The sequence below is a fragment of the Taudactylus pleione genome, unplaced genomic scaffold (assembly GCF_031769625.1).
Source record: "Taudactylus pleione unplaced genomic scaffold, aTauple2 ptg000390l, whole genome shotgun sequence".
NCBI classification, from domain to species: Eukaryota; Metazoa; Chordata; class Amphibia; order Anura; family Myobatrachidae; genus Taudactylus; species Taudactylus pleione.
Window position 1 is genome coordinate 1,141,081 of NW_028284791.1, and position 72,089 is coordinate 1,213,169.

Here is a 72,089-nt window from a genome sequence, read left to right on the forward strand (position 1 = left end):
TCTCCAGGCTCCCCTGTGTTACTCCAGACCCCCCAATGTCTCCATCCCAGGCCCCTCTGTGGTTCTCCAGGCTCTCTGTGTCTCTTTATCTCCATGCCTCCATGTCTCTCTATCTCCAGGCCCTCTGGTCTCTTTCCATCCACAGGACCCCCTGGGCCTCTCCATCCTCAGGCGGACCTGTGGCTCTCAGCCTTATTCCACCAGCCCCAGTGTGCATCTCTCTCTGCCCCATTCCCCCGACCCCAGTGTGTACCTCTCAGCCCCAATGTGCATCTCTCTCTGCCCCATTCCCCAGACCCCAGTGTGTACCTCTCAGTCCCAATGTGCATCTCTCAGCCCCATTCCCCCAGCCCCATTCCCACAGCCCCAGTGTGCATCTCTCTGCCCCATTCCCCCCGACCCCAGTGTGCATCTCTCAGCCAGATTCCCCAAGCCCCATTCCCACAGCCCAAATGTGCATCTCTCTGCCCCACTCCCCCGACCCCAGTGTGTACCTCTCAGTCCCAGTGTACATCACTCTGCCCCAGTGTGCATCTCTCAGCCCCATTACCCTGGCCCCAGTGTGTATATAAACGCAATTCGCCCTACCACAGTGTGCATCTCTCAGCTCTCTCAGCACCATTTCCCCAACCCCAGTGTGTGTCTCTCAGCCCCATTCCCCAGCCCTAGTGTGCATCTCTCAGCCCCATTCCCCAAACCCCAGTGTGCGTCTCTCAGCCCCATTCCCCCAGCCCTAGAGTGCATCTCTCAGCCCCATTCTGAGAACCCCAGTGTGCGTCTCTCAGCCCCATTCCCCCAACCCCAGTGTGCGTCTCTCAGCCCCATTCCCCCAACCCCAGTGTGCGTCTCTCAGCCCCATTCCCCCAGCCCTAGTGTACGTCTCTCAGCCCCATTGCCCCAAACCCAGTGTGCATCTCTCAGCCCCATTCCCCCAACCCCAGTGTGTGTCTCTCAGCCCATTCCCCCAGCCCTAGTGTGCATCTCTCAGCCCCATTCCCCTGGCCCCAGTGTGTATATAAGCCCAATTCGCCCTACCACAGTATGCATCTCTCAGCCTGGGTCTCTCTGAACCAATGTGTCTCTCAGCCCCATTCCCCCAACCCCAGTGTGCGTCTCTCAGCCCCATTCCCCCAGCCCTAGTGTGCGTCTCTCAGCCCCATTCCCCCGACCCCAGTGTGCGTCTCTCAGCCCCATTCCGAGAACCCCAGTGTGCGTCTCTCAGCCCCATTCCCCCAACCCCAGTGTGCGTCTCTTAGCCCCATTCCCCCAGCCCAGGTGTACGTCTCTCAGCCCCATTGCCCCAAACCCAGTGTGCATCTCTCAGCCCCATTCCCCCAACCCCAGTGTGGGTCTCTCAGCCCCATTCCCCCAACCCCAGTGTGCATCTCTCAGCCCTAGTGTGCAATGGGGCTGAGAGACGCACACTAGGGCTGGGGGAATGGGGCTGAGAGACGCACACTAGGGCTGGGGGAATGGGGCTGAGAGATGCACACTGGGGTTGGGGCGTCTCTCAGCCCATGGCCCCAACCCCAGTGTGCGTCTCTCAGCCCCATTCCCCCAGCCCTAGTGTGCGTCTCTCAGCCCCCATTGCCCCAACCCCAGTGTGCATCTCTCAGCACCATTCCCCGAACCCCAGTGTGCATCTCTCAGCCCCATTGCCCCAACCCCAGTGTGCATCTCTCAGCCCCATTCCCCCAGCCCTAGTGTGCGTCTCTCAGCCCCATTGCCCCAGCCCTAGTGTGCATCTCTCAGCACCATTCGCCGAACCCCAGTGTGCGTCTCTCAGCCCCATTGCCCCAACCCCAGTGTGCATCTTTCAGCCCCATTGCCCCAACCCCAGTGTGCATCTCTCAGTCCCATTCCCCCAAACCCAGTGTGCATCTCTCAGTCCCATTCCCCCAACCCCAGTGTGCATCTCTCAGCCCCATTCCCCCAGCCCCAGTGTGCATCTCTCAGTCCCATTCCCCCAACACCAGTGTGTGTCTCTCTGCCCCAGTGTGTCTCTAAGCCCCATTTCCCCTACCCCAGTGTGCGTCTGTCTGCCCCAGTGTGTCTCTCAGCCCCATTGCCCTACCCCAGTGTGTGTCTCTCTGACCCAGTGTGTCTCTCAGCCCCATTCCCCAACCCAAGTGTGCGTCTCTCAGCCCCATTCCCCCAGCCCTAGTGTGCGTCTCTCATCCCCATTGCCCCAACCCCAGTGTGCGTTTCTCAGCCCCATAGCACAAACCCCAGTGTGCATCTCTCAGCCCCATTCCCCTCAACCCCAGTGTGCATCTCTGTCCATTCCCCCAACCCCAGTATGCGCCTCTCAGCCCCACTGCCCCAACCCCAGTGTGCATCTCTCAGCCCCATTCCCCCAACCCCAGTATGCGTCTCTCAGCCCCATTCCCCCAACCCCAGTGTGCGTCTCTCAGCCCCATTCCCCCAACCCCAGTATGCGTCTCTCAGCCCCATTGCCCCAACCCCACTGTGCGTCTCTCAGCCCCATTCCCCCAACCCCAGTGTGTGTCTCTCTGCCCCAGTGTGTCTCTAAGCCCCATTTCCCCAACCCCAGTGTGTGTCTGTCTGCCCCAGTGTGCATCTCTCTGCCCCATTCCCCCTGCCCCAGTGTGTGTCTCTCATCCCCATTGTCCCCAACCCCAGTGTGCATCTCTCTGCCCCAGTGTGTCTCTAAGCCCCATTGCCCCGACCCCAGTGTGCATCTCTCTGCCCCAGTGTGTCTCTAAGCCCCATTGCCCCAAACCCGTGTGCATCTCTCAGCCCCAGTGTGCATCTCTCTGACCCATTCCCCCAGCCCCAGTGTGTGTCTCTCAGCCCCATTCCACCAACCCCAGTGTGCGTCTCTCAGCCCCATTCCCCCAACCCCAGTGCGTGTCTCTCAGCCCCATTGCCCCAACCCCAGTGTGCGTCTCTCAGCCCCATTCCTTCAACCCCAGTGTGCGTCTCTCAGTCCCATTCCCCCAACCGCAGTGTGCATCTCTCAGCCCCACTGTCCAAACCCCAGTGTGCGTCTCTCTGCCCCAGTGTGTCTCTAAGCCCCATTTCCCCGACCCCAGTGTGCGTCTGTCTGCCCAGTGTGCATCTCTCTGCCCCATTCCCCCAGCTCCAGTGTGTGTCTCTCAGCCCCACTGCCCCAACCCCAGTGTGCGTCTCTATGCCCCAGTGTGTCTCTAAGCCCCATTGCCCCGACCCCCGTGTGCAGCTCTCAGCCCCAGTGTGCATCTCTCAGCCCCAGTGTGTGTCTCTCTGACCCATTCCCCCAGCCCCAGTGTGTGTCTCTCAGCCCCATTCCACCAACCCCAGTGTGCGTCTCTCTGCCCCAGTGTGTCTCTAAGCCCCATTGCCCTGACCCCAGTGTGCATCTCTCTGCCCCAGTGTGTCTCTAAGCCCCATTGCCCTGACCCCAGTGTGCATCTCTCTGACCCATTGCCCCAGCCCCAGTGTGTGTTTCTCAGCCCCATTCCCCCAACCCCTGTGTGCATCTCTCAGCCCCATTCCCCCAGCCCTAGTGTGCGTCTCTCAGCCCCATTCCCCCAACGCCGGTGTGTGTCTCTCAGCCCCATTCCCCCAGCCCTAGTGTGCGTCTCTCTGCCCCATTCCCCGAACCCCAGTGTGCATCTCTCAGCCCAATTTCCCCAACCCCAGTGTGCATCTCTCAGCCCCATTCCCCCTGCCCTAGTGTGCATCTCTCTGCCCCATTGCCCCAACCCCAGTGTGCATCTCTCAGCACCATTCCCCAAACCCCAGTGTGCATCTCTCAGCCCCATTGCACCAACCCCAGTGTGCGTCTCTCAGCCCCATTCCCCCAGCCCTAGTGTGCGTCTCTCAGCCCCATTGCCCCAGCCCTAGTGTGCATCTCTCAGCACCATTCCCCGAACTCCAGTGTGCATCTCTCAGCCCCATTGCCCAAACCCCAGTGTGCATCTCTCAGCCCCATTGCCCCAAACCCAGTGTGCATCTCTCAGCCCCATTCCCTCAACCCCAGTGTGCGTCTCTCAGTCCCATTCCCCCAACCCCAGTGTGCGTTCCTCAGCCCCATTCACCCAACCCCAGTGAGCGTCTCTCAGTCCCATTCCCCCAACTCCAGTGTGCATCTCTAAGCCCCATTCCCCCAACCCCAGTGTGTGTCTCTCAAACCCATTGCCTGAACCCCAGTGTGCGACTCTCAGCCCCATTCCCCCAACCCCAGTGTGTGTCTCTCTGCCCCAGTGTGTCTCTAAGCCCCATTTCCCAGACCCCAGTGTGTGTCTGTCTGCCCCAGTGTGTCTCTCAGCCCCATTGCCCCATCCCCAGTGTGTGTCTCTCTGACCCAGTGTCTCTCAGCCCCATTCCCCCAGCCCTAGTGTGCATTTCTCAGCCCCATTGCCCCAACCCCAGTGTGCATCTCTCAACCCCATAGCCCGAACCCCAGAGTGCATCTCTCAGCCCCATTCCCCCAACCCCAGTATGAATCTCTCAGCCCCATTGCCATAACCCCAGTGTGCGTCTCTCAGCCCCATTCCCCCAATCCCAGTGTGCGTCTCTCAGCACCATTCCCCCAACCCCAGTGTGCGTCTCTCAGTCCATTCCCCCAACCCCAGTATGCATCTCTCAGCCCCAATGCCCCAACCCCAGTGTGCATCTCTCAGCCCCATTCCCCCAACCCCAGTATGCGTCTCTCAGCCCCTTTCCCCCAACCCCAGTGTGCGTCTCTTAGCTCCATTCCCCCAATCCCAGTATGCATCTCTCAGCCCCATTACCCCAACCCCAGTGTGCGTCTCTCAGTCCCATTCCCTCAACCCCAGTATGCGTCTCTCAGCCCCATTGCCCCAACCCCAGTGTGCGTCTCTCAGCCCCATTCCCCCAACCCCAGTGTGTGTCTCTCTGCCCCAGTGTGTCTCTAAGCCCCATTTCCCCGACCCCAGTGTGTGTCTGTCTGCCCCAGTATGCGTCTCTCTGCCCCATTCCCCCTGCCCCAATGTGTGTCTCTCAGCCCCATTGCCCCAACCCCAGTGTGCATCTCTCTGCCCCAGTGTGTCTCTAAGCCCCATTGCCCTGACCCCAGTGTGCGTCTCTCTGCCCCAGTGTGTCTCTATGTCCCATTGCCCCGACCCCCGTGTGCATCTCTCAGCCCCAGTGTGCATCTCTCAGCCCCAGTGTGTGTCTCTCTGACCCATTCCCCCAGCCCCAGTGTGTGTCTCTCAGCCCCATTCCCGCAACCCCAGTGTGCATCTCTCAGCTCCATTCCCCCAACCCCAGTGTGTGTCTCTCAGCCCCATTCCCTCAACCCCATTGTGCGTCTCTCAGTCCCATTCTCCCAACCCCAGTGTGCATCTCTCAGCCCCATTGCCCCAACCCCAGTGTGCGTCTCTCAGCCCCATTCCCCCAACCCTAGTGTCTGTCTCTCTGCCCCAGTGTGTCTCTAAGCCCCATTTCCCCAACCCCAGTGTGTGTCTGTCTGTCCAAGTGTGTGTCTCTCTACCCCATTCCCCATGCCCCAGTGTGTGTCTCTCTGCCCCATTCCCCCAGCCCCAGTGTGTGTCTCTCAGCCCCATTGCCCCAACCCCAGTGTGTGTCTCTCTGCCCCAGTGTGTCTCTAAGCCCCATTGCCCCGACCCCATTGTGCATCTCTCAGCCCCAGTGTGCGTCTCTCAGCCCCATTCCCCCAACCCCAGTGTGCGTCTCTTAGCCCCATTCCCCCAGCCCAAGTGTACGTCTCTCAGCCCCATTGCCCCAAACCCAGTGTGCATCTCTCAGCCCCATTCCCCCAACCCCAGTGTGGGTCTCTCAGCCCCATTCCCCCAACCCCAGTGTGCATCTCTCAGCCCTAGTGTGCAATGGGGCTGAGAGACGCACACTAGGGCTGGTGGAATGGGGCTGAGAGACGCACACTAGGGCTGGGGGAATGGGGCTGAGAGATGCACACTGGGGTTGGGGCGTCTCTCAGCCCATGGCCCCTACCCCAGTGTGCGTCTCTCAGCCCCATTCCCCCAGCCCTAGTGTGCGTCTCTCAGCCCCCATTGCCCCAACCCCAGTGTGCATCTCTCAGCACCATTCCCCGAACCCCAGTGTGCATCTCTCAGCCCCATTGCCCCAACCCCAGTGTGCATCTCTCAGCCCCATTCCCCCAGCCCTAGTGTGCATCTCTCAGCCCCATTGCCCCAGCCCTAGTGTGCATCTCTCAGCACCATTCGCCGAACCCCAGTGTGCGTCTCTCAGCCCCATTGCCCCAAACCCAGTGTGCGTCTTTCAGCCCCATTGCCCCAACCCCAGTGTGCATCTCTCAGTCCCATTCCCCCAAACCCAGTGTGCATCTCTCAGTCCCATTCCCCCAACCCCAGTGTGCATCTCTCAGCCCCATTCCCCCAGCCCCAGTGTGCATCTCTCAGTCCCATTCCCCCAACACCAGTGTGTGTCTCTCTGCCCCTGTGTGTCTCTAAGCCCCATTTCCCCTACCCCAGTGTGCGTCTGTCTGCCCCAGTGTGTCTCTCAGCCCCATTGCCCTACCCCAGTGTGTGTCTCTCTGACCCAGTGTGTCTCTCAGCCCCATTCCCCAACCCAAGTGTGCGTCTCTCAGCCCCATTCCCCCAGCCCTAGTGTGCGTCTCTCATCCCCATTGCCCCAACCCCAGTGTGCGTTTCTCAGCCCCATAGCACAAACCCCAGTGTGCATCTCTCAGACCCATTCCCCTCAACCCCAGTATGCATCTCTGTCCATTCCCCCAACCCCAGTATGCGCCTCTCAGCCCCACTGCCCCAACCCCAGTGTGCATCTCTCAGCCCCATTCCCCCAACCCCAGTATGCGTCTCTCAGCCCCATTCCCCCAACCCCAGTGTGCGTCTCTCAGCCCCATTCCCCCAACCCCAGTATGCGTCTCTCAGCCCCATTGCCCCAACCCCACTGTGTGTCTCTCAGCCCCATTCCCCCGACCCAAGTGTGTGTCTCTCTGCCCCAGTGTGTCTCTAAGCCCCATTTCCCCAACCCCAGTGTGTGTCTGTCTGCCCCAGTGTGCATCTCTCTGCCCCATTCCCCCTGCCCCAGTGTGTGTCTCTCATCCCCATTGTCCCCAACCCCAGTGTGCATCTCTCTGCCCCAGTGTGTCTCTAAGCCCCATTGCCCCGACCCCAGTGTGCATCTCTCTGCCCCAGTGTGTCTCTAAGCCCCATTGCCCCAAACCCGTGTGCATCTCTCAGCCCCAGTGTGCATCTCTCTGACCCATTCCCCCAGCCCCAGTGTGTGTCTCTCAGCCCCATTCCACCAACCCCAGTGTGCGTCTCTCAGCCCCATTCCCCCAACCCCAGTGTGTGTCTCTCAGCCCCATTGCCCCAACCCCAGTGTGCGTCTCTCAGCCCCATTCCTCCAACCCCAGTGTGCGTCTCTCAGTCCCATTCCCCCAACCGCAGTGTGCATCTCTCAGCCCCACTGTCCAAACCCCAGTGTGCGTCTCTCTGCCCCAGTGTGTCTCTAAGCCCCATTTCCCCGACCCCAGTGTGCATCTGTCTGCCCAGTGTGCATCTCTCTGCCCCATTCCCCCAGCCCCAGTGTGTGTCTCTCAGCCCCATTGCCCCAACCCCAGAGTGCGTCTCTATGCCCCAGTGTGTCTCTAAGCCCCATTGCCCCGACCCCCGTGTGCATCTCTCAGCCCCAGTGTGCATCTCTCAGCCCCAGTGTGCGTGTCTCTGACCCATTCCCCCAGCCCCAGTGTGTGTCTCTCAGCCCCATTCCACCAACCCCAGTGTGCGTCTCTCTGCCCCAGTGTGTCTCTAAGCCCCATTACCCTGACCCCAGTGTGCATCTCTCAACCCCAGTGTGCGTCTCCCTGCCCCAGTGTGTCTCTAAGCCCCATTGCCCTGACCCCAGTGTGCATCTCTCTGACCCATTGCCCCAGCCCCAGTGTGTGTTTCTCAGCCCCATTCCCCCAACCCCTGTGTGCATCTCTCATCCCCATTCCCCCAGCCCTAGTGTGCGTCTCTCAGCCCCATTCCCCCAACGCCGGTGTGTGTCTCTCAGCCCCATTCCCCCAGCCCTAGTGTGCGTCTCTCTGCCCCATTCCCCGAACCCCAGTGTGCATCTCTCAGCCCAATTTCCCCAACCCCAGTGTGCATCTCTCAGCCCCATTCCCCCTGCCCTAGTGTGCATCTCTCAGCCCCATTGCCCCAACCCCAGTGTGCATCTCTCAGCACCATTCCCCAAACCCCAGTGTGCATCTCTCAGCCCCATTGCACCAACCCCAGTGTGCGTCTCTCAGCCCCATTCCCCCAGCCCTAGTGTGCGTCTCTCAGCCCCATTGCCCCAGCCCTAGTGTGCATCTCTCAGCACCATTCCCCGAACTTCAGTGTGCATCTCTCAGCCCCATTGCCCAAACCCCAGTGTGCATCTCTCAGCCCCATTGCCCCAAACCCAGTGTGCATCTCTCAGCCCCATTCCCTCAACCCCAGTGTGCGTCTCTCAGTCCCATTCCCCCAACCCCAGTGTGCGTTCCTCAGCCCCATTCACCCAACCCCAGTGAGCGTCTCTCAGTCCCATTCCCCCAACTCCAGTGTGCATCTCTAAGCCCCATTCCCCCAACCCCAGTGTGTGTCTCTCAAACCCATTGCCTGAACCCCAGTGTGCGACTCTCAGCCCCATTCCCCCAACCCCAGTGTGTGTCTCTCTGCCCCAGTGTGTCTCTAAGCCCCATTTCCCAGACCCCAGTGTGTGTCTGTCTGCCCCAGTGTGTCTCTCAGCCCCATTGCCCCATCCCCAGTGTGTGTCTCTCTGACCCAGTGTCTCTCAGCCCCATTCCCCCAACCCCAGTGTGCGTCTCTCAGCCCCATTCCCCCAGCCCTAGTGTGCATTTCTCAGCCCCATTGCCCCAACCCCAGTGTGCATCTCTCAACCCCATAGCCCGAACCCCAGAGTGCATCTCTCAGCCCCATTCACCCAACCCCAGTATGAATCTCTCAGCCCCATTGCCCCAACCCCAGTGTGCGTCTCTCAGCCCCATTCCCCCAATCCCAGTGTGCGTCTCTCAGCACCATTCCCCCAACCCCAGTGTGCGTCTCTCAGTCCATTCCCTCAACCCCAGTATGCGTCTCTCAGCCCCAATGCCCCAACCCCAGTGTGCATCTCTCAGCCCCATTCCCCCAACCCCAGTATGCGTCTCTCAGCCCCTTTCCCCCAACCCCAGTGTGCGTCTCTTAGCTCCATTCCCCCAATCCCAGTATGCGTCTCTCAGCCCCATTACCCCAACCCCAGTGTGCGTCTCTCAGTCCCATTCCCTCAACCCCAGTATGCGTCTCTCAGCCCCATTGCCCCAACCCCAGTGTGCGTCTCTCAGCCCCATTCCCCCAACCCCAGTGTGTGTCTCTCTGCCCCAGTGTGTCTCTAAGCCCCATTTCCCCGACCCCAGTGTGTGTCTGTCTGCCCCAGTATGCATCTCTCTGCCCCATTCCCCCTGCCCCAATGTGTGTCTCTCAGCCCCATTGCCCCAACCCCAGTGTGCATCTCTCTGCCCCAGTGTGTCTCTAAGCCCCATTGCCCTGACCCCAGTGTGCGTCTCTCTGCCCCAGTGTGTCTCTATGTCCCATTGCCCCGACCCCCGTGTGCATCTCTCAGCCCCAGTGTGCATCTCTCAGCCCCAGTGTGCGTCTCTCTGACCCATTCCCCCAGCCCCAGTGTGTGTCTCTCAGCCCCATTCCCGCAACCCCAGTGTGCATCTCTCAGCTCCATTCCCCCAACCCCAGTGTGTGTCTCTCAGCCCCATTCCCTCAACCCCATTGTGCGTCTCTCAGTCCCATTCTCCAAACCCCAGTGTGCATCTCTCAGCCCCATTGCCCCAACCCCAGTGTGCGTCTCTCAGCCCCTTTCCCCCAACCCTAGTGTCTGTCTCTCTGCCCCAGTGTGTCTCTAAGCCCCATTTCCCCAACCCCAGTGTGTGTCTGTCTGGCCAAGTGTGTGTCTCTCTACCCCATTCCCCATGCCCCAGTGTGTGTCTCTCTGCCCCATTCCCCCAGCCCCAGTGTGTGTCTCTCAGCCCCATTGCCCCAACCCCAGTGTGCGTCTCTCTGCCCCAGTGTGTCTCTAAGCCCCATTGCCCCGACCCCATTGTGCATCTCTCTGCCCCATTCCCCCAGCCCCAGTGTGTGTCTCTCAGCCCCAATCCCCCAACCCCAGTGTGCGTCTTTCAGCCCCATTCCCCCAACCCCAGTGTGTGTCTCTCAGCCCCATTGCCCCAACCCCAGTGTGCGTCTCTCAGCCCCATTCCTCCAACCCCAGTGTGCGTCTCTCAGTCCCATTCCCCCAACCGCAGTGTGCATCTCTCAGCCCCACTGTCCAAACCCCAGTGTGCGTCTCTCTGCCCCAGTGTGTCTCTAAGCCCCATTTCCCCGACCCCAGTGTGCGTCTGTCTGCCCAGTGTGCATCTCTCTGCCCCATTCCCCCAGCCCCAGTGTGTGTCTCTCAGCCCCATTGCCCCAACCCCAGTGTGCGTCTCTATGCCCCAGTGTGTCTCTAAGCCCCATTGCCCCGACCCCCGTGTGCATCTCTCAGCCCCAGTGTGCATCTCTCAGCCCCAGTGTGCGTCTCTCTGACCCATTCCCCCAGCCCCAGTGTGTGTCTCTCAGCCCCATTCCACCAACCCCAGTGTGCGTCTCTCTGCCCCAGTGTGTCTCTAAGCCCCATTGCCCTGACCCCAGTGTGCATCTCTCAACCCCAGTGTGCGTCTCCCTGCCCCAGTGTGTCTCTAAGCCCCATTGCCCCGAGCCCAGTGTGCATCTCTCTGCCCCAGTGTGTCTCTAAGCCCCATTGCCCTGACCCCAGTGTGCATCTCTCTGACCCATTGCCCCAGCCCCAGTGTGTGTTTCTCAGCCCCATTCCCCCAACCCCTGTGTGCATCTCTCAGCCCCATTCCCCCAGCCCTAGTGTGCGTCTCTCAGCCCCATTCCCCCAACGCCGGTGTGTGTCTCTCTGCCCCAGTGTGTCTCTAAGCCCCATTGCCCGACCCCAGTGTGCATCTCTCTGACCCATTCCCCCAGCCCCAGTGTGTGTCTCTCAGCCCCAATCCCCCAACCCCAGGGTGCGTCTCTCAGCCCCATTCCCCCAACCCCAGTGTGCGTCTCTCAGCCCCATTCCTTGAACCCCGGTGTGCGTCTCTCAGCCCCATTCCCCCAACCCCAGTGTGCGTCTCTCAGCCCCATTCCCCCAACCCCAGTGTGCGTCTCTCAGTCCATTCCCCCAACCCCAGTATGCGTCTCTCAGCCCCAATGCCCCAACCCCAGTGTGCATCTCTCAGCCCCATTCCCCCAACCCCAGTATGCACCTCTCAGCCCCATTCCCCCAACCCCAGTGTGCGTCTCTTAGCTCCATTCCCCCAATCCCAGTATGCGTCTCTCAGCCTCTTTACCCCGACCCCAGTGTGCGTCTCTCAGTCCCATTCCCTCAACCCCAGTATGCGTCTCTCAGCCCCATTGCCCCAACCCCAGTGTGCGTCTCTCAGCCCCATTCCCCCAAACCACAGTGTGTGTCTCTCTGCCCCAGTGTGTCTCTAAGCCCCATTTCCCCGACCCCAGTGTGTGTCTGTCTGCCCCAGTATGCGTCTCTCTGCCCCATTCCCCCTGCCCCAATGTGTGTCTCTCAGCCCCATTGCTCCAACCCCAGTGTGCGTCTCTCTGCCCCAGTGTGTCTCTAAGCCCCATTGCCCTGACCCCAGTGTGCGTCTCTCTGCCCCAGTGTGTCTCTATGTCCCATTGCCCCGACCCCTGTGTGCATCTCTCAGCCCCAGTGTTCATCTCTCAGCCCCAGTGTGCGTCTCTCTGACCCATTCCCCCAGCCCCAGTGTGTGTCTCTCAGCCCCATTCCCCCAACCCCAGTGTGCGTCTCTCAGCCCCTTTCCCCCATCCCCAGTGTGTGTCTCTCAGCCCCATTCCCTCAACCCCATTGTGCGTCTCTCAGTCCCATTCTCCCAACCCCAGTGTGCATCTCTCAGCCCCATTGCCCCAACCCCAGTGTGCGTCTCTCAGCCCCATTCCCCCAACCCTAGTGTCTGTCTCTCTGCCCCAATGTGTCTCTAAGCCCCATTTCCCCAACCCCAGTGTGTGTCTGTCTGCCCAAGTGTGTGTCTCTCTACCCCATTCCCCATGCCCCAGTGTGTGTCTCTCTGCCCCATTCCCCCAGCCCCAGTGTGTGTCTCTCAGCCCCATTGCCCCAACACCAGTGTGCGTCTCTCTGCCCCAGTGTGTCTCTAAGCCCCATTGCCCCGACCCCATTGTGCATCTCTCAGCCCCAGTGTGTGTCTCTCTGCCCCAGTGTGTCTCTAAGCCCCATTGCCCGACCCCAGTGTGCATCTCTCTGACCCATTCCCCAGCCCCAGTGTGTGTCTCTCAGCCCCATTCCCCCAACCCCAGTGTGCGTCTCTCAGCCCCATTCCCCCAACCCCAGTGTGCGTCTCTCAGCCCCATTCCTCGAACCCCAGTGTGCGTCTCTCAGCCCCATTCCCCCAACCCCAGTGTGCATCTCTCAGCCCCATTCCCCCAACCCCAGTGTGCGTCTCTCAGTCCCATTTCCCCAACCCCAGTGTGCATCTCTCAGCCCCATTGCCCCAACCCCAGTGTGCGTCTCTCTGTCCCATTTCCCCCACCCCAGTGTGCGTCTCTCAGCCCCATTGCCCCTACCGCAGTGTGCGTCTTTCAGCCCCATTTCTCGAACCCCAGTGTGTCTCTAAGCCCCATTTCCTCGACCCCAGTGTGCATCTGTCTGCCCCATTCCCCCGACCCCAGTGTGTGTCTCTCAGCCCCATTGCCCCAACCCCAGTGTGTGTCTCTCAGCCCCATTGCCCCAACCCCAGTGTGTGTCTCTCTGCCCCAGTTTGTCTCTAAGACCCATTTCCCCGACCCCAGTGTGCATCTCTCAGCCCCAGTGTGTGTCTCTTTGCCCCAGTGCATCTCTCTGCCCCATTCCCCCAACCCCAGTGTGTGTCTCTCAGCCCCATTCCCCCAACCCCATTGTGTGTCTTTCAGCCCCATTCCCCCAACCCCAGTGTGCATCTCTCAGCCCCATTCCCCTGGCCCCAGTGTGTGTCTCTCAGCCCCATTGTCCCAACCCCAGTGTGCGTCTCTCAGCCCCATTCCTTCAACCCCAGTGTGCATCTCTCAGTCCCATTCCCCCAACCGCAGTGTGCATCTCTCAGCCCCATTGCCCCAACCCCAGTGTGCGCCTCTCAGTCCCATTTCCCCCACCCCAGTGTGCGTCTCTCAGCCCCATTGCCCCTACCACAGTGTGCGTCTTTCAGCCCCATTCCTCGAACCCCAGTGTGTCTCTAAGCCCCATTTTCCCTACCCCAGTGTGCGTCTGTCTGCCCCATTCCTCCAACCCCAGTGTGTGTCTCTCAGCCCCATTGCCCCAACCCCAGTGTGTGTCTCTCAGCCCCCTTGCCCCAACCCCAGTGTGTGTCTCTCAGCCCCCTTGCCCCAACCCCAGTGTGTGTCTCTCTGCCCCAGTGTGTCTCTAAGACCCATTTCCCCGACCCCAGTGTGCATCTCTCAGCCCCAGTGTGCGTCTCTCTGCCCCAGTGCATCTCTCTGCCCCATTCCTCCAACCCCAGTGTGTGTCTCTCAGCCCCATTCCCCCAACCCCATTGTGTGTCTTTCAGCCCCATTTCCCCAACCCCAGTGAGTGTCTCTCTGCCCCAGTGTGTCTCTAAGCTGGATTCTCCAACCCCAGTGTGTGTCTCTCAGCCCCATTCCCCCAACCCCAGTGTGTGTCTCTCTGCCCCAGTGTGTCTCTCAGCCCCATTCCCCCAACCCCAGTGTGTGTCTCTATGCCCCAGTGTTCTTCTAAGCCCCATTTCCCCAACCCCAGGGTGCATCTCTCAACCCCAGTGTGCATCTCTCTGCCCCAGTGCGTCTCTCTGCCCCATTCCCCTGGCCCCAGTGTGCGTCTCTCAGCCCCATTCCCCCGGCCCCAGTGTGCGTCTCTCAGCCCCATTCCCCCAGCCCCAGTGTGCGTCTTTCTGCCCCATTCCCCCAGCCACAGTGTGCATCAGCATCATTCCCCAGCCTGTGTCACCCCAGCCCTGTGTTAACTCCAACCCCCCCAACCCTTTGCAGTCTAGCTCCAACCCCCCCTAAGCCCCCTGTGCAGTCAGCACCAATCCCCCTCAGCCCTGTGCAGTCAGCTTCAACCATACCCCCAGCCCACTGTGCAGTCAGCTCCAATCCCCCTCCCCCCTCAGCCCTGTGCAGTCAGCTCCAATACCCCCCTGCCCTGTGCAGTTAATTCCAACCTTCCTTCTCACTCCCCTGTGCAGTCAGCTCCAATCCCCCCTCAAGCACATCTCCAATCCCCCCTCCCCCCTCAGCACTGTGCACAGCTCCAATCCCCCCTCCCCCCTCAGCACTGTGCATAGCTCCAATCCACCCCTCCCCCCTCAGTACTGTGCAGTTCCAATCCCACCCTCCCTCCTCAGCACTGTGCACAGCTCCAACAATCCCCCTCCCCCTCAGCACTGTGCACAGCTCCAATCCCCCCTCCTCCACTCAGCACTGTGCACAGCTCCAATCCCCCCTTCCCCCCTCAGCACTGTGCACAGCTACAATCCCCCTCCCCCCATAGCACTGTGCACAGCTACAATCCCCCTCCCCCCTCAGCACTGTGCACAACTACAATCCCCCTCCCCCCTCAGCACCGTGCACAGCTACAATCCCCCTCCCCCCTCAGCACTGTGCACAGCTACAATCCCCCTCCCCCTCAGCAGTGTGCACAGGCAGAATCCCCCCTTCCCCCCTCAGCACTGTGCACAGCTACAATCCCCCTCCCCCCATAGCACTGTGCACAGCTACAATCCCCCTCCCCCCTCAGCACTGTGCACAGCTACAATCCCCCTCCCCCATCAGCACTGTGCACAGCTCCAATCCCCCCTTCCCCCCTCAGCACTGTGCACAGCTACAATCCCCCCTTCCCCCCTCAGCACTGTGCACAGCTACAATCCCCCTCCCCCCTCAGCACTGTGCACAGCTACAATCCCCCTCCCCCCTCAGCACTGTGCACAGCTACAATCCCCCTCCCCCCTCAGCACTGTGCACAGCTACAATCCCCCTCCCCCCTCAGCACTGTGCACAGCTACAATCCCCCTCCCCCCTCAGCACTGTGCACAGCTACAATCCCCCTCCCCCCTCAGCAGTGTGCACAGGCACAATCCCCCCACCCCCCTCACTGCAGTCACCGCCAGCACTTACCTCCATCCTGTTCCTCTGTTTTGCTGCTTGTTGTGGGAAGAGCATGCTCAGCAGCTCCCCTGGTGGCCATCTTTTTTTTTTTTTAAGCGAGCTGGGCTAATGGGTGGTCCTGTGCACCCCCGGACCACCCCCCAATTTCACCTATGCTTGGACCTAAATGTTTTTTACCTTTCTTTATCCCTCCTATTTTAGTATTTTACCCATTCTGGATTAATGACATCTTCCTTCTACCCTCTTCTTTCCTTTTCTTCTTGCCTTGTATTGTTGTTATTGGATTTATGGCAATCCTATCGATGGCCCTCTTGGCCTTTTATAGAACTTCAATGGTTCTATATATTTGCTTGTATATGGCGATCTTATGGGATTGATTGGGTTCTTAGAAAATGTAAATGATCACTAAATATTGTGTTTACAGTATGTATCATTGTTCCTCACATCTCATGCAGCTGTGTTGTTATTTATGTTTGAGGATTTGTTGCCCTGGCCTACTAGTGTTTCCCATATGCTCACTCGCTGGGACAGGATTTCCTGTTATTAGAAGATCCTTACAATATCAGGCCTAGGGCTGGCATAGGTTAGAGTGACCACATCTGCTGTAAGTACCTCCAAGATGTCATTACATTTGTTACTTGGAACATGGAGGGAATGAACACTCCTATAAAAAGAAAGAAAGTCCATTCCTCCCTGAAACATTTAAAACCTGATATTGCTTTCTTACAGGAGACCCACTGAAATTCCTCTGACACCAAAATTGTCTGGGGTACTTGGATAGGTGAATTTAAAGCGGCTTCTTTTACAGCTAAGCATAGGGGGGTTTAATTAGAGAGGTGCAGGCTCTGATCAGTGCAGATTTTCCAGCCAAATTTAGATTTATCCCGCCAAATTGCGGGTCTCCGAAAAAGGCAAAATGTCATCATTCATGGACAAACATCATCTTTCATAGACAAAAATCCATGAAAAATTATGTTTGTCCATGACGTTTTGCCTTTTTATGAGACCCAAAATTTGGCGGGAAAAATAAGAATTTGGCATGAAAATCCGAACCAATCCGAGCCTGCACATCTCTAGTTTTAATACTGTTCAACATTGCTTTTCTACAGGAGACCCACTGGAATTCCTTTGACCCCAAAACTGTACGGGACATTTGGATAGGCAAATTTAAAGCGGCTTCTTTTACAGCTAAGTGTAGGGGGGTTTTAATACTGTTCAACAAGCACCTCTCATACCAACTTAGAGTTTGTCTGGCAGACTCTGAGGGCCGCTACCTTTTTATAAAGTTATCGCTTTATGACTCCCTTTATACTTTGTCTATTATTTACGCCCCCACTGGCTCTAATGCAGGTTTTTTTCTCTGACCTTTATGCAAAATTACAAGACTTGGCAGAGGGGGGTAGGGGGTGACTTTAACTATGTCCAATCTTTTGGCCTAGATAGGTCAGCGGCTGCCAGTGGGAGCAGGGAAGTCTCACCCCCTTCATTCTCCCTATTAGTCGATTCCCTACAATTTTGTGATCACTGGAGGTGCCAACATCCCACATCTCATGAATTCACATCCTCATTATTCCTCTTCTCACCTAGATTTTTGGTTAGTTACCAACACCCTTCTTCAACATGTAGTGAAATCTAATATTGAACCTAAACCCTTTTCAGATCATGCCCCTGTCTGATTTAATTTATCCTTGATTTATCCTCTCTCTCTGTCTTTTATTTGGAGTTTTCCGGACTATTTGGAAAAATCTTATGTTTTTCATACTCACTTGGAAAGGTGGGGTGAATCTCCCCTGTATACAGGACTATTCTCTGGCTGCAACCTTTAGGTACTCATTGGATTGGTTGAGGGGAGTGTGTGATAGCTTTGTCTATGTAGCGTAAAATCAGGCTTTTCGTCCACACTCTTATCTTGTGGGTTTGCTACACTCTTTGGTTGGTCTCTATTTCACTGAGTTAAAAACTAATCCCCCTCTCTACACACCTGGTTTGGCCTGGCACTAACTTTGAAAACATCTTGGTTTACTCTCATCCGACTCTTTGTTTATGCTATTAATTTCCAACCAGGACTTTCAGAATGGTGAGGCAAGCGCGGTGGTTCGTACTTGGCAGCTTTAGGGACTAAGGGCCTGATTCAGAGCCGGTCACTCTGACAGAGCGCTTGCTCTGAATCAGGGCCAGGCTATTTCTTTTTTAGAACGTCCTCCTGGCCGCTCGCATAGCTGTGGGTGACCACCCACAGCTATAGCGAGCGGCCAGGAAGATGGTTACGATGGTCAAGACCATCGTGACCATCGGGTTTGCGATGAGACCCTTGTGGTGGGGTCCCGTTGCCGCAAGCCCCAGAGAGATTTCGGCTCTAACAGAGCCGAAATCTCTACCACTGACATCACTCATGATGTCAGTGGGGCCGGCCCCAAATGGGGGCGTTCACATGGGAATGACTCCGTTTGGGCAGCCACTCCCCCAGCCCGCCCACCAAAGGGGGCGTGCTGTCACTCAACATCGACAGCACACCTCCTTTGTTGCGAGACCCAGAGCGACGGAGTGCCCATCGCTATCCAGGTCTCGCTCATCCAGGTCTCAGCCGGCTCCATCGTGCGCATGTGCACTGGCCCACTATCGACCCGGTTGCGAGCGCACAGCGCTTGCGACCGGGTCAGAATCAGGCCCTAAATTTGTTATACCAATTCCTAGATTTTGACTGGTCTTCTGTCCTAACCTTGTCACAGCTTAAGAGCTTAAGGAGAAATATCCTTCCCTTGATTTTCCTGTCTTTGCCTATTTTCAAGTTTGTAGCTATATTACTCAGTTAATGGCCCATTTAATGTCAACTGATTTAAATAGCTCTTTTGACTGTATAATGAGATTGTGCCCTAGATCTCCTCACTCAACGTCACTCATATTTTCTTATACTAGATGGCGGCTGGATTTATCTAAAGTAACTACAGGGATTGTCAAATGGAGAGATACCATTGATGGAATCGATTTGAGGGATGTTGTTTGGTGTTGTACTCTGATCAACAAACAATTAGTATCATCTTCTTATGCAGAAATGCATTATAAATGATTACACAGAGCAAACTACACCCTTCGACTTCAGTTTCTCATGGGAGCCTCAGACAATTCCCTTTGTTTTAAATATACAGCTGCAGATATGGCTATAATTAGTTGTATGTGGACCTGCCCAGTGGTCCAAACATTTTGGAATGCTGTAGAAGACTTTATTAATACTACGTTGGGTATTCCTTTCATGGTCAATACAGTATGTCCTAGGCATTTTAGAATTATTATACTCCTTCGACTCCCTCTCCTGGATCGAAGGGAAATAGGGCCTGATTCAGAGCCGGACGCTCTGACCAGAGCGCTCGCTCTGAATCAGTGCCCTCCTACCTAAACTTGGAGCGGCCTCTTGGACGCTCGCATAGCTGTGGGATACCACCCACAGCTATAGCGAGCGTCCATGATGATGGTCGCAATGGTCAAGACCATCGCAACCATCGGGCTTGCGACAAGACCCTGCGGTAGGGTCTCGCTGCCGCAAGCCCTGGAGTGATTTTGGCTCTATCAGAGCTAGTAATGTCAGTGGATGTCAGTGGGGCTGGGCCAAAACGGAAGGCGTTCCCATGGGAACGCCTCCGTCTGGCAGCCACGCCCCCAGCATGCCCACCAAAGGGGGCGTGCCGTCAGTCACCATCGACAGCACGCCCCCTTTGGTGCGAGACCCAGAGCGACGGAGAGCCCGTCGCTAGCCGGGTCTCGCGCATGCGCATGACGGAGCTCCCTCCGTCATGCGCATGCGCAGTAGGGCACCATCGACCCGCTTGCGAGCGTCCTGCGCTCGCGAGCGGGTCTGAATCAGGCCCTTAGATCATTACATGCCCACAAAGCAGCTGCTTCAAAGAAAACTATTTTATCTCTATGGACAAAGACCCCATACCCCTCTCTCTTATGCTACCCCATCTGTCTTACCTATATCAGATTAACTGGATTGAATAATCACTAGATGTGGAATCCGGATCCAATTTAAAAAAATAATAAATTTGGCTCCCTTATGTGTTCACTTTGCCGTATACTACTAGGGATCATGTTAGGAAGGCGGTTGGACAGACTACGTGGTCCACTGTGGAGGAGATTGCCAATGGATCCCCCCATTCTAGTTTGGAATGTTGTTCAACTTTCAATGTTTGATTTTAGGAGAAATACTTAGAATTGATATATTGTATGATATTGTATTTCCTGTGTTTTTCTTTTTGTATGAATACCCTGTTTGATTATGTCTTTCGATACTGATTGCAAAGTGATGCCCTATACATGTTCTGTCTAATGTTCATATGTGATTTGTGTTTTATTCTCAATATATATAGGACCTCATTCAGAGGCAGTCGTTAGATGCAAGCGGTCGCTCTGAATGAGGGCGGCCGCTTGCATCTTGTAGTGCCAGCTCTTGGTCAATCGCTCCACCCACAGCTCTAGCGACTGACCAGGGTGATGGTCATGATGGTCAAGACCATTGCGACCATCGAGGCTTGCGACGAGACCCTAAGGTTGGGTCTTGGCACTCGCAAGCCCCAGGGAGCTTCCTGCTCTGATCGAGCAGGAAGCTCCCCACTGACATCACTGCTGATGTCAGTGGGGCCGCCCCCAAATGGCAAGCATTCCGGCCACGCCCCCTGCCCGCCTCCCAAACGGGGCGAGCTGTCACTCACCATCAACAGCTCGTCCCCTTTGGTGCGAGACCCCTAAGCGATGGAGCCGGCTCTGACGTGCGCATGTCCAGTGGGGAAACATCGATCCAGTTGCGAGCTATCAACACTTGCGGCCGGGTCTGAATGACCCCCATAGTCTCCCTAATCCTAATTGTGTATGATAATGTGGTATATAGGAGACTGTTAGTCACTAAAAAACATCATTCAGGTAATTATGCTCCTTACAGTAGCCATTAGTGAATGGGTAAATATGATAGTGCTGACCTGCCTGTATCAGCAGATGTCCTGAAGCAGCACAATGGTGAGAAGCCTCTGACAGTGTAACTGGGTGCAGGTGGTGGGTCAGGTCCCAGAGGTGGCCCGGGCTCCATAGCAACTGCGCCATTAGCACCTAGTGTAGCTATGCCCTTGATTACTTGCTCTATCAGGAGGGGCTTTTGTGTCTATCACAGCTCAGGCTCGATATTACATATTCTATATCTGTTTGTGGAGAATCATAGGAAAGGGGGCCTATATGTCTTGATGAGAAGCTGGTGATGGATGGTCTGGCAAGATATAGAAAATCAACCCCTGTGACAACAAGTGACTGTCCAGAACAAGATGTACTGTATGCAGCTGCCATGACCTCCAAAAGAGAGTTAAGAAGCTGGAGTTATTATTTCCACATCTACTGAAGGAGAAAAAACTGAAATGAGCAACTCAGACAATTTGTTCTCATCATAGTCAGTTAGGTGGAATGTAAAAGAGAGTCTCATTACCAGTGGGTGCCTGTTAGTATTTCCATAAATTCAGGTTGGCTAATAATCTGCTGTCTTATTTTTTGCCATAATAATTACCGATATTCATACTGTCTCCATCACTATTCACATCCATTGTATAAGAGCATAGTGATGATACATGCGTGGAGACTTGTAAGCTTTTCTTCATGCAGTCAGAATTTTGTTTTGTATTAATATAATTAATAGAATATAATTATATATAAAATAATTATATAATTTTGATTCAAAGTCAAAACGCCCAGTAAAAGTACAAAAATATACTCTGCCTCTCAAACAGACACAATTATAGCAAATCCCATAATGAAAAATGGTGTATGATAAAATTGTTCTTGTGCCATCCCAGTCTCTTTTATCTTATATATTAAAAAGGACATGCACAATTTAACAAACCAAGCACTTCAGCGAAAGGGCCTGCCACTTGTGTAGCTGAAGTGATTGGTTTGTTTGGGACCCCACAAAAGAAAACATTTTGATATTCTGGTTAAACAAAGCTACAAATAAGCTTAAGACAGCTAACAGTATAACTCATCTTCAATGTTCAATTTATCATAATCCTAATTATCACCCTCATCTCTGTTGTTAATAACATCATCCCCACTGAAATCCATCACTATAGTCTGTGTTTGTGATTGGTGGCATGTGACACTCCAGACTATTAAAACCACTTTCCTACTTCTCTGGTGCTTGACCAGAATAGTATAGAGGTCTGCTCATGCTGTACATCTCACCCGGTTGTGTTGAGGTCTGTCTGTGCTGCTCCTCAGTGTCCTGTCACTGAACTGTCTGCTCAGTGTCCTGTCTGTGCTGTCTGCTCAGTGTCCTGTCACTGAACATGCAGATGACTATCCACAATCACTTGCTCACAGTGTGTCTCCCGTCTCCCCAGCATGATGGTATACAAACTGCATGCCATAGTTCCCTCCAGAACAACAGTTTGGGTGCAACCATGTTGGACTCTGTCACCTGACGCTCTTCCTCAACTGAGAGTGCTGCTCCCAGACCAGCTAATCACAGCATCCAATCCCTTGGGATCCACTCCTATAAATTCCATTCCCTGACTGGCCATTGCCAGTACAACATCACTTCTTGCTGAAGTTACAGCTCAGTACTGAGCTCCCAGGTACTCTGTATCTGAACGGTCCCAGGACCTCATTCAGAGTCGGTCGTAGCGGCCGCACGGTCGTACGCATCCGATGTTTTTCTTTCTGCGCCTGCACACAACTAGCTGTGCGCATGAGCTCTACCGATGCCAAATACTGTTGGTCGTAGGGCTTCCGAAACGGAAGTGGCATGCGAAAGTTGATTGACAGGAAAGTCCGTTTGTGGGTGTATATGGGGGTGGTGGTCTGCAAACGGAGGCGTGCTTCAAAGTTTCCAGGCGTTTTAGGGGAGTGCATAAATTATCTGCTTCGTATGACCATGAATTGCGGATGCATGACAAAGTCACTCTACGAACAGGATGATCGTCCAGGCTAAGGTAGGCAAGAAGCGTCCGTAAGACACAACAGTACAATCGTTAATCTGATGTTACTTGTGATGTTTCTAATTGGAACCACACAAACAAAGCAGCTAAGATTGGTGCATTGTAACTATTAACACTGCTAATTACCTTGTAAATGATTTCACTTGCGTGTGAATTAGGGAATTCGTAACACAACTATTTTTTAGTGCTATTTTAACTTATTTTTTGGGGGGCATTTTTTAAAACATATAGCATTGTGTTTTGCGTAGCAGCCTTTTCAGATACAATACTTTTTAAACCATGTATACATTGATATAGTTAAATATAGAAATTTTGTAAATAACATTTTTTTTTTTTGGAAATTAGCCTTTAATCACAATTTTAGTTACAATTGTTAGGGAGACATTTGCCTATAAATAAAAATGAAAAATAAAAAACACAATTCTAAAATTAAACTAAAATAAAAAAAAAGAGCATGAGACATTGGTGACAAGAAATATGGGGACTGGACAAGAGGTAAGGGAGGAGATATCCAGGGCTACTTGCATCATTTGGGCTGGCTCGGAGGAAGAGGTAAGCTATGGACAGCCGACTGGCATGTAACCCGCTGACTGGACTGTCCAGAGGTAGATGGTATTTCCTCAGGCCTAGGTATAGGGCTCTCCATACTTGCGGGGGTGGCTGTTGGGCTGCCAGAGGTTGTGGTCCTGGGAGGGAGTCTCGCTCCATCATGGCAGGTGGGTTTGCCTGCTCCTGGGTATTGGCCCAACGATCTATGGCCCCAGCAATGGTCTCCAGGGCCACCGCCATCCTCACCAGAGTGGTCTCCATCCTCAGAAGAACACATCTGTTCTCCTGAGTTTGGGAGACCAACCTGGTGAGGAGAGGCACTGCTCGTTCCGATGGTTGCCTTGGAGTAGACTCCACAGGGTCCCCAGATGGAGTACTTGGATCCTCCCCTGCAGAGTCTCCATCTGTGCTGGACCCAGACCTGACCTCAGGAGCAGGCACTACCTCCTCTGAGTCTGGAAAAAAACAAAACGCATACACGTTTTAGCTTTATACTTTGAGTCCCAAAAATATTTACATTCTTGCACATGTGGAGCATTGAAGTCGGCCATGTCAGTGTCCATAGTGGACACGTCAACTATCTGAGCCAACATCTCCAACCTCGTCAAGGTCAGCTCCTCAGGGATGAGACCACCACCTGTCCCCGCAGCATGGTCCACCCTACTCCGTAGCTTCCTCTTCAGCTGGTATTTGAAATCCGTCCATCTGACAATGTGATTTGGCATTTTTTAAGGGTTAGTTTATTTAATTAAGATCTGGCTTTTGACTTCAGTACACTCACAATATCATTTTTTTACCTTTTTTTGACGGCTTTCATGGTTCTGTGGGTTGTCCCCACAGCATTAACAGCCCTGGATATCTCCTCCCAAATCCTGTCTTTGGCTCCAGCCCCCATATTTCTTGGGGCATGGACAAGGTTATCCATTGTCATGGTCACCAATGTCTCAAGCTCTAGCCATGAAAACGGTGGATTTCTGGGCCTTGGCCTGCTTGGCCCCGCCTCCTCCTCCTCTGGTGGTGGTAGTGGATTCCCAGCACCTACAATATTTTTTAATTTTGATAATTTAAAAAATGCATTTTTGGAAGATATGAACTGTTATTGTGCTTTTTTAAAAATGTGTTTAACACTTACCAGCCTCATTTGTCCTCTGCCCACCATGCTCCTCGCTTGCCATTTTCAAAACTTGTGAGAGAGCATGAAGAATAGTGCTTTTGATGACTATTTTATAGATGTGAGCGCATCCCTGGATTGGTTACCCGTGCATCCCTATTTGCCTACAAACAATGCACACCTTGCCTGCATTCCGTAATCACTGCGTGGGTTGTCCGACATGTGAGCGCATCCCTGGTTTGGTTACCCATGCATCCCTATTTGCCTATGTACAATGCACACCTTGCCTGCATTATTCAATCATTGTGTTTTTTTTGGCCTTATTTAAGGCAAAGCCAAATGTTCCCTTACTTGTGGGTTGTAGTTGGAGTGATTTGTGGTGCAGGAAGGGATTGCTAGTGTTTACAGTGTTTGGAGTTCTTTGAGTGGTGCTTATGTGTGTTGTTTGAGTGGTGCTTATGTGTGTTGTTTGAGTAGTGCTTGTGTGGGTTGTTTGAGTGGTGCTTGTGTGTGTTATTTGAGTGGTACTTGTGTGTGTTGTTTGAGTGGTGTTTGTGTGTGTTGTTTGAGTGGTGCTTGTGTGGGTTGTTTAAGTGGTGCATGTGTGTGTTGTTTGAGTGGTGCTTGTGTGTGTTGTTTGAGTGGTGCTTGTGTGTGTTGTTTGAGTGGTGCTTGTGTGGGTTGTTTGAGTGGTGCTTGTGTGGGTTGTTTGAGTTGTGCTTGTGTGTGTTGTTTGAGTGGTGCTTGTGTGTGTTGTTTGAGTGGTGCTTTTTTTTTTTTCCTTTTTTTTATTCAATTTGGGTGGTGGGTTTTTTATTTGTTTTTTTTGCTTTTCCTTTTTTTTGTGTTTTTTTGGGGTTCCATTATTTTTTTTATTTTTTTTGGGGGGGTGGGCTATTTTTTAATTTTTGTTTGACCATAAATTTAACAAACCCTGTTACTTTGTGTGTTTGGGTGGACGTGTTTTTGGAGGAACAAAATAACAACGTTCTTTGCAGACTCCAGTAAGTGTGCCAGCCTACTGCAAGCTGTTTTTTTTGTTGAATTTAAAACAAAAGAAGGACATTATTCAAACAATTATTGTCATGTTCTATTGTTTTGTTTTAGGTGTTTAACAGTCCAGTTTGTACTGGATTCAGGTAAGTGTCTATTTTTAAAAACCTAATAGTTTGTTGTATTTAATAATGAAGTGTTTTATGCTGTCTTTTTTACATTTAATAATGCATTTATGGTTTTTATTGATAAAACAATAATTATGTTTTAAATTTTTAATATTGCCCAATTTCAAAGTCAAGGATTGTTTTAACAATAATAGTAGTAATAGACGTGTTTTTTTTTCTACATATTAATTTCTTTTTCTTCCATAAAATAAAAACCCGTACACAAACAACACCTGTAGGGGTTCCCGAAGATGGCAGAGCCCGACCCTGTAAGAATATGCACCATTATTACTAAGCTAAATATTTTTTGAAAAATATTGAAAATTCTTTCTCAACAACAATTATTTTTTTAAATTCAAACTTTACAGAGTGATGTGGGCCAGCTAATAATGGCCATGTTGCCCCCCACCAACCTTCCTCAGCCTCCTCCTGGGTGTAGGCATAGGAGGTGTTCAAGGGCCAAGATATATAGAACACGTGTCACCCTTTTTGGAATGCCTGATGATGTGGTTGTAACCACTTATCACCTGCCTCCAAATATTATCCTAGACACTCTTTCAATAATAAAGAATGATCTAGAAAGTCAGATTAACATTCCTACAGCAATCACACCACTTACTCAGTTGTTGGCGGTGTTACATTTCTGCGCCTCAGGGTCCTTCCAAACCACTGTGGGGCTGGTGGGTGGCCTCTCCCAGCCCTCATTTTCACGGATGCTGAGGCGTGTGCTAGATGCATTCTTCAATCATATAGCACATTTTATTAGTATGCCTTTGGATACGGAAGCCCTTGATGTGGTAAAGCAGAAGTTTTTTGAGATTGCAGGCTTTCCACACGTCATAGGGGTAGTGGATGGCACTCACATAGCACTTCAGCCCGCTGCATGCAGGGAACAAATCTATAGGAACCGTAAACATTTCCATTCACTAAATGTAATGGTGCTATGTGATGCCTCCCTCCAGATCCTCTCCGTGAATGCCAAATTTTCATGCTGCAGCCATGATGCATACATGATCCAGCATTCAGGGATTTGGCCAAAATTAAGCACACTGCAAGCTGGTGATGCGTGGCTTCTTGGTAAGTATAAATCCAGTATGTAGCTATAGTAATAGTGTAAACATGTTTTCATTGACAATTTATGGATCTTTTGGTGTCCCATTTCCATCAGGTGACAGTGAATATCCTTGCACGCCCTGGCTGCTGACTCCTTATTTGAATCCCACACCAGGGCCACAAACTCAATATAAGGCCACGTTTACTGCCACCAGGCAGGTGGTGGAGCACTGTATCGGCCTTTTAAAGGGCCGGTTCTGGTGTCTCCATCACTCTGGTGGTGCACTCATGTACATGCCGGATATGGTTTCTCGCATTGTGGTCCTGTGTAGGATTCGAGTACCCATGCAGCCAGAGGATGCCTTGCCAGAGGATGGCCCCACGGAGGAAGGTGTTGTGATGCTGTTGGGGGGGGGGGCAGAGCGATTCTGTGGTTTCAAGATTTTTTAGGTAATAATTTTTAACTTTATTTTTAATTTTACACTTAGAGCAAATGTATTTTAAGGTGAACCTAATTTTTTTTTCTCATAAATCAGAACACTTTCCGAAACTGAAAATCTAATGGAACACATTGGCAATACCCTGTACTGTTTTTGGACAACTAACATAATTTTTCCGGATATACCACCACATGTTTGGTTAATTTTGATTCTTTATTTTTATTTTGTCTGTTAAAAAAGAAATATTATGTTTGAGTTTTGCTTTTGTTGTTTATGTCTGACTAAGCAAGATATTTTATTTGTGAAAAACCTGAGGCCATTTTTTTTGTGATTCTGTGATGAAATGCTTTTTACAATTAAAAGGATGTTGTCAACATGTTTGTTATTTAATAAATGTTTTACCAAGAAAAAAGGTTTGGTGTAAATCTATTTTGAAACCCATTTTGAGGTGGATAATGTAGGGCAACCCCAAACAAAAAACAAAAAAAAACATTACTGCAAATGTTCTTAAGGTTAAAATAAACATTTTTGTATTAGTTACATTATGGAAAGGCACCCAGCTTTGTTCACAAAGTATTTTAAATGCAGAATTACACCATTAATTTTTATGAAAAAAGAGGACAAATGTTTTTAGAACAAAAACTTTACTGGAAATTTAAACATTTTTAAATGTACAAAGGGAAAAAAAACTAAAACCGCTCCAGACTCCACACAATCCGCTGTAGGCAGCAGTAGACCTCCAATAGATGGCCACTTGTTCGAGTGAGCTCCTCACATATTCCAACAAGTATGTTGGTTAGATATGTGGACAGAAACATTTATTTATAGGTTAAAAACATCTAAAAAATGACCCACATTTTAACATTAAACATTATTCAATGTCCCAAACAGTGGGTAGACACAATGATGTTAGGGTGTGTTCTAAAGTTTACTCCACACAACATTATTATTATGTAGAAACTTTTATGGTGTAAAAACACTTTGAAACCCTATGTGGCATAATAAAAAATACCCTAGGATGATTTATAAACAACTGGGAGGTGTATTCTTAAGTCATGATGGCCATATCCTTAAAACACACTGCACAGATTCACTTCTAGAATGTTCTTGATAATCCAAAACTACAATGTGTTTGTTTGCTATGGCTAACATCACTTTTCCTAATGAAGTTACATCTTAGTACATTTTAAACACAATGTACACAATATTAACAAGGTTAGTCTGGTTCCTATCACCTTCCCAAGTTCTGTGACATGTTTTATTTAAATCTAAAATACAAATCAAAATGTAATCAATGTTTGCACCAAAAAAAAGCATTTTGTAAACCCCAAAAGGCATACATTTTTGTGCACCTCAAAAAAAAAGGGCCCATGCACAAAACATAACCACAAAATATTGAGTAACAGGATTACTGCGCAATGATTATGACACCCATACTGTAAAAATGAAAACAAACACACAGCCAAAATATTTTAAAAAAAACATGGATAACAACAACACTCCAAAAAAAAAGGCAAAAAACATAATATTAAAAAACACATACCATCAGAGCCTGGCAAGGAAGCACCCGATGGAGATGGTGCTGGAGATGTAGATGGCGAATAAGATGGAGTTGGTGGAATGGTGGGAGGGGAAATGGACTGAACAAAATCCAAGGGAGGGGATATTTGGGTTGAGGACTCTGGCACGGGAGTGGTGATTTGGGATGAGTGGGTAGGGGAGGGAGGAATACTAGGGGAGTTTTGGAAGAGGGAGGGAGGGTTACTGGGGGTGTATGGTGGTGGGGAGGGTGGGCTGGGTTGAGCGGATGGGGAAGGTGAGGGGGAGGGCTGCAGGTTGGGACCTGCATTGCGTCCAAATCTGCGGGTCCTTCTCTGTCTCTGCTGTTGTTCTAAAAGTTAAAGATAATAAAAAAAACTAAATTTAGTTTTCACTTTCGGCTACACACAACAAGTACACTTTAATAAAAGAATTGGAAAATGAACAGACATTTTTAATAGTCCACTAATTTTAACATTTATACAAACGCATACTTACATCTGCGTAATCGCGCCAGCAAATTAGCCAAAAGGACTGGCGACTGACGGCGCAAATCGGACCACCGCCTCTCTAGTTGCGCAGCGCTATATTGCGCCGAAATCCCGCACGGTGAAGGGCTCTCCTCACCTCTGCATAGGCCGCATGCTTTAAGCGGTTGGAAATGGGAGGCTGGGCGTTTGTAAGCTGCCTGTCCAGGATATTAACCAGGATGCTCAATTCCCGACGGGTAAAGGCCGCGGCTCTCATGATGGCAATGGCCAATTTTACAGAAAACATGAAATATACATGGCGTAAAATAAAGATGATTCGCTAAAATATTTACTCAGTTTCCTAAAAAAAAAACACTATTGGCCAATCCTTTAATCATGTGACCTGAAAAATAAGGACAGATTTGATTGGATAAAACATGCAGTGTGCAATTGCAAACATAAGAGTGCAAATGATCCTAACGCAAAATGCACATGCATTTTTAAAGTTAACACAATTAGCAACAGTACATTCACAGATAATAAACATTACTTTGTTTTGGAATTTTAAAAAAAAACGAGAACGGGGAAAACCACCACAAAAAAAACAATAAAGTTTATTGACAGTAAAAAAACTGAATAAAAAGAACAGCAAGAGTTAAACACTCTTAATTAGATAATTGACAACAAGCTAATAACAAGCTGTTTGATAGTCCATGTAAACATGACATGTGACCATTAGTACAACACATACAGCCGCAACCATCACAACATAATTAGCATACAGCGACTGACAGTGCCTGACTATGACTGTCTCGTTCGTTTGATCACATCAGTCATTAGCTAGAAGAGGTGCAGTGCTAACGAATGGGCGTCACTTTGTTTACGATTGACCAGCCGTACGATCGCTTCCGTTTAGGATTTTGTGGCCGTAGCCCGTACGACCGTGCGGCCACTACGACCGACTCTGAATGAGGTCCCCAGTCCTTTATATCCAGTTCTAGATCTGGTAAAAAAAAGTCTTCCATTGCTAGGATATGCAGTTAAGCAGATCATATTGCTTGGAGTTCCAGCCTTAGTTGCTACTGAGGCACTGCACTAATTACTGCCTGTCTGTGTGCAGTATCAGGCGCACTAATTGATTCTCCTGTCTGTGCACAGCCCAGGTGCACAGTAGTCTGTCATTAAGGGAGACTTGCTCTGATTGGGCTCTGTCTCTGTTAAATTCCAGTCAGCCCTTCACTCCATGCCAGTGATACAGTTTTTCATACTTCCAGTTCCTGTCTCCTGCTTGTCAGTCCAGTTCCTGAGTCAGTCTAGCTGTGTTTCATGTGTGCCGTTTATTCCATCCAGGTGGCTCCACCTGCATCTCGTTCTCATGTGCTGCTTGTACCATCTTGGCAGCATGGAGCACTTCCTACCCCAGAAGTGTCTGTCACCATCCAGTGACTTGTGTCATAACCCGGCGGCACCAGTCGCAGTTTGGTGTTCCAGGTGCGAAATCTAGCACACCGTCGTCAGTGTCATCCCGGCTGCACTGGTAGCTACTCTGTGTTCCAGGTGCGTAACCCAGCACACTGTCACCAGTGTCATCCCGGCGGCACTGGTAGCAACTCAGCATTCCAGGTGCGCTATTAAGCACACCATTGCCAGTGTCATCTGGGCGGCACTGGTAGCAGCCCCATGTTCTTGTTGCATACCTCACCTGAGTCTCATCAGCCCAAAGGCTGCAATGGTCCTGGGGTCCCAGGTCACTATCAACCCTCAAGGCTGCTGCAACAGCCCAAAGGCTGCTTCACACTATCAGTCCCTTGGCCACGACTATAAAGGCCACCATCAGCCTCCAAGCCTGCTCCAACAGCCCAAGGCTGCTTCACATCACCAGTCCCTTGGGCATGACTATACAGGCCACAACCAGCCCTCAAAGCTGCTCCTACAGCCCACAAGCTGCATCACACCTCTTGCCCTCAGCACAACTGGTCAAAGTAAACCAGCCCCAAGGCATTTTTGACAGCCCAACGGCTGCAACCAAATCCTTAACCCTTGGCCACAACTAGTACAATACATTCCAGCTCTCAAGGCTGTCATCAGTTGGCTCTACATTAACACTGTCGATTCTCTTCAGGAATCATAACATCTATACAATCTTGCTCACCAGTTTGGTTTTACCACTGAGACGTGTTCTTACAGCAATCATCGGTTGTAGCCGATACCTCCAACCATCAGTTTCATCTAATGCTGCCAACATCGGACTCTTATTAATTAAGTTCCCCAATTCATCAACATCGGTCCCAACTGATCAACTTTATCAATTCATCAACTTCGGTCCCAACTGATAAAGTTAATCAATTCATCAACATCAGTCCCAAACGATAAAGATCATCAATTCATCAACATTGGTCCCAATTAATCAAGTTAATCAACTCTTCAACATCGGACTCTTATCAATTAAGTTCTTCAATTAATCAAATTTGGTCCCAACCGATCAAGTTTGTCAATTCATTAATATTGGATTCAATTCCATCAAGTTCTTAACATTGGTCTCAAATCAATCCAGCTCTCAATCTAGCATCATCGGTCCCAATCTGATTCTGCTCATTTATTCAGTATTATATATTCAGTTCTATTCCAACCTGCTGTTCAATAAAGACTTTCTATTCCTGTTCTCACCTTTGGGCCCATCATTCTCTGCTGTATCTCTACCTCCTCACATCTATACATGAGGAGGTCCTGGCTCAAACCACCCAAGTTCATCCACACCTCTCAAATATCCTTTTCAGTTTTCCACGCCTGTTCCAACCCAAAACCAACCCTGAGATGTGACACAACAAGAGTATTCCTCATGGAATTTGTTGTTCCCTTTGAGCAACATCAGCTTTTCGACATTCTTGGAAGTAGCCTCCTACGCCAATCGCTCACAAGGTTCCCGGATGTGCTAAACACTCTTTCTGAGTACACACTGGAGGCTGGGCCACTTAAGTACACCATAGAAGGTGGATACAAGAGGCTCCAATTTGCCTTTATTTCCTACCAGTATTCAAAGGGATTGTGGAAAATGCTAAATTGTACATTATCATTAAAGTAATCCTCCACCATTCTATTGATACCTACTGTATGAAATTGAGTGATGACAGAGAAGTCAATATACAGTTTGTGGGCAATTCTTTTAAGCCTGACCAGATGTCATAATGTTTCTCTCTAATGTGCCGAGTTGATCAAAGAGTCTCTTGAACAAGATAAGTTTTATTGGTAGTAGCAATTGCTGGAAAAACTGAAGCAGAAGATGTTATGCCCCTTCAGCTGACAATTTGCTTACAAGTAGCTCTTTGCATCTCTGTTCTTGATCTGTGTCAGTTGAAAAGAAATACATTACATATGACTTATACCTAGGATCAAGCATGGTTGTCAAAATATAGTGATCCATTTTCAAGATGTGGCAAAGCCTTTTATCCTGGTGAAGTAAAATAAATAACTTGATTTACAAGTCCAACATACTTATCTTAACCAGTTTGATTCATCCCCTTCAGCTTTTCTAGCTGCTTTTCCATTATTTTAATTAAGGATAAGACCTGACTCTGACAGTGTCTGAACTCACTTCACAAATTACAATTTAAAATGGATTCAGTAGCTTGCATAAAACTAAGAGTATTCTCCAGAGTGCTGCAGTAAGGTAGTAACATGTCCCACATCTCCCTTTTTCATGACTTGATATGTACATCATGATGGATTGTTGCTGAACTTCCAGTCACTGAAGCATATAAAGAGTTGAATTCCACCTAGTTACTACCTCTTGATTCAGTTGGTGGCATGGTAAATAGAACTGTTCTTGCAGCTGCTGTAACCATCTACATGCATTTGCTGAATGCCAAAAATGCCCAGAAAGTTTACAAGACACAAACAGCATTTACTGCATGAATCTTTAATCTTTTAAGAAATCTATTGTGTGTGCAAACCATGTTAAGTGTTGAAATTCACCCAATTGTATTGCTCATACGGTGTTACTTGTGGAAAGTCTTAGTGGGGTAAACTTTTTTATCGCATCCCTAAGTTTTTAAACAGACTGCCAATGGTATGTTTCTTAGTGAAGCTAGTGTGGTTAAGTGGATAGTTGGTACAATGGCATTTTCTAGGCAAAAAATAACTTTCTGTCTGATGTCCCATACAGGTGAGGAATTGCTATTCTGGTAAAATAGAATTGAAATGGAATTTGGTTGCATGGACACGTTGCTCAACTTATCTGCTAAACCTAGAAGCATTGATGGCAGATATTAGATGCAAATATAATGCTAACATAGCCGTCATGGCTGTGCAACAGAATGGTAGATTCATACTTTGTTCCTCTTGCAAATAATTGTTTCATAGACAATTGTTGGTTAAAACTACTAGTTTTCTTGGTCCCCCTCTGTGATGAAGACACACCCCCAGCAGCCTAGAATTTGCCTTTTTCAAATTGGATGTAGGTCTACCTCCAACAGCTTATGAGGAAGTTGATGATGAAGGTTTCTTGGTGGAGATTGCATGTGCTGGTATTTATCCATGCTGCTGTTAGCTGATGCTGGACTGCTTGTTATTATATTCAAGCAGTCCAGATTTTGATAAACAAGTTGAATTAACTCACTGCAAGTGATGTAACATGCAGGAGGTGCCTAGATGGTTATTGACTCTACCTCTACTTTCTTGGATGCTACAAAACAGTATAGATGGTTTGACAGATGTTTTCAGGATTGTATAAAAAAATGTCCACATGGCAGAGGTGCCAATTTTGGTCTTTTGACCAGGCATGACAATGCACTTCTTAATGCTTGCAACAAGTGCTGCCACTGGTGGCTGATTTACCTTAACACAAACAACATATTTCTTCTGAATTTTATCAACTTTATCTTGTCCAACACATTCATCTTCATCATCCACATTAGATAGACAATTATTCCCCTTATCCTGGGAACTTCCAATGTAGCATCCTCAATTTCTATATCTAAACCATCATCATCATTACTTTTATTACTACTCATCCTTACATTTGCAGAGGGTTCAGAAATGGTGGAAGGAGGATTTCATATCATCTCAGAATCAGAAATGTCAGACTAACACATAGCACTCAAGGACACGCTTAGAGGTTACTTTACTAAAAGTCGATTTATATCAATTTAAAACCAATCTTAATCAATTAACATTGACATGCTTACCAACTGCAAAATCCCCATAATTATTATCCATAGGGTTTCAACTTCAGTTGAAGTTGAAATCCTACGGATGATAAATATGTGGATTTTGATGATGGAAAGCACGTTGATGTTATTTGATTAAGATTGATTGACACATTTAGACTCAGAGTGAGAAAGTGCTACATATGAGGTTACAGAAGATAGTTAAATGAAAGGCTTATATTTACCATGCAGTTTTATTAAAAGACATGAGAATTATTTTTAAAATAAAAATATTTTCGGTGTCGCTGACATGGCCTCAATACCCAGCAAGTACATTAGAATATGATGCTGCTAAAAAATACACAGTCTTCCCTTTAAATACACTATCTAAATTGAATTTAAACACTTGAGAATTTTTTTAAACAACATTTTTTCCCTACTTTTACTTTGGGTTGCAGTTGAAATGGTCACAAATCACAATAAGCACAGTAATATACCTCTCGAAAGTGCAGTCTTGCCTATAAATGTCTAAATGAATTAAAACACTTGAGAATTTTTTTCAAACCGCAAGAAGAAAAACGTTTTTTTTTTTGCTTTTCATCTTTTTGGACTGCAGCTCACAGGTTTGCAACATCCAGTAAGTACAGTAATATATGTTGCCTCTTAAAAATTCACATTCTTGCCTTTAAATGTCTACATTTATTTAAAACAATTGAGATTTTTTTCAAACTACCAAAAAAAAATTTTTTTTTGGACTGCAGTTGACGGGGTTGCAACACCCAGCAAGTACAGCAATATATGTTTCCTCTCATAAACTCAGATCTGACTTTTCCAGGAAAAGTACTGTATGTTTTGCCTCATTTTGAGAACAAAAGTTGGCAGGAGGACCCAATCTGGGACTTGGATCTACAGGGAAACCCAAAATTTGGTTTTGTCTGATTCTCTAGAAACCTAAATGCTAATGTGTAATTCAGAGCTGGGATCAGTGCTGCAACTTTGGTCAGTGCTGCAGCAGATCTGAGTAGTTATGTTAATGCTGCAGGTGCCATCTCCTGCAAAGAGATGCCCACCATCAGATACTCAGATCTGCTACTTGTCTGAAGATGCAGCATTGGGAAAACATTGTGACCATCAGGACAACCATTGGACATCTGAGTAACCCTAAGGTTACTCATAATGTCCACCACAACTAACATGCCGAGGCCATTGAGTCTGCATCCGAGGGCAATTTCAATACTGAATAAATGTCCGGAGCTTATACAGTATTTATTTATTTATTTTATCTTTTTCTACAGCTTATGCTGTGAGTAAGAAAAATGCCTGACAGTAAACAATGAATTCATCGGCTTCCTACTTTAATTTGACCGAACACTTCATTTTCAGTACTAGAACAGATGGGATCATGAGAATAATCTTTGAAGTCTTGATCATAATTTGCTTCTGCGGCTTCCTCTACTTCATCTCGCTAATACTACATGCTTTCTTCACCAGCCCTCATGTCCGGGACAAAGCCCGATACGTCCTCTTTGCTCACATGTTGATTAATGACACAATATATATTACTGCAGGACTTATTCTAGTAATATTTTTATTTTTTTTGGTCTACCTCCCTGTGCCCATTTGTTATGCATTAATCACTCTGGTGACAGCTACATTTATGACTACACCCTACAATTTGGCGGCCATGGCCCTGGAACGCTATGCAGCCGTTTGTTTCCCACTGAGACATGCAACGCTTTGTACGTCGCAGAGTACTACGTACGCCATTGCCATCATATGGATAATTAGTCTGTTACCTAACATAGTCGATTTCATCATCCTGATCACTTTGGCTGAGAAGACATTTTTTTCTCGTTATGTGAAATGTAACCAGGACTCCTTAACAGTGACACCCGGGCAAACTGCCATAACATCCATCACCCTCATCAGTAGCCTAATTCTGGTGGGACTCATAATTGTGTTCACTTATGTCAGAGTGATGTATGTTGCCAAGTCCTTGAGCTCATCCAGCAATTCTGCCTCCAAAGCTGTTAAAACTGTTATGCTCCATGCATTTCAGTTCCTGTTGTGTATTATGTCTTTAACTAGCCCATTTGTGGAGACACACTTCAGCGCATATATCAGCTTCTTACCCATAGTCAACTTTTTTTTCCTTACATGTCTGCCCCGGTGCCTTTAATTTATGGAATAAGAGACAGCGTAGTTAGCAAATATATTAAACAGTTGTACTCAGCCAAACCTTGTGGAGTCAATGTTGAATAGCATGCTGTTGATGTCTACACAATTTGTTTCTTTTTAAAGTTAATAAAAATTACACAAAAAGCAATGTACAAAGCATTCATCAATAGTACATATTTATCTGTAATTGTCTGAAAGTGTCCCTGAAAATTCTATAATGAGAGATAATTGCAACAGTTTAAAGTAGAAGAGAAACCAATTTTGGTTTCAAAAGAGACAAAACCATGGTTACTCATAGAAGATGCAGCAGGAGAACAATATTGTGAGCCAGGGATGGATTAAGGTTTGTGGGGGTCCCGGGGCAACTAAGTTGTGGGGGACCCATTAATAAAATTGCCACAGCCTTACGCAGTGACTAGAGAGGTAGGAAGGGACTGAGAGATCATACACACAACTACCTGTCGCAGCTGCATCAGTTTTCTGATGGGGTCAACCACTTCACGGCATTAGACCCCCCCTTACCCATGCACCGGTGAATCACAGCATTATATAAGCAAGGAGACAGGGCTTCCATAGTCAGCAATTGTCATGTCCTTCGGTGTCAGTGTATTGTGTTATGCTGCTAGGAGCCGGCCAGGGAGAGTCTAGAGTGGCCAGGTTCTGGTCAACATTTGTTGCAGTGTGGGGTCCCCTGGGATACATACCTATCTGCCCCTCTTATAAACAAGCCCTGTCACAAGCTCGAAGAGTCAGACTTGCACAAGTTTTTTTGTTTACCTGTGCTGGCCTGGCTACAGCAACTGCAGGAGTCTTCAAAAGTGTAGGCCAATCATTCTAATAAAAGTGACAAATTAGCTTTTTAAAGCCAGGCCCCTTCCAGTGAATTTCTTCTGCTCCAAATGAGTGACAGACATCCTGGTAGACAGCAGAGAGGCAACAATAGAAAATAAAGAGAGAGGTGTGCAACTAGTGCAGTACTGTGAGTAATGGTAATCTCATTTGACAACTCACCATTAAAATCAACTTGAAACAGTATATATTACTTTCCAGGATTCAACAAACTGTCGCAAGCAGGGCCGGGTCTTAGGGGGTGCCAACAATGCCATCTTACATCTGTGGGTACCTGCGTTTCATGTCTCCTGCGACTCCATTTTCCCTACTGCAGAGGCATCTAAACTATTTTTCTAGGAGTAGGCCATAACACTTTTTGCACAGTTAGCCTCCCATGAATTAGGTAAGGGTTCTTTGCTGAGTAAATCACAGTGCCCCAATATATATGCTATACATCTGCACCCCCAATTGTTATTATACCCGACATGAGTGTCCCCAATTCATAATATGCCTCAGAGCAGTACCTTAAGTTCATAATATGCCCAACATCTGTGTCCCAAATTCACACAGTAGTGCACCTACTCTTTGACAGATCCAGAAAAATGTCACAGGGAGGGCAGCATCATTGAATGTTGGGGAGGGGCTTTTGGCTAAATGTGTGAGGGTGTGTGGCAGTGTTCCTGCTGTGAAAAGGGGTCTGCCTGTGGTTGCTGTGCAACCATGAAGCCCTACTGGGAGTGTACAGACCTTAGTTTCCCATCACACTGCTGGGTGAAGGTTGTAATAAATAAAAACAGAATACTCATACATGCTATTTTAGTGCATATTCCTATTCCTAAACATTTATATAGGGGTTCCCACCATAAAAGAATGTTGTACCAAAAGAGATAAATGAAAATTGATGCAGAAGCAAACAGCACTCCTGTGTTCTTCACACAACCTTGTAGGCAAAAGGGAACATTTCTATTAAAACATAACTTTTATTAATGGTTTACCAATAAATCACATACAAATATAACAAACATTAAATGGTGAAAGAGTACTCATGCTTAAACATGGAGAGATGTATCAAACCTTGGAGAGAGATAAAGTGTCAACCAATCAGCTCCTAACTGTCATTTTTCAAACACAGGGGTAGAAGTATGAATGTGCAAATGATGCCCTATTGTCTTGTGGTAGAAACTGTGATCAGTCTCTGAAACATAGAAAGTCCATCTCTAATAGTGCAGCATCTAGCTTAATGTACCAACAACGACCACTTTGCTTTAGACAATACAATGTTTTCTTCAATAAACAGACTTCTCCCTCTTGGAACATGTCCTCATTGTAATGCTCAGGAGGTTCCATAGAAATTTCTTCAATGAACTCTCCATCTAAGAAAGCTGATTGGTACAGCAACAAATCATGCATGGCAGATAAGGCAAAGACTTAACGTAATCTACTGTAACTTGCCACAGGTGAGTAGATTTCAATGTAGTAAATCCTGGAACTCTGTGTATAGCCTTTAGCGACAAGATGGGTTCTATCACAGGTAATGGTTCCATCTGCGTTTAACTTTTTACAATAGACCCACATGTTCTTGACTGTCTTTTGGTGACTTGGCCTGTTAACAACAGTCCATGTATTGTTGAGATGATATGATGCAATTTTGCTTATCTATTGCTGATTTCCATTCCTACTAGTTGTTGCTTAAGTTTGCACCATAGATATTTTGGGATTCACAGAAAGTGATATTTGAAAAACTAATAATATCTCTTAGGAGATTTTTCTTTTTTGTTTCTCATAGAACTCCTTTTATGTGATTTGGTTTCCACACTGGCAGTTTCTACCTCAAACACACTTCAAGCTGTCAGTATGTCCAGCTTTACATTAGGTGGTGTTGTTTCATGGAATACCACATCTCTGGATTTGAAAAGTTTTTGTTTGTAATGTCTCATAGTCTGTATCCTTTACTTTCTTGGCATTATCCAAGCATATACTCCACTGACTTGGAATCCAACATAAGCCTTTTCTCCTTGGGTATGTGTGCATGTGCTCTGCACAAAATTGGATGTGGCATTAGCAAAAAAATGCAGACGCGACTACAGCAAAATGCGCAACCTCATCTGTGTCCATCTCTGAAATAGGCCCTTTATGTGTCTATTTATCATTGGTGCCTCAGTGGGTGCAAACTGTATCACTGCCAATCCCAGTAACACAGAATGCAGTTCCCCCCTACTGCAGCTCCTACGTGGTGGCTTCTCCAGTTCATTGGCTGCCTAATCCTAATCCAATATGTGTGGCCAGCATTGGTACCTGACCAGGAGGGGATCCAGTGTAGACCTCTCCGGCCTCTGAGCGGTATAGGGCAACACCATCACAAGAGAACTTGGCTTTCTGCCACTTGATAAATTGCAAGTAAACTATCGGCAATAGAGAAACCACAAGAGAAATCAGGTATATTGTTGCGGTACAAGTATGTCTCTTGTTACTGGCTGTAAATAGGAGGAAGAAATGATCATACTTTTCTCCCCAGAAAAAAGTTAGAGAAAGGGGTTATCACTGCTTTATAAAGTAAATACATTTGTGCCTAACCACGTTGCATTGTTGCAGCTCAATCCCACCACTTGGTGTAAGATAAAGGCTGGTCCAAATGTCATAGCTGGTGAGTTTTATAGCAACACATGACCAGGTTAGTTTTGCTTTTAAAAAGATTTGATTTATATATTGAGGCTACATTGCAGAAATTACGTGACTGCCCCCTGCATGCAGGCTATTACATTTAGGCTTGTATCATTCAGAATGCAAAGAAAATGTAATTGCAACTAATATGATGTTTGTGCCTCCTGGGTGCTTATCAATGTAGCAAGCTGAGAATTACATTGTACATTGAAACTTGGACATATGAAGTCATTCATTTAGTATTACTATTGTTATTACTGTATTTATTTATTTTCAATTATAATTGTATCTTTTGCGACAAATTACAGAGTAAGTAATACTTGCATGACAGCACAACATTGAGACAATAGGAATGAGAACAAAGGCTCCCAATCTAAAGTAAAAAAACAAATAAACAATTATTATATTTATAATACATAAACAACAACAACTGATTAAGCCATATGTTCTCAGGCAGTGGTTGAAATGGAAATGTAGAAGTGGCGGCAGTGGTCGAAGTGTGCCGGTATGAGACGGTATGAAATACCGGCACTCCTAGCTTCTCCACAGGGAAATGTTTGAGCTCACACCATTGTTACCTATTTGTATCAAACAAATATACAAATTTTGCAACCGTAACTGCTGCACCACATGTTGTTGTGGAGCTACCAGTCTGCTTACTTGCAGCCCATTCTTATTTAGTAATCAGTATGTAATACTGCCAGCTGCTAATCTTGACAGTGGAAGCCTGGCAGGTGTGAAGATCCCGATCGCTAATTTAGATAAGTACCATAACCTTTCCCTCTACCCTAACCCTCCTTTAGGGATGCCTAACCCTAACCTCCCCCCTAGTGCCTAACCCTAACCCCCTCTAAGTGCCTAAACATAACCACCCCTTCCCCGAAGCCTAAACCTAAGTCTCCTGGGGGGGTGCCTAACCCTAACCTCCCCCCGGGGGTGCCTAACCTTAACCCCCCCTTCCCCTAGCCTAAACCTAACCCTCCCAGGGGGTGCCTCAACCTAAGTCCCCCCTTGGAGCCCCTAACCTAACCCTCACCCCTGTGGCTGTCCATGTACGGTACCTGGCTTATCTTCGTTCGGTATGACAGGCATCGGTATTTTGACGCCTGTTATTAGTACCTTGCCGAGATTTGACAGTCGGGAAGCTGGCGGTTGGCATTTCGACCGTCGGCTTCCTGACAGCATCCCCTTATTTATAAGGTTCCTGGCACCTGGTTTAAAAATTGTGCCAAAACTTCACCAGATTGCTGTTATTTTGTCTGATAATATGTATCGCACTAGAATATAAGATTTTCTTTATTTGTGAGTGACCTATATTTAAATTATTATCTTGTATCCAACAAGACCTGAAGTTTTGTGTATATACAGTGGGTAAAATAGTATTGAACACATAAACATTTTTCTCATTAAATATATTTGTGATGGAGCTATTGTAATGAAATTTTTACCAAATGTTAGCAACAACCCATGCAATCCACACATGCACAGAAATCAAACCATAGATGTCCATAAATTAAGTTATGTGTAATAATGTGAAATGACACAGGGAAAAAGTTTTGAACACATGAAGTAAGGGAGGTGCAAAAAGGCATGGAAAGCCAAGACACCAGCTGAAATCTATCAGTAATTAGAAAGCAATCCTGCCCCTTGTCAGTGCAAATTAATATAAGCTGGTTCAGTCCCAACTGATGGCCTTTAAAAAGGTGTCTCATTACCAAGGTGTCACACAAGAAACATCTCATGATGGGTAAGAGCAAAGAGCTCTCTCAAGACCTTCACAACCTTATTGTTGCAAAACATGCTGATGGTATTGGTTATAGAAAATTTCTAAATTTATGAATATTCCAGTGAGCACTGTTGGGGCCATAATCTGGAAGTGAAAAAAACATAATTTCACCATAAACCAACCATGACCAGGTGCTCCTCGCAAGATTTCTGACAGAGGAGTGAAAATAATTATCAGAAGAGTTGTCCAAGAGCCAATGACCACTTGTGGAGAGCTTCAGAAAGACCTGAAATTAGCAAGTATAATTGTTTCAAAGTAAACAATAAGTAATGCACTCAACCGCCATGGCCTGTATGCACGCTCACCACGCAAGTCTCCATTGCTGAAGAAAAAGCATGTTCAAGCTTGTTTAAAGATTGCTGCACAACATTTGGACAAGCCTGTGAAATACTGGGAGAATATAGTCTGGTCAGATGAGACCAAAATTGAACTCTTTGGATGCCATAATACACACCATGTTTGGAGGAGAAATGGCACTGCGCATTACCCCAAAAACACCATACCAACAGTGAAGGTTGGAGGTAGGAACATCATGGTGTGGGGCTGTTTTTCAGCATACGGTACTGGCATATTTCATATGCTTGAACGAGGATGAATGGAAAAATGTACCGAGACATTCTTGATAAAAATCTGCTGCCATCTACCAGGATACTGAAGATGAAATGAGGGTGGACATTTCAGCAAGACAATGATCCCAAACACACAGCCAAGGACACTCTCAGTTGGTTTCAGAGAAAGAAAATAAAGCTGCTAGAATGGCCCAGCCAATCACCTGACTTGAATCCAATTGAAAATCTATGGAAAGAACTAAAGATCAGAGTTCATAGAAGAGGCCACGGAACCTTTAAGATTTGAAGACACACCTGAGCAATGCATGCGACTAGGTTCTCCATACAGGAGGCATCATTACAAACAAAGGTTTTTGTACAAAGTATTAAATACATTTTAGTAGACGTGTTCAATACTTTTCCCCTGTGTCAATTCACATTATTTATGTATATCTATAGTTTGATTTCTGTGCATGTGTGGATTGCATGGGTTGTTGCTGACATTTGGTGCAAATTTCATTACAATAGCTGCATTACAAATATATTTACTGAGAAAAATGTTGATGTGTTCAATGCTTAATTTACCCGCTATATATATTCACCACACACTGGATCATAATCCCTCTTGTATTGTAAAAAAAAATATTACTATATACTTTCTAAATATATTTAGATAATTATCATTATAGATCTATCTGATACTCAGTATTTATTTTAAGGGCAAATCAATATAAAGTTATATTTTAATTATTATCATTGTTACAAAGCTGTGCCCCAAACAAGGAGTTTTCTGTTTTCTGTTTTATTTGCTTCACAAGTGAACCCACTGATATATTGCGCTCACCCAGACTAAGAAATGTCTCAAGGCCCCTCCCATCTTCAGTTCAAACTCTGGGCCTGATTCAGACCCGCTCGGAAGCGCTTGAGAGCTCGTGAGCGGGTCGATGGTGTGCTCTGCGCACACGCAGCGGCCACACTGCACGTGCGCAAGCCCCGGAGCGAGACAGAAATTCTCTCGCTCCGTGGCTCACTACAAAAGGGGCAGCTGTCGATGTTGATTGACAGCTCGCCCCATTTTGTAGGCGTGGGGGGGTGGCTTCACAAACGGAGGCGGTCCCAAGCGAACGCCTGCCGTTTGTGGGTGGCCCCACTGACATCACCAGTGTCATCACCAGAAGCTCTCTGGGGCTTGCGGCCACGAGACCCTACCACAAGGGTCTCGTTGCAAGCCCGATGGTCGCGATAGTCTTGACCATCGCGACCATCATCCTGGCCGCTCACAATAGCTGTGGGTGGTCACCCACAGCTATGCGAGCGGCCAGGGGGCCGCACAAAAAAAAAAAAAGCCCAGATTCAGAGCAAGCGCTCTTTCAGAATCAGGGCCACTGTGTACTGTGCATTTTTTTTTAAATCAATTACTTTTTCATTAGGAACAAGTTTCCAAAATTACAGCAGTACAAACAGTTCAAAACAAGACAAAACAACAAAGTCATCAGTAACATATATAACAATACATTTGCATAAGAATAAAAATAAGTCATATTCACTGAGTACTCCAGAACAAGATAAATGAAGGTGATGGCGCTGCAAACAGACCTCTGCCTACTCGTCCTAATGGCCTATCCCTATAGGTGAAATGGTATGGGTATAACACTAAATGCAGCAGGGTGAAGTAAGGGCGCTGTCTGTGCGTGAAACTAAGGGAATTATGCAGGAAAATACTTATCCTAAAAATTGTAGGGCAGTGTTCTTCCTTCCGTTGCAGGCGTTGTTAGTATTCATTATCCTCAGAAGTCATCCATCAAGGTGTATTCGTTTATATAGAAATAAATGATATGAGGAGAAGAAATTGTGTAGACTCTTCCGAAAAAAGATAAATTAATTTCTAATAAAATTTAAGCAATATAAATATGTTGAGGTATGTATCCCAACGTTGTTTATGTGTATGTATTCTCCAGATATTGCAACTTGTTCCAGTATACAAAACGGTCTATAAGTTATTTGCGTGGTGATGTGTAACTTATATGCGTTTAGTGCACCTAAGTATACTTAAAGGTGGAACTATGACGCACCTCACTTACATGGGTGAGGTATAATACCAGGCACCTATTCATTCCTTTATAGATAGTGCTGTATTCCTCAAGAACACACACCTGACTTACACCAGGTCCTGGAAGCACTAAGGATAGGTGCACTAACACTGCTACAGAGGTATGTGCTTTTATTTTTATTTTTGCGTTTATTTGGCATTCCACCGCTGTGATCGTGCCGGAGCCAGCACCTGCACTACCACAGTTTGTGCGCATACCTCAAGGCACTGTTCTAAGCACCTATCCTATTGCACTGTGTTGCAATTTTGTAGGGGATTGTTACCCCTTTCCTTATAACACTACATTGACTCTTAGAAATAAGCTTCAATTTTTTACTGTATATTTTTGAATAAAAACCCACAAATTTTACTTGAGAGTTTTTTGGAGACTTTGTGAAAATTGAAAGATACCTTGATGGGATTTACCATACACCATAAAGTGTGAGTACGGGTACGCATCCATTTGAAATATGATGGAAATATGAGATTTATGGATACTAGAAATTCGTTCCAAAGATACCTTTTTATGCTTCTTTCAACACTGTATACGTGTAAGTCAGGTGTGTGTTCTTGAGGAATACAGCACTATCTATAAAGGAATGAATAGGTGCCTGGTATTATACCTCACCCACGTAAGTGAGGTGCCTCATAGTTCCACCTTTAAGTATACTTAGGTGCACTAAACGCATATAAGCTACACATCACCACGCAAATAACTTATAGACCGTTTTGTATACTGGAACAAGTTGCAATATCTGGAGAATACATACACATAAACAACGTTGGGATACATACCTCAACATATTTATATTGCTTAAATTTTATTAGAAATTAATTTATCTTTTTTCGGAAGAGTCTACACAATTTTTTCTCCTCATATCATTTATTTCTATATAAACGAATACACCTTGATGGATGACTTCTGAGGATAATGAATACTAACAACGCCTGCAACGGAAGGAAGAACACTGCCCTACAATTTTTAGGATAAGTATTTTCCTGCATAATTCCCTTAGTTTCACGCACAGACAGCGCCCTTACTTCACCCTACTGCATTTTGTGTTATATTCACTGAGTAAGTCGTATACAAAACATATACAGTATATTCATATACCAGACGATATAAAAAAAAAATCTAATTTACAAATGTCAGAGAAACAAAAAAAAAAAATTGCCTATTTAAAGAGAAGACTTTATTTAGAAAGTTTTTACGCTTAAAGGCCACAAATTCTTTTTTATAGGTGTCTCCACTAGATGCTTCCGTGAAAGAATGGCAAACCAAAGATTATCAATTCGTCAAGCACTGAACACTGGGATCTCGGACAAGCCTGTTGCCATACATTTTATGAAGTTACGTCATCAAGTTGCTATGCTGAAGTGCCCCCCCCCCTATTCAGGGTGGTGATAGGGCATTGAAACTAAGAAGGCTTGAGAGTTGGTGGATTAATAAGTTGGGAACTATGACTCCAAGGGGCCTCAATGAACCAAATACTTTGAATATATGGGGGAGATGTACTAAGCTCTGAAAAGTGATAAAGTGCAGAGTGATAAATGAGCAGCCACTCAGCTCCCAACTGTCATGTTACAGGCTGTGTTTGAAAAATGACAGTTGGGAGCTGATTGGCTGATGGTTTATCACTCTCCACTTTATCACTTTTCAGAGCTTAGTACATCTGGCCCTATTTTTGAAATAATAAAATCTGGTATTTAAGCAATAAGGGTCATCTATCTAGAGAAAATTCAGCATGTCTATTTTACATTTGTTGTTACTGTTGTGTTGTCGTTTTGGCACTATTGTTTTGGTGTATAGCTTTTTAATGTTCATCTTTATTTATGCCCAGATTTATTCTATCATAATGCTTTGTTGATGGTTTAATAGGTTTATAGTTTGATGATATATGATGTTTTTGTGGATTGATGATCCCTTGTTTATATGTAACATTCAGGATTGATTGTGTGTATACATCTGACCAATTCCCTGACAACGGGTATTATACCACGTGATGTAAACAAAAGCAGTGGTATCCATCAGACCGATTAAGACCCGCCCCTTTGTTATGTAGTAATCTGACGCCACTCCCGCCTGGTCATTCAGATGTGTTATAGTGCCTGATCCCTGAGTCACTCCTGTTATGACAGCATAATGAGGTGAGTGTATGTTACACTCGCGATTTAGGATGGTTGTTAGTGGATATTCTGAGTTGTTGTACCGGTTGCTAGGTAACCAAACAGTGGTGTGACGTGACTTCCGGTTCACGTCACGTAACTTCCGGCTCCTGCGGCCATCCCGCATTGGGTTCAGCGTGGTGGTCTGACGGTGAGTAGCATTATGGATGATTGGTTTGGGTATAAATAGAGGTTATTTATCACATTAATGTATACTGTCTGATGATGTGAACACGTGCATAAAGATGATGTTTAACATGATGTTGGAGTCTTGAGGAAAGTTCTTCAGGACTGAAACGTCAACAATATATGTGGCAGTGATGATTAAAATAGCGTGAACTTATACCTCTGGTGAGTGCCCCTTGTCATTTTTCCACACCCGGGAAATACAATTGGATGTATATATATATATATATATATATATATATATATAATATATATATATATATATATATATAAATATATATATATATATATATAATAGTCTCCCTAATTGTAACTGTGTATGTTATAATGTGGTGTATAAGAAGGCTATCTGTTAATAAGGTCCATGCACTGTGTGGGTCATCACCACCCTGCTGGGAGCTGGATCTGTCCCTGGGAAGAACTTCAGGACTGTGCAAATTCAGCAGTTTAGAGGAAATTCATATTAAAAGACCCTTGCACTTGGGATACAGTAATAACACCTTTGCCAACAGTTATTATATCTACATAGAAAAAGAGCAAATAAGCAAAACCATGAGCACACAAACAAGCAACCTGGGGCACATTACTCAGGGTTACTCCAGACCCCAAAGACAGTATGTGAATGAGCCCTGTTTGCTCAGGGGAATTCGGAGTAAAATGAGAATTGCTGCAGCAGATGTACTAGGAACACTATAAGGTATATGTTCTGTTAGTTGTGAGGATTCTCTGTTATGTAGATGTATTTTCACCATGAAAAGAAAATTAAAAGGAACAATAAAGTATAATACCTTCAGGCAATATACAGATGTGTCCACATACAACAATACTCTGTGTGTTACACATAACGTGCGAGCATTGTGCGGCTTGGTACCACCGAGCATCTTTTTGTAAAAATGTTTCCCTCAAAATGTATCTTATCCACAAAGCGATGCGAATAGGATGCACAAGTGGCTTCTACTGATTAAAATGATATGCAACATGCCAGTGGCAGAATTAGAGAGAGGTGGGCCCAGGTGCAAGAATATGCTTTCGGCCCCCTATGCAGTGCCCCCAGTTGTGGTCCCCCTATGCAGTGCCCCCAGTAGTGTCCCATATACAGTGCTCCCAGTAGTGGTCTCCTTATGCAGTGCCCCCAGTAGTGCCACTTATACAGTGCCCTCAGTAGTGCCCCTTATACAGTTCCCCCAGTAGTGTCCCATATACAGTGTCCCCAGTAGTGGTCCCCCCTATGCAGTGCTCCCAGTAGTGCCCCTTATACAGTGCCTCCAGAAGTGGTACCCCCTATGCAGTGCCCCCAGTAGTACCCCTTATACAGTGCCCCCAGTAGTGGTCCCCCCTATGCAGTGCTCCCAGTAGTGCCCCTTATATAGTGCCCCCAGTAGTGGCCCTTATACAGTGCCCCCAGTAGTGCCCCATATACAGTGCCCCCAGTAGTGCCACTTATACAGTGCCCCCAGTAGTGCCACTTATACAGTGCCCTCAGTAGTGCCCCTTATACAGTGCCCCCAGGAGGGCCCCATATACAGTGCTCCCAGTAGTGGTCTCCTTATGCAGTGCCCCCAGTAGTGCCACTTATACAGTGCCCTCAGTAGTGCCCCTTATACAGTTCCCCCAGTAGTGTCCCATATACAGTGTCCCCAGTAGTGGTCCCCCCTATGCAGTGCTCCCAGTAGTGCCCCTTATACAGTGCCTCCAGAAGTGGTACCCCCTATGCAGTGCCCCCAGTAGTACCCCTTATACAGTGCCCCCAGAAGTGGTCCCCCCTATGCAGTGCTCCCAGTAGTGCCCCTTATATAGTGCCCCCAGTAGTGGCCCTTATACAGTGCCCCCAGTAGTGCGCCTTATACAGGGTCTCCAGTAGTGGTCCCCCCTATGCAGTGACCCAGTAGTGCCCCTTATACAGTGCTCCCAGTAGTGCCCCATATACAGTGCCCCCAGTAGTGGTCCCCCCTATGCAGTGACCCAGTAGTGCCCCTTATACAGTGCTCCCAGTAGTGGTCCCCCCTATGCAGTGACCCAGTAGTGCCCCTTATACAGTGCTCCCAGTAGTGCCCCATATACAGTGCCCCCAGTAGTGGTCCCCCCTATGCAGTGACCCAGTAGTGCCCCTTATACAGTGCTCCCAGTAGTGCCCCATATACAGTGCCCCCAGTAGTGGTCCCCCCTATGCAGTGACCCAGTAGTGCCCCTTATACAGTGCTCCCAGTAGTGCCCCATATACAGTGCCCCCAGTAGTGGTCCCCCCTATGCAGTGCCCCCAGTAGTGCCCCTTATACAGTGCCCCCAGTAGTGCGCCCCCTACATACTGTATATAAGACAAACACACACACAAAAAAAACAAAAACACACTTACCTGAATCCCCACTTCTGTGCCCACCGCCATCAGCTTCTATGTCCTCCCGCTCTGTACGATGGGAGAGACGTCATAACATCTCTCCCATCACCCACTGTGGGAGCCGGAAGGCGGAGCTCATGAGTGAGCTCCAGCCCGGCTCCCTCCATGGATGCAGCAGCGAATGAGAGGCTGTCTGACTCTCATTGGCTGCTATAACAAACACACCGCCAGCGGCGTTGTGTTTGTTAATGTGTAGTGAAAACCACTCTAACTGCGGTCCACACTACACTTAAAAACTGTGGGGCCCAGTGGACACTGGCTGCAGGTACAGCGGCGCTGTTGGATGCAGGCGGCTATGGGGCCCCTGCACCACAACAGGCCCCAGTGCAAGGCACCAGCTGCACCAGTGCTAGTTCCACCACTGCGACATGCCTATATTCTGTGTGTGCGACTGCAACTGTATCTGCAAGTGAAATGTTATGTTACAGTGTCAGTGGCTGTAACACTGTAATGTAGCATTTGTCAGCAGCTGTGACACTGTAACGTAGCATTTGTCAGTAGCTGTGACACTGTAATGTAGCATTTGTCTGCAGCTGTGACACTGTAATGTAGCATTTGTCAGCAGCTGTGACACTGTAACGTAGCATTTGTCAGCAGCGGTGACACTGTAACGTAGCATTTGTCAGTAGCTGTGACACTGTAACGTAGCATTTGTCAGCAGCTGTGACACTGTAATGTAGCATTTGTCAGCAGCTGTGACACTGTAACGTAGCATTTGTCAGCAGCTGTGACACTGTAACGTAGCATTTGTCAGCAGCTGTGACACTGTAACGTAGCATTTGTCAGCAGCGGTGACACTGTAACGTAGCATTTGTCAGTAGCTGTGACACTGTAATGTAGCATTTGTCAGTAGCTGTGACACTGTAACGAAGCATTTGTCAGCAGCGGTGACACTGTAACGTAGCATTTGTCAGCAGCTGTGACACTGTAATGTAGCATTTGTCAGCAGCTGTGACACTGTAACGTAGCATTTCTCAGTAGCTGTGACACTGTAACGTAGCATTTGTCAGCAGCTGTAACACTGTAACGTAGCATTTGTCAGCAGCTGTGACACTGTAACGTAGCATTTGTCAGCAGCTGTGACACTGTAACGTAGCATTTGTCAGTAGCTGTGACACTGTAATGTAGCATTTGTCAGCAGCTGTGACACTGTAACGTAGCTTTTGTCAGCAGCTGTGACACTGTAACGTAGCATTTGTCAGCAGCTGTGACACTGTAATGTAGCATTTGTCAGCAGCGGTGACACTGTAACGTAGCATTTGTCAGCAGCGGTGACACTGTAACGTAGCATTTGTCAGCAGCTGTGTCACTGTAATGTAGCATTTGTCAGCAGCTGTGACACTGTAATGTAGCATTTGTCAGCGGCTGTGACACTGTAATGTAGCATTTGTCAGCGGCTGTGACACTGTAATGTAGCATCTGTAATGTAGCATTTGTCAGCGGCTGTGACACTGTAACGTAGCATTTGTCAGCAGCTGTGACACTGTAATGTAGCATTTGTCAGCAGCTGTGACACTGTAACGTAGCATTTGTCAGCAGCTGTGACACTGTAATGTAGCATTTGTCAGCAGCTGTGACACTGTAACATAGCATTTGTCAGCAGCTGTGACACTGTAACATAGCATTTGTCAGCAGCTGTGACACTGTAACATAGCATTTGTCAGCAGCTGTGACACTGTAACGTAGCATTTGTCAGCAGCGGTGACACTGTAACGTAGCATTTGTCAGCAGCGGTGACACTGTAACGTAGCATTTGTCAGCAGCGGTGACACTGTAACGTAGCATTTGTCAGCAGCTGTGACACTGTAACGTAGCATTTGTCAGCAGCTGTAACACTGTAACGTAGCATTTGTCAGCAGCTGTGACACTGTAACGTAGCATTTGTCAGCGGCTGTAACACTGTAACATAGCATTTGTCAGCAGCTGTGACACTGTAATGTAGCATTTGTCAGCAGCTGTGACACTGTAACGTAGCATTTGTCAGCGGCTGTAACACTGTAACGTAGCATTTGTCAGCAGCGGTGAAACTGTAACGTAGCATTTGTCAGCAGCTGTGTCACTGTAATGTAGCATTTGTCAGCAGCTGTGACACTGTAATGTAGCATTTGTCAGCGGCTGTGACACTGTAATGTAGCATTTGTCAGCAGCTGTAACACTGTAATGTAGCATCTGTAATGTAGCATTTGTCAGCGGCTGTGACACTGTAACGTAGCATTTGTCAGCAGCTGTGACACTGTAACGTAGCATTTGTCAGCAGCTGTAACACTGTAACGTAGCATTTGTCAGCAGCTGTGACACTGTAACGTAGCATTTGTCAGCGGCTGTAACACTGTAACGTAGCATTTGTCAGCAGCTGTGACACTGTAATGTAGCATTTGTCAGCAGCTGTGACACTGTAACGTAGCATTTTTCAGCAGCTGTAACACTGTAACGTAGCATTTGTCAGCAGCTGTGACACTGTAACGTAGCATTTGTCAGCGGCTGTAACACTGTAACATAGCATTTGTCAGCAGCTGTGACACTGTAATGTAGCATTTGTCAGCAGCTGTGACACTGTAATGTAGCATTTGTCAGCGGCTGTAACACTGTAACGTAGCATTTGTCAGCAGCGGTGACACTGTAACGTAGCATTTGTCAGCAGCTGTGTCACTGTAATGTAACATTTGTCAGCAGCTGTGACACTGTAATGTAGCATTTGTCAGCGGCTGTGACACTGTAATGTAGCATTTGTCAGCAGCTGTAACACTGTAATGTAGCATCTGTAATGTAGCATTTGTCAGCGGCTGTGACACTGTAACGTAGCATTTGTCAGCAGCTGTGACACTGTAATGTAGCATTTGTCAGCAGCTGTGACACTGTAACGTAGCATTTGTCAGTAGCTGTGACACTGTAATGTAGCATTTGTCTGCAGCTGTGACACTGTAACGTAGCATTTGTCAGCAGCTGTGACACTGTAACGTAGCATTTGTCAGCAGCTGTGACACTGTAATGTAGCATTTGTCAGCAGCGGTGACACTGTAATGTAGCATTTGTCAGCAGCGATGACACTGTAACGTAGCATTTGTCAGCAGCTGTGTCACTGTAATGTAGCATTTGTCTGCAGCTGTGACACTGTAATGTAGCATTTGTCAGCGGCTGTGACACTGTAATGTAGCATTTGTCAGCGGCTGTGACACTGTAATGTAGCATTTGTCAGCGGCTGTGACGCTGTAATGTAGCATCTGTAATGTAGCATTTGTCAGTGGCTGTGACACTGTAACGTAGCATTTGTCAGCAGCTGTGACACTGTAACGTAGCATTTGTCAGCGGCTGTGACACTGTAATGTAGCATCACAGCAATGTAGCATTTGTCAGCAGCTGTGACACTGTAATGTAGCATTTGTAAGCAGCTGTGACACTGTAATGTAGCATTTGTCAGCGGCTGTAACACTGTAACGTAGCATTTGTCAGCAGCGGTGACACTGTAACGTAGCATTTGTCAGCAGCTGTGTCACTGTAATGTAACATTTGTCAGCAGCTGTGACACTGTAATGTAGCATTTGTCAGCGGCTGTGACACTGTAATGTAGCATTTGTCAGCAGCTGTAACACTGTAATGTAGCATCTGTAATGTAGCATTTGTCAGCGGCTGTGACACTGTAACGTAGCATTTGTCAGCAGCTGTGACACTGTAATGTAGCATTTGTCAGCAGCTGTGACACTGTAACGTAGCATTTGTCAGTAGCTGTGACACTGTAATGTAGCATTTGTCTGCAGCTGTGACACTGTAATGTAGCATTTGTCAGCAGCTGTGACACTGTAACATAGCATTTGTCAGCAGCTGTGACACTGTAATGTAGCATTTGTCAGCAGCGGTGACACTGTAACGTAGCATTTGTCAGCAGCGATGACACTGTAACGTAGCATTTGTCAGCAGCTGTGTCACTGTAATGTAGCATTTGTCTGCAGCTGTGACACTGTAATGTAGCATTTGTCAGCGGCTGTGACACTGTAATGTAGCATTTGTCAGCGGCTGTGACACTGTAATGTAGCATTTGTCAGCGGCTGTGACGCTGTAATGTAGCATCTGTAATGTAGCATTTGTCAGCGGCTGTGACACTGTAACGTAGCATTTGTCAGCAGCTGTGACACTGTAACGTAGCATTTGTCAGCGGCTGTGACACTGTAATGTAGCATCACAGCAATGTAGCATTTGTCAGCAGCTGTGACACTGTAATGTAGCATTTGTAAGCAGCTGTGACACTGTAATGTAGCATTTGTCAACAGCTGTGACACTATAACGTAGCATTTGTCAGCAGCTGTGACACTGTAATGTAGCATTTGTCAGCGGCTGTGATACTGTAACGTAGCATTTGTCAGCAGCTGTGACACTGTAACGTAGCATTTGTCAGCAGCTGTGACACTGTAACGTAACATTTGTAAGCAGCTGTGACACTGTAACGTAGCATTTGTCAGCAGCTGTGACACTGTAACGTAGCATTTGTCAGCGGCTGTAACACTGTAACGTAGCATTTGTCAGCAGCTGTGACACTGTAATGTAGCATTTGTCAGCAGCTGTGACACTGTAACGTAGCATTTGTCAGCAGCTGTAACACTGTAACGTAGCATTTGTCAGCAGCTGTGACACTGTAACGTAGCATTTGTCAGCGGCTGTAACACTGTAACATAGCATTTGTCCGCAGCTGTGACACTGTAATGTAGCATTTGTCAGCAGCTGTAACACTGTAACATAGCATTTGTCAGCAGCTGTAACACTGTAACGTAGCATTTGTCAGCAGCTGTGACACTGTAACATAGCATTTGTCAGCAGCTGTGACACTGTAACGTAGCATTTGTCAGCGGCTGTCACACTGTAACGTAGCATTTGTCAGCAGCTGTGACACTGTAACGTAGCATTTTACATGCAGATACAGCCACAATCGCACATAGAATATAGGCATGACACATATTCTGTATCCTATTAGCATTGCTTTGTGAGTAAGACACATTTTAAGGGAAAAAATGGCACGAAAATACGCTCTGCGCTACCAAGTTAGCACCATGGCATGGCACGACTACAAGGGCTTTTTAATGGGCAAGAACGCTAGATGTATGTGGACACATACGAATATAATGTACATCTTAATACTTTCTGTATGAAAGGCTAAGGCGAAAATGGGTATATCAAAACGATTTTATTAAGACAAGGGCAGAGTGGAATACAATCTCAGTGAGATCAATACACATAAAGTATCATGTAAATGAGCTTCAAATTGGAGCAATAAGATCAATAAAAGAGCAATACACATAAAAATATATAATGCAAGTTAGCTTCTAATAAGAACAATACAATAATTACAGAGGTTCAGAATGAGCAATAATTAAAACAACCAAATAAGCCTCGTACCAGATGAGTGATAATGTTCAGTCGTGGGTCGCACATAGGGTGAATCTGGAAACACCCCGTGTGTCTAACTGAAAGAATCTGCTCTGGAAAAGGGTAACAGGTAGCGTTCAGCAGCACTGACGTGTTTCAAGCATAAACTCTTCCTTAAGGCTGTGCATGATAGTGAGTCTGTGAACTTTAAATAGGCGGAGTCCTGGTGCCACGCGGACGAGAAGTAACATGAACTATGATTTATGGTTTGCAGCAAAAACTGGAAGTCGTCCGCAACTAGTCAGTTTTCCCAGTAGAAGGCTGTGAACTAGAGAATTCTGGGTAGATGAAACCGGGAGTGAACTTTGCCATGATTTCTGGAGGCAGCAAAACAGGAAGTGGTCACTTCCCAATGATCACATGACATTTCTTTCATTCAAAGGCATGAAAAATATGGAGGATTAACAGATGAATATTAACATCATATGAACAATAATAACTAATGTTAAAGTTAAAAGACTTGTTTTGATATGTTTTATGCTACTATATAACGGGAATAAAGATATTAATTATATATTAACAATAAAAACAATTATGGCTAGGAATGTGGTAAGAAAAGGATAGATATGGAAGAATAGGCAAATATACAAATAATACAATATATTTTATCTAAGTTATAGAAAGTTATTTAAAATGAAACTTATGAAGTTGAAATAATAAAATAGCCACCGAGGTCCAGGATCTCTTGGGAAAAATAAAATAAATAACTTGTAAAATAAATAAAATGGACATAGGCCCTGATTCAGACCCACTCGCGAGTGGCTGTCCGCTCGCAAGTGGGTCGATGTTCTGCACTGAGCATGCGCACGACGGAGGGAGCTCCGTCGTGCGCATGCGCCAGACGCGACGAGCGAAGGAAAGTCCTTCGCTCGTTGTGTCTGTTCAAAGGGGGCGTGCTGTCGATGTTGATTAACAGCACGCCCCCTTTGGTGGGCGTGCCGGGGGCGTGCCTCCCTGACGGGGGCGCTCCCACGGGAACGCCTCCCGTCAGAAGCCGGCCCACTGACATCACTAGTGATGTCAGTGGGAGTGATTTTGGCTCTGATAGAGCCAAAATCACTCCGGAGCTTGCAGTTGAAAACCTCAACCGCAGGCTTCGGCTCGCAGTTTCGATGGTCGCGATATCGTGACCATCGCGGCCATCAAACTGCACGCTCATATAGGCTGTGGGTGGTGACCCACAGCTATACGAGCGTCCAGGAGGACGCTCCATTTTTATGGAGGGCGGCCCTCATTCAGAGCGTACGCTCTGCTCAGAGCGTAGGGCTCTGAATGAGCGCTTAAGTATATGCCAAGTGAGTAAGACAGGTGCAAGGTCCCTTGGGAAAAATAAGATTAGGAATAGGATAAGTGAAGTAAGACACCTGCATAGATACAGTATGCATAGTTATATCAAGGTTACCTTCCCATGGATCCACAGATGATTACTTTCCCATGGTACATAGATCTATGGCAAGGTTACTTTCCTATGGTACATAGGGCCTGATTAAGAGCCGCTCGCAAAAAGCGAGCGCTCGCTCTGAATCAGGGCGGCCGCATGTTTTTTTTAAAACCGGCCTCCTGAACGCTCGTGTAGCTGTGGGGGACCACCCACAGCTTTTGCGAGTGGGCATTTGATGGTCGCGATGGTCGCGACCATTGGGCTTGTGACGAGACCCAGTGAGCTTCTGGCTCTAATGGAGCCGAAATCTCTCCCACTGACTTCACTCTTGACACGGCAACTCCGCAGAAACCTGTATGCTAAAGGAAAAAGAACATTGTACGATGAACACTTTAAAGTGGAATGGAAGTTACAAATGCGGACATTGCAACATCTGCAAGTTCCTCCACCCCAAAAGGAAAACCTTTACAAATTCAGATGCATCAAAAGAGTATACCATCAAAAGTTTTCTGAATTGTAATTCTACATCGGTCATTTATATGCTGGAATGTACGTGTGGACTAAGAATACAGGAGCATATTCGGAACATCAAAAATAAAGTAGAGGGGCATGCTGTATCTAAGCATTTTTCTATGAAACACAACTCTAATCCAGAGGACATCTCATACAAAGCAATTGAACATGTAACCTTGGGAGAAAGAGGAGGAGACCTGGGCAATTTGCTATCAAGAAGGGAAATGTTCTGGATATTCGAACTGGACACATTATCACCCAAAGGTTTTAATGACTATTACGAAATAGCTCCATTCCTGTGATATGTTCAACTCCCATCTACTTATATACCATCTATTGCATGGATGGGCCTGACAAGTACCCCTAAGAATTATCTCTTTTGGGGGAAAATCAGGTTGAGTAGAAAATTTGGCATGATTATGGTTATGGTGAACTAATTTATTTGCTGTCATACCATCATGTGTGAGCCCAATCTCGTCTGATCTTGGAAGCAAAGCATGATTGGGCCAGGTCAGTACCAAGGTGGGCAACCCCTTGGGAATACCTGGTGCTGCAAATTTAACCTAGCATTGGAAATGTAGCCAAGTCATTGCCTAAGAAGGGAACCATAACATACACACCGGAAGTACCTACAAGTATCCACGGAAGAGGAGGGTGAAGAAGATTAGGAAAAGTCTACAACCATACCTCCCTTTTGAAGTATCAGTAATAAGACTGAGAATTCAATTTGGTGGGGCGTGACTAGTACCAGAAATGGGGACATCCTGGGAATCCCAGGTGTTGTAAATTTTCCTGAAGATTGTCTAAAGCATAAAGAAGAAAGAATTAACAAACTCCAGCGATGCTCCCATATGAAGAACATCAAGAAACTTATAAATTTCAGTTATGCCCCTCTAGAAAATGAAGAACTGATAGAGCCTTTTACATTCCAGAAGCAAAAGAGAAAATGACACAAAACTGACACTGTGGTTTATTATTAGAGACCCAACATTCTATATATTTATTATTGATATTTCTTAACATTCCACTTAACTTGGATATGTATATCTAATTAGTTATACCAATTATAATTTAAGATTTTATATGCCTGGTTTTAGATCTATTATTCATATTGTGATTTATGATAAATTAATTTTTCGAAGAAGGGGATGGTTTTTATCTAAATATCTATAATAGGACCATATCCTAATATTGTATATTTCTATTTCTAAAGTTTAGATTAAACTGAAGAAACTATGAATTTAAGCCCGTTTTAAGTGTGGGCAGAAATGATCCCCATGATGTACAGAAGAAGGGCGGAAGTTTAGCCTTACTAAATAATAGAAGGGCGGAATAACAACATAAGAGAATGCGGAGGAAGGGCGGAAGTGATGCCTCACAATGCGGTCAGCTGAGAGGCCGGTTTGTGATGACTAAACACGTGCATAGAGACGGAGATGACGCACACCGCTATGGATGCTGGAGGTCACGTGGACACAGTCTCCGCGCGCCCTAGACCTACAAGGACCGGATATGATGCACCTGAGTGAGGGCGGAAGTAACATAAACAAGGGCGGAAGTAGCCCTATTAACATTTTGAAGAAAAGGTGTTTAAAACTATGAACGAGCTTAATATTTGAAGAACGATTACTGTAAAATATTAGCTACAAACTGAAGAATCAAAGAGCTATAGCTGTATTGTTAAAAGGACATGTATAGACGCATTTCTGTATACAGGAAGTGACGCAGATGTCTGACCTTAGTTGAACTCTTAATGGGATATAAATACCTGATCTTTTCAGTTACACACTATCCCCTTGATGAAGTCATAGGACGAAACGCGTTGGGAGTGACTGCTACTTGCCCCATGAACTTCTGAGAAAACTAACTTTTCTACATACTCAGATAAGCTGCTACCATCTACTATCCATTTCTCTTTTAACTATTTATATTGCACTTTATTTTACTTCTATTATGTTTCATACATTTTGCCTAGCTATGGACATTTTTTATTCTTTGTTTTGGTAAATAAATTCCCCTTGTTTTTATATTACTGTATTTGCACATTATTTCCTAAAGTGATCTTAGGTTATAGGTCCTATTTCCTATAGAACGTCGATTATTTACATACATATTTATTTATATATTTATTGATAACGCACAGGCACTTTTTTGATTTTATATATTTATTGGTTGGTTCACCAGATTATTGATTGCATGTTATGAATTTCCAGTGATTGCACTAGACACTTTATATTTGCTGTTTGTCACTTTATCCAAAAAATATCCATTTCACTGAGTATACCTGTCGCTTAAGGGTTAATTCCAATTTTGTCTATTTGTTTCCGAATACTTGCACTAGTATTGTTCTATTTACCCTGAGCTGACGCCCACAATATATATGGGCTGAGGAGCCACTGAATGGTTAAATCTTAATTTTAATTTGTTTAATATATCTCATAAATTCACATAAATTGGCGCTGTACCCATCCATTTTTTCTATATATATATATATATATATATATATATATCTGCTGGTGTGTACACAACTTTGCTAAAACACCAGGTTGTACACATATGTCCAACAGGTTATCGGTCCAGGGCGCACAACTTACCTAGATACCTAGAGCCCACAACAATATATATAGGTGCACTCAGAGCGCACAAATTATAAAGTGTTCAAGACGCAAAGTGTATGCAAAAAGTGTATGCAGAAGGTGCTCCAGACACAAAGTGTATGCAGAAAGTGTCCAAACACATTGTGAAGCTTTGTTGCAAACATCAGAGCAGCGTTGAGGCACCATATTGGCCCCATGTAAAGATACAGAGGCTGCAGCAGCACAGAGCAAAGTAAGCAGAATATGTTACAAACACAAAAATATCACAGCAAACACATTTTACAACGCAAGAGCTTCACAATAATGGCTGTAAGAAGCATGCATACAAGTCGGGGATGCTTCAAGGAGCAATAGGAAGTAGAAAGCGGACAGGGAGGGATTTATATGCAATACAAAACATGAGAGATTGGACACTTTTGGGATTAGGATGTTTGCTTTGATATGAGACATGACTTTGGCTGGGGGAGCCGAGGCATGCCTTGGGCTGACTCGGTACCCCAAATTTTGGGTGTGTTCAGTTTGCAGCAAAACCGAACCATTCATATCTACCACAGACGTTGTACGGGTAGACCAATAATTCTTAGATTTTAAATTTTTTTAACTATGTCTAAATAATGATATTAATGTAATGGTGCATACACACAATCAGATTTTTCTTCAGATCTGAACGATAACGATTTAAAAAATCATTCAATTGGTCTGTTAGGGAGTATAGCAATGACATTATCAGTATAATATAATATTCTGGTTTCTAAGGAAACAGCAATTAGCTGCACATTTACCATAAACACATCAGCACAGAAGCCTAATGCACTGTGACAGAGACTGATTGCTTTGGGCAGCCTAATGACCTGCTGCAGACACTCTCACACAGATACTAGGGAGCTAAGAGACACCACGAAGTGTCAGCTACCTGTCACCTGGGAGAGGAAGGGTTAATGTTGCCTATTACTGAGGGGAGTTGGATATTCATAAATACGACCTGCGTACACATTAAGCATCTCTCATCCTGGGGACATACACACAATAGGATAACGACAGCAGCCGCCTGTATGCCAGATTCCCAGGACAGAAGTCAAACCCTATGGTAAGTATTAACAATACAAACTTCCATGAAGTGCAAACAAACTGCAAGTATAGTAAAACACAGTTGACGTAACAAAATAACAAACCTACATACAGTAAAACACATGGTTGCAATACATAAAACAAAAAAATACATTTACAGACATGATTAAAGTATAAGTACCGCTGATGTTTGTAGGCTAAAGGTGACAATGGACTTAAAACCACAGCAGTATCAGCATGTAATTTCATACAGTAGCTGTTTTATATTTACCTTTACTTGTGATTGCATGTTTGCTGAAGGACAAAGGGCCTAATTCAGCAGTGCACGCAAGGCGCCTGACCCGTTCTGCACATGTGCGGAACAGATCTACGATCCCGCACGCAGACTGCCAGCAGACTATCAGTGATTGACAGGCCAGGGAGAGGGCGGTGATGGCCCCGTTTCCCGAAATGGAGGCGTGTCGCCACCATTGGGGGGGAGGGAAGAGGCCAGGATCTCTATCGGCTGATGGAGATTTCCTGGCCTCTTACTCTAATCTGCAGCAGCCGGTTGCAGGACCCCATAGGTCATGCAGCTGGCCGATGGTCCCCAGAGTATCCAATTCTGCGTTGGACAATGCAGCTCAGATATGTAATGAAGCAGGAGGTGTGATGCCTCCTGCTGCATTACCATAATTGCAAGGATCGCAATTGCACAGCTGCCTTGGTCCAGAGGCAATTTTACATGGGTCCAGCAGCACATCTTACATGGGTCCAGCATCGAATCTTACAAGGCTCCAGCAGCTGATCTTGCAAGGGTCCAGCATCGAATCTTACAAGGGTCCAGCAGCTGATATTTTATGGGTCCAGCAGCTGATCTTACAATGGTCCAGCATCGAATCTTACAAGGCTCCAGCAGCTGATCTTGCAAGGGTCCAGCAACTGATCTTACAAGGGTCCAGCAGCTGATCTTACAAGGGTCCAGCAGCTGATCTTACAAGGGTCTAGCAGCTTATCTTATATGGGTGAAACAGCTGAAGTTTTATTGGTCCAGCAAATGATCTTACAGGGGTCCAGCAGCTGATCTAACATGGTAGCTCATTAGATCTTTAAAACAATCCTATACTTAGAACCAAGATAACACTAAAAAAGTATATATCAGGCACACACTACATAAATCATGTAAAACAGCTATATAGCAGCTCCCAAAAGGGGTGTTTGGGAGCACCCCACAAACCAATGAATAAACAAATTAATATAAAAATAGAGAGCGCTCTGATAGATTGAAAAAGTAAATCTTTTTTAATAAAACATAAGATAACAGTTTTAATATCAATCAATCGTATAGCAACAAAGATCACAATAAAAATGGCCAATAGAGCATACTAAAAAAGTACCATATACCATTTAAGTGCCCATAAAAAATAGTCAATAAAAAAATATTAATAATCCGGGTTAATCACCAGTACGCTTACTTAAGCGTTTATATAGTCCAATCTTTTACTCACCGGTTTAAATATATCAATCAACAAATTGGTCGATCGGATGTTGAATAGCATATAGCTGGTATAGATAGCTCCAAATCCTTAATGCGTTTCTCCGTTTTTGGCAGTTTTAACGGCAATTTTATTCAACATCTGATCGACCAATTTGTTGATTGATATATTTAATCCTGGAGGCATTGAGTTCTGGGCAGTACGGAGACCACGTTGCAAGTAGAGTCGTGACTACCAGCTAAGCTGTCAGCTTTGGATGTGCGACTCTGTTCACCGTAGCCAGGCTGATACTATGACTAAGCCGGTGATAAATCGGTTACGAGTGGCACTTCATACTACTCCCCAGCAATCGCCTCTGATGTGCTGTTATCATCATTAACACCGGGCCGATTTCGTGAGTAAGCCGGTGACTAAAAACCAATTCAAGGAAACTTTACTTACGGATTACCGGACTCCCACTGTCTTTCTTCCTTTCTTGGATCTATGATAAATGGGAGTATAATATAGCCAGTGGTGAGGAAAAGATTGGAATATATAAACGCTTAATTAAGCGTACTGCTGATTAACCCGGATTATTAATATTTTTTTATTGACTATTTTTTATGGGCACTTAAATGGTACATGGTACTTTTTTAGTATGCTCTATTGGCCATTTTTATTGTGATCTTTGGCCCTCATTCAGAGCCGTTCGCTATTTGCGGTCGTTCGTTCAAAAACAAGGGGTGGCTATTCAAATGATCCGTTCGCACATTGCGGTCTGTTCACACCTCTAAGTCTGAACGAGCGAGCAAAACATACGCTCGTTTATTTGATAAAAACGCCCCCTGGCCGCTCGCACCATACGTCATGTCCGCTATTTATTAGATTAATCGAGTACATCGTACAGCGTATGAACTGCTCGCTATTCTTGTGGTTGGTTTTTTCAACCGCTATTTTGCGAGCAGTTCTGAGTTAAAAAAAAACAAGTGACGTGGTCAATGACGCTGCTGTATTAATTATGCACTCCTTTAAAATGCCCGCTTTGACCTTTAAGCACGCCTGCGTTCGAATTCCACTCCCCCGTTTTCAAGCACCTTCCCCTGTTACCACCCACATACGCCTCATTCTGTCACTCAAAATAGCAGGCATTCGCTATATAGCGTACAAACGATATTCGGCCGCACTGACTGGTTCGCGCATGCGTACTAAAAACCGTACGCATGCGCAGATGTGCGAACATCGTTCGGAACGAGCGTACTGCCGCTAACGAGCGGCTCTGAATCAGGGCCATTGTTGCTATCCGATTGATTGATAATAAAACTGTTATCTTCTGTTTTATTAAAAAGATTTACTTTTTCAATCTATCAGAGTGCTCTCTATTTTTATATTTGTCAGTCCTGTCCTTGGTGTAATCACTTCTGAAGACTCGCTGTATAATTTACTACAAAACAATGAGCTGACCTAAAATGCAGCTGTCTCATCATTTATACACTCCACAATCATCAGTCCTTATTACATTATAGCATTTAAAGTCCTGTTATCACCTAATGTCAGTGTTTAAAAATATTTAATAACTACTCACTCCTGATGTGGCTCATGGAGAAAGAAATTAGTTTTTTAAACTCACTTTTAAAAAATGTGCAGTAAATATATTTCTTTTTAAAACTTTCATTTTACCTTAAGTACTGTAGTTATCGTAACACAGCATAATTTACATTTTTTAACAGTGTTTTCGCCCTCAGGGCCTGATTCAGACCCGTTCGCTAGGCTGCGTTCGCACGTAGCCTGCCGATGTTTGCAATGTGCGCATGTGTATGCAATGCAGTGCGCTTGCGTGAACTAGTCCATGCAATCGCAAAGCGATCGCCCCTTGTGCATAGACTCCTCGCTAGAATGAGTGACAGGATGAGCCGTTTGTGGGTGGTGACAGGGGGTGGTTGATGGAAATGGGGGAGTGGTGGTGCGAACGTGGGTGTGTCTGAGCATCTTAACAACATTTTAGAGGCGTGCATAATTACAACGAAGCATCATAGTACACGTCACATGGCTGAATTACACACTGAAGTGCTTGCAGTAGGGTACGGTCAGCCACAAGTCCTGCGTATGGGTCCGATGTTACTCGATGTTACCGATTGTTGCATACACTTCCTGGAGATGACGTATGTTACTAAGGGAAAGTGGGCGTCTTAAGACAGGCTGGTGGGCGTCTAAATACACAGCACGATCACACGCCAAGACATAGTGGGTGTGCTAATGCCTTGCCCTGCGATTGCGGGATTTGCATACTTTGGCTGCGTGCGAACGCATCTAGCAAGCAGGTCTGAATCAGGCCCTTAAAACAAACTAATGAAATAAATAGTAAAACTTCCAAACCATTCATACATTTGTATCACAGTGTATGGATGAACCAAGTAGCTGCACCAGTTCCCATGAATCCCATGTGATGATGGAAGAGGCTATGGGGTCTATTCAAGTAGCGGTGAGAAGCCCTTTATCACTGATAGCAGGGCTTTTCACTGCACATTCATAGGAGGGGTTACCGTGGATAAATCTGAAAACTCAGAAACAGACAAATCTCAGGTGCACAACTCCAAATTATTACACTGAACTTTTCTTACTATGGTGGTGCCCTGGGGTGGCTTGACTGGGCCAGTTTTGGGGGGTCCTGCGCTCTGGATTTGAACCCTAGTATGTTAGGGACCTACCCGAAAGAGGTTACCTGGATATGGTTGGTTGGCCCATAATCTTAGCCATGATTATGCTAAAAACCTCTATTGATTGCAAAATTTTATTGCATTTATTTATATTATTAATAATTTGGAGTTGTGCACCTGAGATTTGTCTGTTTCTGTGCCTGCAATTAGTCTCATCAGGTAGCACCTCCCATTACATATATATAGTCAGGTTGTGCAGTCCAGAAATCGTTCCCATATACTCCATTTAATGTGCTTTATTGCACTTCTGAGGGAAAGGAGACGCCATCATTCTGGACTGGCACCCTTCCTTATTGGTTTAAAAGCATGGAGTATGGTAATGTATATGCACACTGTATTAGGCACAATTCTAGGTAAGTCCTACAAGTTATATACTGTAGTGCAATTTTGGTTCATTTTTGGGGTGTGGGTCCCCCTGGATTGCGTTGGTTCATCTGTCTCAGGGCACCGCATTATAACAAATTTTCCTTTATAACACATTTTAACCCTTCACTGTGTGTGTTTAATATATATGAACCCCACTTTTTTATTTTCATTCTTTATATGCAGCTGCTCCTAAGTATCTCTTTACACTGCACTTTTCTTACTATGATGGTGCCCTGGGGCGGCTTGACTGGGCCAGTTTTAGGGGGTCCTGTGCTCTGGAATTGAACCCTAGTATGTTAGGGACCTACCCGAAAGAGGTTACCTGGATATGGTTGGTTGGCCCATAACCTTGGCCATGATTATGCTAAAAACCTCTATTGATTGCAAAATTTTATTGCATTTATTTATATTATTAATAATTTGGAGTTGTGCACCTGAGATTTGTCTGTTTCTGTGCCTGCAATTAGTCTCATCAGGTAGCACCTCCCATTATATATATATAGTCAGGTTGTGCAGTCCAGAAATCTTTCCCATATGCTCCATTTAATGTGCTTTATTGCACTTCTGAGGGAAAGGAGACGCCATCATTCTGGACTGGCACCCTTCCTTATTGGTTTCAAAGCATGGAGTATGGTAATGTATATGCACACTGTATTAGGCACAATTCTAGGTAAGTCCTACAAGTTATATACTGTAGTGCAATTTTGGTTCATTTTTGGGGTGTGGGTCCCCCTGGATTGCGTTGGTTCATCTGTCTCAGGGCACCGCATTATAACAAATTTTCCTTTATAACACATTTTAACCCTTCACTGTGTGTGTTTAATATATATGAACCCCACTTTTTTATTTTCATTCTTTATATGCAGCTGCAGCTGCTCCTAACTATCTCTTCACACTGCACTTTTCTTACTATGATGGTGCCCTGGGGTGGCTTGACTGGGCCAGTTTTAGGGGGTCCTGTGCTCTGGAATTGAACCCTAGTATGTTAGGGACCTACCCGAAAGAGGTTACCTGGATATGGTGGGTAGGCCCATAACCTTGGCCATGATTATGCTAAAAACCTCTATTGATTGCAAAATTTTATTGCATTTATTTATATTATTAATAATTTGGAGTTGTGCACCTGAGATTTGTCTGTTTCTGTGCCTGCAATTAGTCTCATCAGGTAGCACCTCCCATTATATATATATAGTCAGGTTGTGCAGTCCAGAAATCTTTCCCATATACTCCATTTAATGTGCTTTATTGCACTTCTGAGGGAAAAGAGACGCCCTCATTCTGGACTGGCACCCTTCCTTATTGGTTTAAAAGCATGGAGTATGGTAATGTATATGCACAGTGTATTAGGCACAATTCTAGGTAAGTCCTACAAGTTATATACTGTAGTGCAATTTTGGTTCATTTTTGGGGTGTGGGTCCCCCTGGATTGCGTTGGTTCATCTGTCTCAGGGCACCGCATTATAACACATTTTCCTTTATAACACATTTTAACCCTTCACTGTGTGTGTTTAATATATATGAACCCCACTTTTTTATTTTCATTCTTTATATGCAGCTGCAGCTGCTCCTAACTATCTCTTTACACTGCACTTTTCTTACTATGATGGTGCCCTGGGGCGGCTTGACTGGGCCAGTTTTAGGGGGTCCTGTGCTCTGGAATTGAACCCTAGTATGTTAGGGACCTACCCGAAAGAGGTTACCTGGATATGGTGGGTAGGCCCATAACCTTGGCCATGATTATGCTAAAAACCTCTATTGATTGCAAAATTTTATTGCATTTATTTATATTATTAATAATTTGGAGTTGTGCACCTGAGATTTGTCTGTTTCTGTGCCTGCAATTAGTCTCATCAGGTAGCACCTCCCATTATATATATATAGTCAGGTTGTGCAGCCCAGAAATCTTTCCCATAAAATCTGAAAACTCTCCAGCGGTGCCCTGATCAGTGTAGTCTATGGGGAGAACAATTCATAGAAGCACAGATAGCTCAGTTTTCTGTTTTGCTTCTAAGAACAAATCTGCCATCTCAGGTCGGCGTAACGAGGCTGGTGAGGGGAGAAATGCCTTCTCCCTGTTCTCTCAGCCTTCTTCACTGACAGCAGCCAATCAGTCGAGCCCAAGGCATATGCAAGGGCACCTCGTCCTGTCTATCCCACTGCTGGCGTTGTGCCCCCTCGCACCCCCATCGCCATTAGTAAGGTGACCCGACATATGCATATGCCGGGTCACCACATCTTAACTAGAGATGAGCGGTAAAACATAACCTCTCATCTCTACGGTTAACTGCCTGCTGCCCTCCACTCTCCCCGGGCACAGCCCCACACTTGGAGCTGCTTAAGAAAACCCGGTGGCTGGCGCATTTGCAGAAGGGGAGAGGATGGGTACAGGGTCATTATGGGCCTGCCCAGGCCTGGGGGAAGGGGTGCGGCCTAATCTCTGGAGGCGTGGTCATGACTCCATAGGGAATTAAGCAGGGGAAAAATCCTATTGGTGCTGCACACTGGGGAGGGGGGTGCTGTTTGCCCCTCAACCCGGCGTTAATCATGGGTTGGCATTATCAGTATGATCGCTCCCCCCACAGGCAGAGTAGATTGCTGCTGCACAGCAGCAGCGAACATTCTCCCACTGTAGCCCAGCACCAGGCCCGGTGACAGGGGTGTACACCCATGCTGGGCCCCAAGGCTCTGAGGGGCCCCAAAGGCTCAGGGTGATGTATTACTTACTATTAGCTGCGGCTCCGCAGCTAATAGTAAGTAATACATTCACTGCCCCACCGGTCACCCGTTTGGCTAGTTAATAGTGGTCAAGTAAAATAATTACACTGGGCCCCCTCCCAAACCAGAGGGGCTCTGGCCGGTGCTGGCGCATATCACGTCATAACGCTGCGCAAACAGCATCTCCTACATTGATATTTAATTTTTTAAGAAATTCTGGACCACCACATTTATTGTCTGTGCAAACCATGGTAAGTATTGAAATTCACTCAGTGGTATTGCTCATACATTGTTACTTGTGTTATATGAAATTACAAATCCTGAGGAAAGTCTTTATAAGGTAAACCATTTTTTTAATCACATCCCTGAGTTTTTCCATAGCTTGCCACTGGTATGTTTATTAGTTAAGCCAGTGATATAGATAGTAGCCTGCCTGTGAATGACGTGGCATCGTGTTGTAGAGTCTGTTGCTACTAAAGGCGATACATCCACCCAGTGGGCAGAGAGAGTCATGTAATCTTTTGTTTGATTAGTACCGCTTGTCCACATATCTATAGTGGATAGTTGGTACAATGGCATTTTCTTGACAAGAAATACATTTTTGTTTAATGTCACGTACAGGTGAGGAATTCTTATTCTGGTAAAATAGAATTGAAATGGACTTTGTTAACGTAGACACATTACTCAACTTACAAAACTAGATGCATTGATGGGGGATATTTGACGCAGATCTAATGCTAACATAGCCTTCATGGCTGTACAATAGTACAGTGGCTATAACTTGTTTGTCTTAAAAATGATTGTTTAACAGTCAATTGTTGCTTGAAACTACTAGTCTTCTTGGTCCCCATCTGTGATGAAGATTTACCCCCAGCAGCCTAGCATACAAGGAATCATTGATAGGGTAGTCAGTTTGCCTTTGCAAATTGGATACAGGTCTACTTCTGATTGCTCATGAGGAGGTTGATGATGAAAATGTTGGTGGTGGAGATTGTATGTGCTGGTGTTTATCCATGTTGCTGGTAGCTGATGCTGGACTCCTTTTTATATATGATTTTCCAGATTTTGATAAACAACTTGAAGGAACTTGCTGCAAATGATGTGGTGCCTAGATGGTTATTGTCCCTACCTCTACTTACTTGGTGCTACAAAATTATACAGATTCTGTGATAAATATTATCTGGATTTGGGTAAAAATGTTTCCACATGGCAGAGGTGGAATTTTTGGTCTTTTGCCCAGTCATGACAATGCACTTCTTAACAGTGGCATCAAGTGCTGCCGCTGGTGGCTGATTTACTTCAATACAAACTACATAAACCTCCTGAATTTTATCAACTTGTTCTTGTCCAACACATTAATCATCAACATCATCCACATTGGATAAACAATTATTCCCCTTATCCTGCTGAACTTCCAGAGCAGCACCCTCAATTTCTATGTCTAAACCATCATCATCATTACTTTTACTACCACTCATCCTTACATTTGCAGAGGGTTCAGAAATGGTGGAATGAGGCTTTTCTAGGATTACAGTGTCAGAATCAGAAATGTTAGACTCACACTCAAGGACACCCTTAGAGGTAAATTTACTAAAAGTTGATTTAAAATCAATCTTAATCAATCAACATTGATGTACCGATCACAAAATCTGCATATTTTATTATCCATAGGGTTTCAACATCAGTTGAAGTGGAAACCGTACGATGATAAATATGTGTATTTTGACGTTGGAAAGCATGTCGATGTTGATCAATTAAAATTGATTTACACATCTATACTCAGAGAGAGAAGGTGTGGCATATGAGGTTACAGAAGATAGGGAAATGAGGGACTGTTATCTTTACCATGCAGCTCTATTAAAAGACTTGAGAATTATTTAAAAGTAAAAATATTGGGTGCCGCTGATGTGACCACAACACCCAGCAAGTACAGCAATATATGATGCCTCTCAAAAACACACAGTCTTCGCTTTAAATATCTAAATGTAATTAAAACACTTGGGAATTTTTTTAAAACACAAATATTTTTCCCATTTATATTACTTTGGGGTGCAGCTGACATTGCCACAGTACCCAGTAAGCACAAAAATATACATTTTCTCTCAAAAACACACAGTCTTGTCTTTAAATGTTTAAATGTAATTAAAACACTTGAGAATTTATTTCAAACCACAATAAAAAATTGGTATTTTTGCTTTTAATGTTATTTTACTGCAGCTGATGGGGTTGCAACACTCAGTAAGTACAGTAATATATGTTGCCTCAGTTATCTTGGATTCTCCAAAATCCAAAACACTAATCTCTAATTCAGAGGTGGAAATAAGAGGGATCGATGCTGCATCTTTGGTAGCAGCAGATCTGAGTCATTATGCTAATACTGCAGGTGCCGTCTTCTGCAATAAGATGCCCACCATTGGATACTCAGATCTGCTGTATTTGTCTAAAGACGCAGCATCGGGAAAACATTGTGACCTTCATGATGACCATCAGGCTTCTGAGTAACCCTAAGGTTACTTATAATGTCCACCACAACTAACATGCCGAGGCCAGTGAGTCTGCATACAAGAGCAGTTTCAATACACAATTTTTGTATGAATAAATGTCTGGGGCTTATACAGTATTTCAATATAATTTATTTATTTTATCTTTTTCTTTAGCTTGTGCCGTGAACAAGAAAAATGCCTGACAGTAAACAATGAATTCATCGGCTTCCTACTTCAATTTGACCGAACACTTCATTATCAGTACTAGAACAGATGGGATCGTGAGAATAATCTTTGAGATCTTGGTCATAATTTGCTTCTGCGGCTTCCTCTACTTCATCTCGCTAATACTACATGCTTTCTTCACCAGCCCTCATGTCCGGGACAAAGCCCGATACATCCTCTTCACTCACATGCTGATTAATGACACATTATATCTTACTGTAACACTTATTCTAGTAATGTTTTTCTTTTTCTTGGTCTACCTCCCTGTACCCATTTGTTATGCATTAATCACTCTGGCAACAACTACATTTAGGAATACACCCTACAATTTGGCAGCCATGGCCCTGGAACGCTATGCGGCCGTTTGTTTCCCACTGAGACATACAACGCTTTGTACATCAGATAGATCTATGTACGCCATTGCCATCATATGGATAATTAGTCTGTTACCTAACATAGCCGATTTCATCATCCTGATCGCTTTGGCAGAGAAGACATTTTTTTCTCGTAACGTGAAATGTAACCAAGACTCATTAACAGTGACACTTGGGCAAACTGCCATAAAATCCATCACCCTCATCAGTAGCCTAATTCTGGTGGGACTCATAATTGTGTTCACTTATATCAGAGTGATGTATGTTGCCAAGTCCTTGAGCTCATCCAGCAATTCTGCCTCCAAAGCTGTTAAAACTGTTACGCTCCACGCGTTTCAGTTCCTGTTGTGTATTATGTCTTTAACTGGCCCATTTGTGGAGAGGCACTTCAGCGCATATATCAGCTTCTTACCCATAGTCAACTTTTTTTTCCTTACATGTCTGCCCCGATGCCTGAGTCCTTTAGTTTATGGAATAAGAGACAGCGTACTTAGCAAATATATTAAACAGTTGTACTCAACCAAACCTTGTGGATCCAATGTTGAATAGCATGCTGTTGATGTCTAGACAATGTTTTCTTTTTAAAGTTAATAACAATTACACAAAAAGCACTGTACAAAGCATTCATCATTAGTACATACGTATCGTATCTCTTATTGTCTAAAAGTGTCCCTGAAAATAGTATTATGAGAGAGAAATGCAACAGTTTAAAGTAGAAGTGAAACCAATTTTGGTTTTAAAGAGATGAAACCACCATGACTTAGACAAGACACAGCAGGAGAACGATATCGTGAGCTCGCAGTCAGCCATGTGCAAGTTTGTTTCTTTACCTGTGCTGGCCGCAGAAGTCTGCAAAAGTGTAGGCCAATCGTTGTAGACACAACAATAGAAGAGAAAGAGAGGGGTGTGCAGCCAGTGCAGTACTAAAAGCAATGGAAATATCATATTAAAACTCACAAAGTGGCTGAACCCAGTAAAATCAATTTGAAACATTATATACAGTCTATATATATATATATATATATATATATATATATACAGTACACACACATATATATATATATATATTTATATATATATATATATATATGTGTATATTGTGACAGGGATAGCGTTCACATGAGGTTAATGTGGAGCAGCAGATTTGTGCAGAAATGGAGCAATAAAACAGCATGGTAACGAGCTCCAGTCTAGGTTTTCCAGGACTCTGTTTAAGCCACAAGCAAGGCTAATTAGCAGCACCTGTTGTCTCGCTTTAAAGCTGTGTCAGTGCAGGTATACAGTGATCCTGATGGTGAAATAGTCACCCAGGTTATAGGCCCAGGAGTGACTAGTGTTAGGGATCCTGGACCTGTGAGTTCACTAAAAGAACTGTATTGCTGTTTGGACGATTATGTGTACCAGCCTGTAACATCTTGCCTGTGAACACTGCCCTGTCCTGTATACCTGCCTGTGGTGAGGAAATAAAGCTTCTGTTGGATTTTACCCAGTCTATGTGATTCTTGTCACATTTGGCGCCCAAACAGGGACTTTGCTGGATACTACTACCCAGCAAGAGCCCGGATACAGTGATCGGATCCACCCACAGTGGCAGTGAGAAGCATTGCAGGACACTACCCACTGCTCAGTTGCTTGGTGAGTCTGAGGCGCATTACTAGCAGCTGGGTAGGTGAGTGTGGCATGCCAGCCATAAAATTGCAGTTGTTCATAGTGATAATCTGTCCATGCATGTATACATATTGTGTACTATATACAACTGCTTAATTCCTGTGTATCAGACTGGGAGCCCAGGGAATGTAGTGCAATTTTAAGTGAATAACAATTAAACAATGATAGCGCCAATCATCTAACCCGGACCAAAGAGATACAAGCAAGATGTTAAAATGCAATTTAATATGTATATTAAAAGGAGTAGCTGCTTTATACACAAATGCAAGTCCTAAATCTATGATATGAATAAAGTCCATGTATGCATAATATCCAAAACGATTAAATTAGTTCATGACATTCCACAAGTTATCTCTCTGAAATAAAATAAATAAGACAATTGCAATGGAACTATAAATACAACAATAAACTTAACAGCACTGAATAAAAAATTATTTTCTGTGTTTGTGAATTGTGTTCACTGTGGCTGCACGTGCATCAACAAAGGAGCAGTGCCAAGCCTGCGCCTGTGTCATAAGTAAAGGGCCAGCTGGCTTGTCCATTAAAGGGTGGTGTAACCCCCAAAGTGCACTCCAAAATAATAAAAAAATATATATTTTGTGTTTGTGAATTGTGTGCGCAGTAGCCACACGTGCATCAACAAAGTAGCGCCAAGCAAGC

General features: G+C 46.0%; 1 protein-coding gene and 2 pseudogenes across 1 annotated transcript; all 3 read left to right on the forward strand.

Moving 5' to 3' along the window:
* The first annotated feature begins 34,949 nt into the window (after positions 1–34,949).
* Positions 34,950–35,878, forward strand: LOC148507619 (odorant receptor 131-2-like; annotated as a pseudogene).
* A 20,327-nt stretch (positions 35,879–56,205) lies between these two features.
* On the forward strand, positions 56,206–56,324 carry LOC148507620 (5S ribosomal RNA; annotated as a pseudogene).
* A 13,050-nt stretch (positions 56,325–69,374) lies between these two features.
* On the forward strand, positions 69,375–70,310 carry LOC148507621 (odorant receptor 131-2-like). The gene has a single exon (XM_088445816.1). The coding sequence runs from the start codon at positions 69,375–69,377 to the stop codon at positions 70,308–70,310; it is 936 nt and encodes a 311-aa protein (XP_088301942.1).
* The last annotated feature ends 1,779 nt before the right edge of the window (positions 70,311–72,089 follow it).

What these genes read in the sequence shown, in the direction of transcription:
- LOC148507621 (XM_088445816.1), top strand. Translation starts at nt 69,375, where the DNA reads ATGAATTCATCGGCTTCCTACTTCAATTTGACCGAACACTTCATTATC.